Genomic DNA, 70,950 nt, shown 5'->3' on the forward strand with positions numbered 1-70,950 from the left:
TATTTTGTTTATATTTTAGGCTTTAAATGGTTGCATAACATATTTATAATTACATAATTAGCTCAATATTGTTCTTTAACATACTACTTAGAAAGAGTCATAAGCTTTACTTACCATTTTAAGAGCGAGTTAACAAAGAATGTAAATATTTTGTAAAGATAGAAGAAACAACGGCACTATTATTGACTTGGTGGAATAGAACCATAATTCTGAAAACATTATGCTCGAGGACACTAACCACAGAGCGAGGGGCCAATAACTGCCAAAGTACCCGTACACCGATTATGGATTACAAGTAATCATTTTAGCACTATCAAGGACAGGGCTTTTAAAGATTACGCGTAATAAATTTAGTACAGTCAAAGGTACAGCCGTGTATACTGATTACACTGAGGGACTTTCTCCACGTCACAGAGATCGGCGATTTGGGCGTCACCCAAATAATTTACTGGGCTTTCACGGCTCGCAACACAAGTATGAGAATAGAAACGGTAATTGTTAAACTAAACTTTAAATTATAAGGTTGCGTTCGTTTTCCAAACTAATAGGAAATTCATTTTTTTTTTTTTGGTTTTAAAAGTTTATTTCAGGAAGAAACTTGTATAATGGCTCTGAAAGCTAACTTGAATACTTCAAACCAAATCGTTGCTTCGTTGCTATGCGCACCGGGTTTGAATTTTCTTGGCAGTAAACTCGAAAAGTAAAGTATTTAGGAAGAAAGTAAGGACTTATGAATTTTTGAACATTAAACTAAAAGAGCTCAACGTGCATTTGAACCTTTCTAAAAGTTTTGATATTAAGCACAGTCGTTCTGTAAAGTCATAAATATTTAAAAACCTATAACGGAAAACGTGCTAAAGTACTCTTAAATATATAATGAGAAAGTAAATAGTAGATTACCTTAACGACAAAGGGGAAGTGGATATAATAGGCGTTGGTGACAGTTTGGTCGATTTTAATTTTAGACATAGAACTGTACCAGACGTTTATAGATCTAACACTTAGGTAAGCCTCAAGAGGGGTCCAGGTTCGGTTCGCAGCGGTCGGTTTTTACTTTTTCGCGCCATCTAGCGACGAGTGAAAAAGTTTTAAGATTTAAAACGGAAGATTTCCTGATTTACCCCTTTTTCCATCATTTTCACCCTCTTACCACACCCATTTTCGAGTGCTGAATGTGAATTGTTCAATAATACTCCGACCATTATTTGGATTTAATTAATTGCCTAAAATTGAATAAAGGCTTTTTGACTTTTTCAGTCGCGTTTAAAAGTTCTACCCCTCCGTTCTCCCGCTAAACACCCGGTTTAACCTTTCACTACAACATACGCTAACCTGACAAGTTTTTTCAAATTAGGTGTAATAGCTCTCAATGGTTATCTTCACACAGATGACCAACTCACCCAAAATAACACTATTTAAAGTATCGCAGATTTATAAGAAAGTTTCTTCAAAAATATGCGTATTACCAGGAAGTTATGGAGGGGCTGGAATGGCTAAGTGGGCTCTCGTTGTACCCTTGATGGTGGAAACATAAGGGGAGTCCTTTTTTGAGAAGTGTAGCTCCTCCCCCTACGTCTGTTTAGCTGTCTACCGAAGGCGAAAAATGTCATGACTCGTTAAAAAAGGCATGGCAGAAGTGACCTTTTAGAATTTTTAAAGTTAAATGCGCTGATTCGCCGCCGTTCGCGTTCATATTCAATTCTCTCAGCCTAGGCAGAGGACCTAGGGTAGATGGTGGAGAATTGAAGCAAACAAGTTTTTTTTGGCAACCAATGAATGAATGAAAATAATTTAAGTGACAAATACGATTTTTACGTCAGGCTATGACGTCACTAGCGTAAATTAAGCCACGCCAGTTGTTTCCAAGATCATTTCACGCCGATTAGGATTTGACCTTAGCCATTCCAACCCCTCCATACATTCCTGGTATTACTAATAACAAATATTACGAGAAAAAGTACATTAGAGCCATAGATAATATTATGTTCATTTAACTTTAGTGTTAAGAGAATAGTTTTTTTTAATAATAAATCTTTTTTCCGCTAAATTAATTTTTCTTTACGCAAAGTTATGTAGTTACTGATTAACACCCCTTGACCATGTAGTAAGGATTGTTTCATTACTGTGAAAAATTAATGGCAGAGCTCACAGATTACCACAGTGTTTAAACCGTAATTTTTCAAAAATAACAAAAACACAATAGATGCATAACATCATGTAGACCAAACCATCAGCGTATTGCAAATCGGACATGCCAATGTAGTGAATCTCGTTACGTCTTTCCGCTTTGGCCAAGGCTAAATCTTTCTCATTGAAGAACTTTTCTTTCGCCTCAAACTTTTGTACAAGGCCATACGATTTCAAATTTGCTAATCTAAATCCAACAAAATAGTTTAGGTCATTGTATTGCTAGTACTATTTGCACAAAACCTTACTAACCCTTTGTCAAATATCTTTTGAAATTTGAAAGAGTTTCCGTACGCCATGGCAATGTTCATTTTGAACACTGGTTCCTTTGGAATTTGCACTTTTCTTAACGAAAACATATGTTTATTCATCAAGGCGATGAAAAATTGAAGGTCAATGACTAAAGCGAAATTGGAATAGATGATATCATAGAACGCTTTGGGAAATGATTTTTTGTAAAGAAAACGGCGAGACAAGTCACGGAGCTGTTGTGATTTGGAGTTCTAGACTCCAAAAATTGTATACAATTTTGAATTAGTAAGATTGTAAATAGGAATGAACGGATTGGTGTTAGTGACTAAGATCGCTGTCTTTGTTAACAGTGGTGTTAACACAAGATGGGTAACGTCATTTTATAAATTACTATCTTCTCTCCGAATGGAGTTGTGAGAAATAGAAATGATGATGGGTCTCCTAAAATAAATTTGTACTCGATACAAGTGCTTTCGCGTAGCGGAATTTATGGGAACGGTTTTCCCATTTTATTCGAAGACTAATTCTCTTTCAAGGAGTTAAATATTCAACGTTAGAGCATAAGTTTATGTTCCGTAAGTTTGTCACTGGTTACTGAGGGCTTGTCATGAAGTGATGTAGGTGAGACGTCATAGATTCTCGTAAAACTACGCCCGGTGAGGCTCTGTCAAAAGTTTAGTTACTAGCAAATTGCAAAACCGATTGTAGTCAATTCTCGCTTGTCGTTCTCGAACTAGCTATCAGTAAGTCTCTAGTATTACGAACTGTATAGGAAGTGTCATACTTATGGAAAATATCTTATAAACTTATGGTTTTAGGTACAGGGATTTCCTCTCCGTCTCACTCTTTCTAGTCCAAGATCGTTTTTTTATGAACTGAAAGTGTGAACATGCCAACATCAAGTCACCGCTTAGTCACTTTAACCCCTCCACTCATAATTGGCCCAAGTCTTAACCATTGTCTTACTTCCAAGCACATATTTAAAACACCCAATGTTTCAAGGGTTCCAACACTAAGGCGATCCGAGGAGACAGCAGTAGCAAGGGCGTCGATGGTGTCAAACGAATTTCCGGATTTTTTATGAGTAACAGACGAAACAACCGAGGAGCTGTAAATTTTCAGCATGAATGCCAAAAATATCATCACGGAAAGAATAGTAATCCTTTGCAAATCCAGTCTGGGAGGATCTTTTCGAATTGCTAAATTATAAAAATGCATGTTTGTAGACTAGTACAAATTTTGCATACTTCTTAGGAAAAATATTAATAAATAATTTTACCAAATCCAAGAGTTTGAGATATAATGGTCCACAAAGAGACGCATTCAATTATGTGGTAAAACTTTGAAAATCCCCAACGGATCGAAACTTGCAAAAACAAAGATGACGCAACGATTATGTATAATAATAACCAAACCTAAAGAGTGTTGACACAATTACTATTGCACACCAAAATTTATTTTCTTAGTTAATAAACATAGAACTAGAACCTTATTTTCAAAGGGTTGTGCCAAAAATAGTCTCTCCTCGAAACCATACTCAGAATCATCGACCTTAGTTATGTGAACTATTTCATCGTGAGTTAAAGTCACAGAGTATTTAATGACTTTCTTTCTTTCAGGTAATACATATAAGCTAGTGCCAGTCAAATGGGATTCCTAAAATCATGTGAAATGTTTTTATAAAAACTAACAATTCCTCCATAAGGCACCCTTTTCAAATGGGAGGGTTAATACGGAACATCCCATATATTTGATCCAAAGATATATAGGAGATAAGGCTTCAAAGTTACCAATTCAATGAAGTTGATTTTGCTTCTAACGTTTTTGATAATGACGGATGTTCAGTCTTAAGGCAACAAGTTCATGAGAAATGTTCCATAAGTTTGTCACTCGTTACTGAGAGCTTGTCATGAAGTGACGTAATTGAAACGTCATATATTCTCGTAAACCGATACCTGGTGAGGCTCAGTCAAAGGCTTTGTACAGACTAAATAGGAAGATGAACTGCAAAACCGAGTGTAGTCAATTCTCGCTTGTCGTTCCCGAACCCGCTCTCGGTAAGTCTCTATCATTACGAATTATAGGGAATGTTATAGTTATGGAACATGTCTTATAAACTTATGATAACACTAAATAATGCTTCGTTTTTCGTTTCTCATACATACATTACGAATTAGCATTCCAACGATGCCATTCCATGTGCCATCTGAAGCCAATAGACCGAATTGCCCATCTTCTGGCAGTACAAGTCGATATCTTGCAAAAACAGATCACAGTAAAATATAATACAAGTTGGGAAAACCAAAATATTACCTCTCCGAGACAAGCGGTCTACTACTACAAAGTTATTTTCCTAGATATGGAATTTTTTCTCTTTTTTGAAGTAAAAATTTACGAAATATTGAAGCAGTATTCCAAGCATAGCGAATATACAGTAAAGCAGACGACATTTTACATCCAATAAGGATAAATCTTGGACACATGGAAATCAGTCAATGGCAAAAAGAACAGGAAATGAAGTGTACGCTTCAGCTGTTTACCCTATATTCTGATAGCTACATTCACAACTGGTTAGCAGTGTAAACACTACCGTTTCGTCTCACTTCAACAATATTCTTAGTTTGCCAACATGAGCGTTAACGTTAAATAATACCAAAGCTAAATTGTAGCTAGACGCACTGATGGTCAATGCGCACCCTAAAGAGAACAAAAAAACTCTGTAGCTTAGCCCTACTAATCTAATTGCCACCATAATCTTTTCTTCTATTATAAAATCTTAACCTGATTATTTGAGAGTGTATTTAACTTTCGGCTCACTCTGAACCGTTGATGTCTCTTCATTTCAGACACGAAAATCAAAATCCAAAGTTTACTTCACCTCAGGCCTCAATTATTTACTCTTTATTTCACTAAGCCTATTGCGGGTAATATTAGATATACCCGCCGGAGTCTAGACCTTAGCTTTCTTCAAGAAATCATGAAGACAAGGATTATTCTATATATAGATGTAGTATAGCTTAAGTAATATATAAACAGCCATTTCAAATAATAATATTAAAAAAGATCTTTGGAATATCAAAATGTAACAGAGCTTTAAAGCTACAAAAGTACTAAATGCATCATAATTACGAAAAATATTTCCACATATTCATTTTATATTAAGGATAAAAGAAATATTATGGTTCTGTAGGATTTCTTTACACATCAAAATAAAACGAACTTCTAACGCAGCGCACTAGTGTAACAACGGACGGACACACACAGACAAAAACATAGACTGCTTTTTAACTCTTTCCGTATTAATTTTGAATTGAGAAACAAGATTATCTTAAATATTAAAATAAATATAATTAATATTTAATATTTTCTTCGTTAGTTATTCGCCTTATTGAACGTTACATCGTTTTAAAAAAGAACAATTAAACATTCTTGAGAGACTCGACTAATATTGGCGTTTGAAATGAAGCATACGCCGGTTGCTTTGCCTTACTCAAATAGGTAGTATATAAAGATTTCGAATCGCAGCTATGGATAAGAACAGCGCAATTGCGTGAACCTTTGGTGGAAGCCCCACCTTAGGGAGGCCGGACGTTTCTCGTAACCCTGGCCGATCGCCGCGTATGTCTTAATCTTAAGGATGATGATGGAGTAGAAGCCAGGTGTGCAGACTGGTGTCCATGTGGGATGGACAAAAACAATGACCAGAAGATAGTGGTGTGTAGAAACCAGTGTGTACAGACTGGTGTCCATGTGGGATGGACAAAGACCAGAAGATGCCAGTGTGTAAAGACTGGTGTCCATATGAGATGGACAAATGGCCTGAGGATAGTGGTGTTAGATAGGCAATGGATAATAGCCATTGTAAGTGGAATACAATTTTCCAAATTTCCGGGAACTGTAAATGCGGTCCGGAATTTGGGAAAACGTTTGCTCCGATTTGAAAACTGCGAACGCGGTCCCCTGGGGTGTAAGTCAATAACAACAGACTGACACACACACAGACAGACAGACAGACAGACACACAGACAGACACGTCGAAATTAGAACCTCTCCGTGACATACGTCACTCGGAGAGGTAAAAATAACTAATATTGATCTAAGATTAATTCTGAAAGGAACTCATCTGAGGCCTGAGAACGTTCAACGATATAGAATGAGTTAAATTTGAGGCACCGTCGGGCTAAGGATTAACTAACGCTAAATTTACGCGTTAGTTAATCCATGTCTTGTATTTGCAAGCGTATTACGTCAAGATGAAATGGAAATTTAATAGATGGCAATACATTTTTCGTTCTTGATTATGTAATCACGACTCGTGCAAAATATTTCAGGTTCATTACTTAAAGCCAAGAAGAAGAGCTAAACTTTCCAGAATATAGAAGTATACTCCAGACTGTCCGTACAATGTTCCGTCCGCCGCTTTTCCCAAAGCGAAGTAACTATCCTATTCGGTTAAGTAAAGGAAAATCATGACGCAGTTAAACTGAATAGAAGTTTTCCATAGTTTATTCAATTTAGTTTATATATTTCAAGTCCCTCAATTATTAATCTTATATCACTATATTTTTCTCCATTTCCCATTGGACAGAATCAAAAAGGGTAGAAATCCCATTCGACTGAAATAAAAAACAAATAATTTCCATTGAATCTGCACGAGTCTCTGAATTGGTTGCTTTACGCTGTACCACGGTACTGCAGTGTTTGGAAAATCCCAATGCATTATTTAAACAACAAATCGGGTTTACGTCCTTTGGGGCATTTCGTCTTAAAGGGATTTCTGTTCATTGGGAAAGTTCGTCCTAATGGGATTTCTGTCCATTGGGATACTTTGTTCTAATGGGATTACTGTTCATTGGGATACTTCGTCCTAATGGGATTTCTGTTCATTGGGAAAGTTCGTCCTAATGCTATTTCTGTCCATTGTGAAAGTTCGTCCTAATGGGATTTCTGTCCATTGGGAAGGTTCGTCCTAATTAGATTTCTGTCCATTGGGAAGGTTCGTCCTAATTGGATTTCTGTTAATTGGGTAAGTTCGTCCTAATGGGATTTATGTCCATTGCGAATGTTCGTCCTAATGGGATTTCTGTTCAATGGGGAAGTTCGTCCTAATGGGATTTCCGTTCATTGGGAAAGTTCGTCCTAAAGGGATTTCTGTCCAATGGGAAATATCGTCCTAATGAGATTTCTGTCGAATGGGATTTTGTCCATTGGGAAACATCGCCCTAATGGCATTTTTGTCCATAGCGAAAGTTCGTCCTAATGGGATATCGGTCGATTGGGAATTCTAGCGAATGGATTTTTTATCCAGTGGTTTTGTGTTAAATGGGAGTATACCCTTATGCTCCATAAGGAAAGTTCGTCCTAATGGGATTTCTGTCGATTGGTAAAGTTCGTCCTAATGTGATTTCTGTCGATTGGGAAAGTTCGTCCTAATGGGATTTCTGTCGATTGGGAAAGTTCGTCCTAATGGGATTCCTGTCGATTGGGAAAGTTCGTCCTAATGGGATTCCTGTCGATTGGGAAAATTCGTCCTAATGGGATTTCTGTCGATTGGGAAAGTTCGTCCTAATGGGATTTCTGTCGATTGGGAAAATTCGTCCTAATGGGATTTCTGTCGATTGGGAAAGTTCGTTCTAATGGGATTTCTGTCGATTGGAAAAATTCGTTCTAATGGGATTTCTGTCGATTGGGAAAGTTCGTCTTAAAGAGATTTCTGTACATTGGGAATTCTATCGAATGGGATTTTTATCCAGTGGGTTTCTTTTCAATGGAAGTACACCCTTATGCTCAAGATTGAAAGAATAAAACGAGCCTGCTTTTAAAAAATTATAGGGCGTCTCATGGTGGCGAATTTGTCGGAAACAAAAACCATCCACTGCTCTATCTTAAACTGCGCTATTCCTTCATTCAGTTTTGGTTTGGAGGAGAAACTTAAAATGACGATGGCGTGCATGCACAGCAGTCTCTCTAATTTATATCTCAGAACGAATAAAATGCTATTAGTAAAAACAGAAGTGGTATGAGACTAGAAGTGAAGGGCTCTAGCATTGATAGTAGATCCTGGCACTAGTGAACAAATTTGAGGATTTTATGCCGCTTCCATCGCGGAGAGAAAAAAATTGGTCGAGTTCCAAAAACATTTCTTACCCCCTTCCCCTCAACCTAAAGCGGCGAACCACGGACCCGGCTCTTGAATCTAGTTCGGCCGTCTACCACCGCGAGCGTCTCACGTTTTGGAGGGGAAATTTCAGAAACCGCCACTAGAGGGCCAACCGTTTGTGTTTTATCAAGTCTTTTCACTAATGCCGAGTGAAGAATTTGGTTAGCTCAATACTTCTAGTATCATACCACTTCTGGTAAAAAGAAATTAACAAATAGGATAAACTATGGAAATTTAAAGAGCATAAATATTAATACCCACATTAACGACTGCAATATGTAGAGTTGTGTTACGAAGCTGCTCCATTGTTTATTGTGTAGTCTCTTCAATGAAAATGAATTTCTGTAAGTCTTCATATCTAATGAGAATCAATGAGAATCATTGTGCCCTCATATCGACAACGTTAATTTCTATGGGGGTAATTTCTAACCGGGCATTGGCAAATGTAAGAGTTTTTATTCGACACTAGGGATATGCAATTATTCTTATTAAGGTTCGTTAATCGAAGATATATTAGGCCTAATATTGGTTATTAAAGTTTCATTCTGGAGGCTTAATTTCATAGCAACGTGCCAAAATTGGTGATTCGAAGCCGAATAAATCGTCATTTATAAATATTTAAAAATTACATTCACGATTTATTGTATGCAATTAGGAATAATCATAATTATGTATTTTGTTTATATCCTTGTTTTTAAATTGTTGTATAACGTATAATTTTTCTATTGTCTTTATATTTTGTAAATACAGGCCCTATTAAATGTCCGGTACTTAACTTTCCTGTAGATATTCTTGTGAAACCTTGAGGTTTTCTATGTGCATAGTAACCCATTCATTCTTTCATTCGTAATCAAGAGATTTCGGGATGTGGTGTTATTTTTTTTATTTTAATTTTAAACTTAATTTATTGGGATGCAATAAGATTAATCATGGCTTAATAGTTTTAATCGGGGATAGATTTATTTTTAGAAGTAGTAATGGAGAATTGTTAGTATTTACTTCAGTCCGACTCATAGCCCAGTTTAAATTTTCTTATTGGCTTACTTAAACTACGTTTTGATGACGTTGCTGACGGGGACGGCGAAAAATACGTAATTCCTTTTTACCTCTGTCGCTATGACCCGCCTCTTCTTTCATACCCCTGTCCCGGGAAGAGGGTTCTGGACTTGGATGCACGCCCACATTACTCTGTTTTCCATTCCTACTTCTAAAATTAAATCTATCCCTGTTTTAATCATAAGTTATTGGGACGTGTTATGATTAATAATGGATAAAAGTGTCAATCTGGATTCAAAAGACGTTACAGTTCTAAAGTCAACAGTTTTAATCGTAAATAAATGGGTTGAACAGGAATGATTTACTCAGCCTTGAGAATTTAAAAATACGAAATGAATCTTGCAATTTTTGTTTTTTGAAAAAATGTAAAAAAAACACTAATAATTCTTACAGATCAAATTTGAAAATGCATTTTTCCCGTGCAAACACGTTACTACTAAAAAGGAAGAGTCATACAAACTTTTCTGACCATTTGAAGCGCGAATTAACCAAGTAATGACAAACGTATTTTCTCTGTAGATATCATTAGAACCAGACGAAACAATGGCCTTGTTATTGACTGTCTGCTTGCGGTCTGCTAGAACTATTATTTTGAAACCTTAATGTGCAAGGAAGCTAACCATAGATATTTATGATTTCGGCGTCACGCAAATAACTTTCTGGGCTTTTAACGACTTGTAGTTCAAACTACTTCAGAATTCCAAAGCCTCAAGTATAAAAATATAAATATGGGTACCTTAATTGCTAAACTAAACTTCTAATGATTCGGTTGCCTTCGCCGTGCAAAATATTAAGTTAGAACTTTCTATTCTAGTTAATGAAAATCATTAAACTTCGTTCCCAGTTGACCAAAAACACCATCGAAACATAAAGTAAGTAATGTCTTTCTTACTGTGATTTCATTGGTTGGTAGCAACATGAGGTCAGATGCACGCGCAAGGTTCTGATTGATTATGCGAGAGCATAAGCATGGTAGACTTATAAGAAACGCCCTACAAACACGTATTTTTTTAAGACGCTTCTTCAAAAATTTGCGTATTACGATGAATTTATTCATTTAACATGAATATATACCTGCATTGACTAGTTAAACTACATATTCAGGGAGGGGAGGGGCTTAGTTTGCGTGACGTCAGAGAATTTCCGGCGGTTTGTTTTTAAAGCTAAAGCTCTTGTCATGCGAAAGGCTAATTATGCTTCTCACGATTTTAAAATGTTAGTAGTTTATTTTCAACCGTTACGTTACATTCATTTTCTTAATGGCCAAGGCTTAGTACTTTACCAACAGTTTTCAGTTTCAGGAAAAACATTGCAGGCACTTATTAAAATTTACTTTATAAGATCAATATCATTTTCGGATATCGTGTTGAGATATTTATTCACGTATCGGCGATCATTTTTAATATTCAGTTGACGCAGTTTGTTAAACCTAACTGAAAATTGAATCCCTCATACAGTTTTGTTAAACTGGTCGTCTGCTGTTCGAACTTCCAGGTGTCTCGATTTTGATTGGCTACCGCGATGACGTTAAACGCGTATGAAATAGAAAGGTCCCTCCCATCCCTGAATAACATGATAGAAAGGCTAATGATACACATGTATATTCATGTTAATAAATAAATTCATGGTATTACTAATTCAGGGCTCCCACCAAAATCTCAAAAATAAATAGGGGAAAAAGGCACTTTTCACGATAAAAATAGGGTAAAATAGGGACCTAAATTCTAAAAGTAGGAACCAAAAAGGGACCACTGGTAAAACAAAATGATTTCTTTTCTGTGAAAATATCACAAACAGTTAGGAACCTATTACTCTTTTCTATTTTTTCGACAAAATAGGATATTATTTCTGACTTTCCGGAAGTAACTATTTTCGTATCATGTTTACTGTTTTATAAAAAATCCACTGAACTAGAATTTGGACCTTTACAAGTTTACAGGGTTCGTACAAAATTTTTGGAATGAAATTCCCTGACTTTTCCAGGTTTTCCCTGACTAACTTGAACAAATTTCTCTGACCATTTGCAATAACGTACATGGCAAACATATATGAAAACCAGTCTAAATTCAGTCGAATAATTTTTGCACGAGTTGTTATTATTATAAAAATTAGCCAATTAATTCGTTTAAATTTAACATCAAGTAAATCATAAATAACCGGAGCGAGCGAAGCGAGCTCCGCAAATTTGGGGCTCTGGTCAAATCTCAGACAAGACATTTTGAGGTCACCCTTATACTTTTTCTGAGATTTATAAAAATAGGGTGATTTAAGGACCGAATACCAATTTTAGGGTAGATTAAGGACCTTGTAGGAAAATAGGGACTTTAGGGACTTTTAGGGACCTGGTGGGAGCCCTGCTAATTACAACTATTACGAGAAAACATATATTAAAGTTATAAATTATTATTATTATTATTTTCATTTAACTCCAACTTGGACGTTAATAGCTTTGTGATTTTAAATAATTAATATTTTTTTTCGTTAGATTACTTTTCATTTTTGAAAAGTCATGTAGTTACCGATTAACACCCTTTGACCAGAATAGATTGTTTCATTACTGTGAAAACGTAAGGGCCTAGGTCACTGAACACCACAATTTTTAAACCGTAACTTTTCGAAAATAACGACGACACAATAGATGAATAACATCATGTAGACCAAACCAACAGCGTATTGCAAATCAGACATGCCAATGTAGTGAATCTCGTTACGTCTTTCCGCTTTAGCCAAGGCTAAATCTTTCTCTATGAAAAACTTTCCTTCTGTTTCGAACTTTTGTAAAAGGCCATACGATTTCAAATTTGCTAATCTAAAGCCAACAAAATATTTCTTGTCATGATTACTATATCATTGTAATGCGCGTGCTATTTGCGCACAACCTTACCCCTTGTCAAATATCTCTTGAAATTGGAAAGAGTTTCCGTACGCCATGGCAATGTTCATTTTGAAAACTGGTTCTTTTGGAATGTGCACTTTTCTTAGCGAAAACATATGTTTATTCATCAAGCCGATGAAAAATTGTAGGTCAATGACTAAAGCGAAATTTTTATAGATAATATCATGGAAAGCTTTTGGGAATGATTTTTTGTAAAGAAAATTTCGAGTCAAGTCACGGAGCTGTTGCGATTTGGAGTTCTAGGCATGAAAAATTGTATGCAATTGCGAATAAGTAGGTTACTTAAACAGGAACGAAACCGGGCTTGTAATGACTAATATTGTTCCCTGTGGTAACTTAGTGGGTAACATTCTTTTACAAAATTGTATTTTCTCTAGGATTGGTGGAGCAGGAAGTAGAAATGTTGATGTGCCACGTGCGCCAAAGAACGTCTCCCAAAATACCTTGGTATTGGGTTGGGGTGTGACAAGTCCATCCTCGTAGCAGAATTTTTGAAAACTGCCTTGACATTTTATTCGAGCGAAAACTAGATTATATTTTTAAAGACTCAGGGGGCTACTGAAGCGTACGACCCTACCCAAACACTGAGAATACTAGGAGGACTTCGTTCTCTTTGAAGGAGTTAAATATTCAACTTTATAAGTATAGAGATTTAATCTCCATCTCCCTCTGTCTACTCCAAGATCGTTTGTTTAAGACACGAAAGCGTGAACCCAACAGGAAATTCACCGAACATAAGAAATTTTAGCTAAAGGAAAAATATAATTTTTTGCCACTATGATGCTGTTGATTTCAATTACGCCATGCCAGAAGTTAATAATACTACGTCACCCCTTAATCACTCTAACCCATCCACTCATTACTTTACAAGTCTTAACCATTGCCTTACCTCCAAGCACATATTTAAAACACCCAATGTTTCCAACGTTCCTACACTAAGGCGATTCGAGGAGACAGCAGTAGCAAGGGCGTCAATGGTGTCAAACGAATTTCCGGATTTTTTATGAGTAACAGACGAAACGACTGAGGAGCTGTAAATTTTCAGCATGAATGCCATAAATATCATCACGGAAAGAATAGTTATCCTTTGCAAATCCAGTCTGGGAGGATCTTTTCGATTTGCTAAATTATAAAAATGCTTGTTTATTGTGCAAATTTTGCATATTTATTAGGAAAAAATATTTAATATAATTTTACCAAATCCAAGAGTTTGAGATATAATGGTCCACAAAGAGACGCATTCAATTATGCGGTAGTACTTTGAAAATCCCCAACGAATCGAAACTTGCAAAAACAAAGATGACGCAAGTATTATGAATATTAATAACCAAACCTAACGAGTGTGGAAACAATTATTATGCGCAAAATCTATTTTCGTAGTAAATACACATAAAAATCGAACCGTATTTTGAAATGGCTGTGCCAAAAATAGTCTCTCCTCGAAACCATACTCAGAATCATCGGCTTTAGTTATGTGAACTATATCATCGTGGGATAAAGTCAAAGAGTAGTTAATTACTTTCTTTCTTTCAGGCAAAACATATAAGCTAGTTGCAGTCAAATGGGATTCCTAAAATCATGAAAAATTGTTTATTAACGACTTACAGTTACTCCATAATAGACCCTTTTCAAATAGGAGCCACAGTATAGTCAGCTTGATGTAGGGTTAATATATAAAATCCGATATATAGGTCCAAAGACCTTAGATAGGGCTGCAAATTTACCAATCCAGTGAAGTCGAAGTCATTTCTAATGTTTTTGAATAAACATGACGGATTTTCCGTCTTAAGGCAAGAAGATGGTCAAACACCAGTTGTTGAAAAAGGTCTTTTAATAGCACCATAAATTCATAAGATATATTCCATAAGTTTGTCACTGGTTACTGAGAGCTTGTTATGAAGTGACGTAAGTGGAACTTCATAGATTCTCGTAAAGCGACGCCTGGTGAGGCTCAGTCAGAGGTTTAGTACAGACTAATTAGGAAGATGGACTGCAAAACCGAGTGTATAGGACTTCAATTCTCGCTTGTCGTTCTCGAACTACCTCTCAGTAAGCCTCTAGCATTACGCGGTATAGGAAGTGTTATACTTATAGAACATGTCTGCTTAACTTACCATAACACTAAATAATGCTTTATGTTTACTTTCTAATACATACATTACGAATAAGCATTCCAATGATGCCGTTCCATGAGTCATCTGAAGTCAATAGACCGTATTGCCCATCATCTGGTAGTACGAGGCGATATCTTGCAAATAACAGATCACATTAAAGTATAATAGAATAACTGATTTTGATCTAAGATTAACTCTGATAAGAACTCATATAAGGTCTAATTTTCTTATGACTTCCTGTTAGGGATAGTAGCTGCTTCTAGGGGGGGGGTTTGGTACATGCAAACTTTTAGGGTGAATGAACAATCATTTAGCGTTAGTTAATCCATGTCTCGTGTATCACCCATGTAAGGGTTTTACGACAGAATGAAATTTAGTGGATGGCTATACATTCTCGGGTCTTGAATATGTAACCACGACTCATGCAAAATAATATACATTTTTGGGGTAATTACTTAAATCCAAGTAGAAGAGCTAAACTTTCCAGAACATAGAAGTACACTCCAGACTGTCCGTACAATGTTCCGTCCGCTGCTTTTCCCAATGTGAAGTAACTATCCTTTAGGGTCAAGTAAAGGCAAATCATAACGCAGTCAAACTGAACATAAGTTTTCCATAGTTTATTCAATTTTGTTTGAAAATTTCTACTCCCTCAATTATTAAAAATTTCAGCTTTAATACTAGTGTCCCATTGGACAGAATCACATGGGGTAGAAATCCCACTCGACCGATATAGAAAACAAGTATGTCCCAATGAACAGAAATTAATTCCCATTGAACCCGAGTCTATGAATTGGTTGCCTATGCGCTTAACCACGGTACTGCGGTGTTTGGAAAATCCCGATGCATTAGTAATAAAACAAATCGGATTTTCGCCCTTTCGGACGTTTCGTCTTAAAATGATTTCTCTTCATTGCTAAAATTCGTCCTAATGGGATATTGGTTTTTTGGTAAAGCTCGTCCTAATGAAATTCCTGTCTATTGGGAGCTCTAGCGAATGAGATTTCTATTCAGTGGGTTTCTGTTCAATGGGAGTATACCCTTTTGCTCAAGATAGAGAAAAGTAAAGGGCGTCTCATGGTGGGGAATTTGTTGGAAACAAAAATATCAACTGTTTCATCCTTAAATTGGGTTATTCCTTCATTCAGTTTTGGTTTGGAGGAGAAACTTTAAATGAAGATGTCTTGCACAGCAGTCTCCTAATTTATAACTTAGAAGAAATAACATGCTATTAGCAGGAGTTCATAATAACCCCCCTTCGGGGGGCAAGTATGAAACTGGCCATAGAGCTAATGGTAAAAATCGCGAACAACAAGATTCTGTCGTTGCGCATAGAAAGGATTAGCCTGTTTATGGACATGCAACCTTACAGTATATCGTAGTGGTATCTATGCTCCTTGGTTTTCGTTCCAAAACTTCCGTTGGCTGGGATCTCCGTCGAAAAGAAAAATGGCTATATGGTGGACGTAGAAACACGTTGCAATTCTTATATTAAAGATACTGGGAATAAATTCGTCCAAACCGTTTTAATTTAACCACGGAATTCTCACTCACACATATCACAACAAAACATCATTAACGATCGTTTAAATGTTTTGTAGAAAACTAGAAACCCCGACTAAAACTTTTAGCCAAGGCTTAATTTTTTTTTTTTTATTGGTTTCAATGTAAATTGGGTCCCTGAAGGGTCCGCGACAAGGATGCGATTAGTCAGGTTTCAGTATGTGACTAATCAGGGAAGGAAATGAGGTTTACTTGGGAGGTGACGGAAGGGGTGTGGGGTCAAGTCACCTCCGGCGGACACGGGGCAGTCGGCACCTATAGGGGAGGATCGCCGACATGTGTCGTATTCCCTCAAACTTTGCCGCCCAGTAGCTTGGCTTACAGGAGTGCGCCACACTCCCGGCAAGGCTTAATTTACACCGTTCCGACAGAAGCAGGCGTGAGCCATTTTCGCTCCCAAAATCACAAGATAAAAATAGTGCTAAACCGGAAGTGTGTAAGTTAATGCGCGTGTGCGCTAAAAAATGGGGTAACTATTTCTTTGGGAGTTAAGCGGTGTATGAATCCGCTGAGCTTTACGGCGAAACTTTGCTGTTACGGGCTTTTTAACCAGTTTCGTACTTCGGGTTATCATGAACTCCTGCTATTAGTAAGAAACAGGTTACAAATAGGATAAACTATGGAATTATATAGAACTCATCAATACTAATACCCACATTAATGACTGCAATAAGTAGAGTTGTGTTATGAAGGTGCTCCATTGTTTATTGTGTAGTCTCTTCAATGAAAATGAACTTCTATAAGTCTTATCATGAATTTATTTATAAATTCATGGTCTTATAAGGACTCCATACAGCTAAAAAGAATCATTGTTCCCCCATATCCCCGACGTTAATTTCTACGCGGGTTTGTGGGTCGAACTTAAGAGCTTACTATACACCAAGCCTCATAATTCTGACGTCTTTCTTACTGTGATTTCACTGGTCGGTAGTAACGCGGGGTCAGGCGCGCACGCAAGGTTCAATGCGCAGCAAGGTTGATTAATCGCGAGTTAAAATTCGTCATACAACACGTTCCCACAGATTCGTTGAGAAAACGGCATACCGAGTGGTTCATATTAGCTGCATGTAATATTAAAATTTACATTCAGCTTGTGTCTTTTCAAGGTTAAGAGTTATTGTCACATGTATCAAAAGAGAACAATATTGAGTCAATCGTATTCCTTGAATAAACAGAAAGTCTTAGCTTTCAATTTTAACATTGCACCATCAAGGCACGGTCGAAGCAGAGTTGGGAGATAATAGCCCGAACGCAAGCGTATACAAGTGGGAACTGTGAAATTATATAACCTGAGACTAGAGATGGGCCGATACCGATACCATATCGGTATCGGTACCGATATTTGGCTTTAACCGATACATCGGTATCGGTTAAAAATGAACCGATATTTCTACCCGATATTTTTTGAAGAAAATAAATACTTATGTTGAGAGTAGATGGCGCCATAAGACCTAAACTCTGAGACAGCACAGTTTTTCATCTATTTTTGGATAACGTAACTAGTGTCTAAAATGGGTTTTTCGTATGAAAAGCCAGTTTTATAGTTTCAAGTACCGAAATTGGATCGAGAATCATCTATAGAGATGGGCCGATACCGATACCATATCGGTATCGGTTTGATATCGGTTTAATCGAAGGATCGGGTAAAATATCGGTATCGGTACGTATCGGTTTCCCAAGTATCGGATCATATCGGTATCGGTTTAAACTGGTATCGGCCCATCTCTACCTGAGACCACCTAAACATGGACAGGCAATCCGTGTACACTGGCATTAACAAATGTCAATGCTTAACATGCGCCACCTACTAACCACAATTTATTGCCGAATTTTACAATTTTACTTGGGTTTGGTGATAAAGTTGCAACACCCGCCTTTACTTATGTTTGGTGATAAAGTTGCAACACCCGCCTTTACTTAGGTTTGGTGATAAAGTTGCAATACCCGCCTTTACTTATGTTTGGTGATAAAGTTGCAACACCCGCCTTTACTAATGTTTGGTAATAAAGTTGCAACACCCGCCTTTACTTATGTTTGGTGATAAAGTTGCAATGGTCTTAGGCATTGCTCTAAGCAAGTTTCCTGTCAAAGTTTTAGGTGGTCTGACTAAACTAAGGGTTTTAAAACAAGCAAGACCAACCGTTTTCATTCACTTCTCTATGCAACTTTGCGGTTTCAACAACAGAAAATATAAAGTATGTAACGTAGCGTATAGTTTCGATCGTGATATTGAGGTCAAACTTATAGAAAAACAACGCATATAAGTAGTGAAACATGATAATATGGTCCCGTAAAATAATAATAAAAAAAAATTAATTGCATTATCTATACTATAGGCCTAGTATAAAACTTTAGTTAATGACTTCTGTCCTGGGAAATACAAGGCTGTAACATTTTTTATAGCAAGTAAAAATCGATATTGTACCAAATTGCCTATGGGGAATGTTATTCTGTCCATTCAATCAAAATGGACTGAAACCACATAAGTTCATTGCATGGCTATTCAAAGTTAATATTTAGTGTTAAATAGATACAAAATAGAACCGTATTGAATTTCATATTATGATTTGCATCGACTTTCTTAAATCAAAGAAACTGCCAAACTATAACCACTTACTGCAACTATGCCATGTAGGAAAATTAACGAATTTACAAATTAAAATCTTTCGAATATTATGTTTTTTCTAGCCCAAAAGCAAGCACCAAGCAAAACTACATCATGCATTGAAATTTGGTTATATTTACTGTGTCAGCAATGGTGTCGAAATGTCAAATGAAAATAATTTTTTGGTGAAAAACTTATTTAATGATGAAGATATGCTTTCGGGGCAACTATTGAAACACATTTCTGTGATTTAATAGAAATAACAACGCATGCGAAGGATTGCAAAATTGTATAAACATTCACATATTTACTAAGTTAGTCATAACCAAAAAACAAACGTCTTAGAGATACTGGAGCATTAGAAATAAATGCATTCTCTTTTCTGGTAACGAAAACGATAATCATTATATCGATTGCGAAAAGAACTTAAAATAGAGTTGAAAGGCGCATTAACTCGAGATTTTCTCGATAATGTAAACAAGAAACAAAACAAAAGTAAAAAAAATATACAAGGTGCTTCTGACATTTAAGGTGAATGTTCTATGGGCGGTTTTGAATCGAAAATGTTTCATGAAAATTTTGCGTCATGGCCACCGTTTTCAGGTTATGATTGGAGTGTCTTACGGATTATCCCTTAAATTTAATTAAAAAACTGAAAGACAATGATTTCTAATTTAAATAAGGGGTCATTCTTAAAATACTCCAATCAAATTTGAAAACGGTGGTCCTTGTTTCAAAATGTCCTAGAACATTTTCGACTTGAAATTGCGCAAACGACCTCAGCCCGACCTGAAGTTAATGACTTCTTATCCTGGGAAGTATTGGACACTATGGCTTTATATAGTATCCATCCCTGCTAGTCAAAATTGCCTATGGCATTCGTAAAAGAGGGTCAAAATTTTCCTCCCCACTAGGAAAACGATCCAGTCTACTGAAAAAATCCCACGCCACGAGACTGTGGCTCTCAAACTTTGGGGTCGTGTTCAAAACTTCTTCAGCGCCAATCGTTGAAAAGCCGTCTCTCTAGAACTCTCTGAAAATCCATTACAATCCGTGGGCCTAGGACCCTACACTAGTTTGAACGGAATTTCTAGCAGTCTATTAAAACAGCTGTTCTTGTCACCGTTTCTGATTCGTTACTTCAAACCACAGGACACACCTTAAAGTTTCGTTACTTGCTCGCTGCTGGCGCGCAAATCAGCCTGCCAGCACAAAATGAGAGAAGCGCCGTAGGTGGCGCGGTGATCGGACCTAATAAGAAGTTGGCTAACAGAGATGGTTCCGGATATGGTTAGAGTCCAATACTTCCCAGGATAAGAAGTCATAAACTTCTGGCCCGACTAACCAAAGTCGTGTTAAAACCGCAATTTATCGCCAAATTGTACTATTTTACTAGGGTTTGGTGATAAACATCCGCCGCAAACCTTGGACCCTATTCAGTTGCCTGTGCACGGTTTGCGGTCTGACGAACAACACACCCCAGTATTCCCAACAGATCTTTGAAAAACACTCTGTATTCAATATATTCAAAAGGAAATATTGGCAATGAAACACGCAATCGACCCAAATGCCTTTAGAAAATCGAATTTCTATAAAACTTATAGTTATTTTTTGTTTAAAACGAAAAAAATGTTTTGTAAATATAAGGTTAAAGACGCTTCCTTTAAGAATTAGAAATATATTTACAAAATCTTAAAACACTTTCAATTTTTAAGTAGGTTAGCCAAAATTTGAATGAAAATTATTACACTAGATGTGCATAATACAACAAAGTGAATAAATAAAATATGATTTAGTTCTTCAAGACTAATATATTGAACATTATTTCTATCCGCTTCGGCTGAAGCTAAATCCCTTTGTAAGAAGAACACCTCTTCCGTTTCAAACTTTTCAAAGAGACCAATTGAACGCAGTCTTCCCAACCTAAAATTTAGACCTTGAATGAAAGGCATTGAATTTCGCGGTATTTATCAGCAAGATAAAATGGAAGAGAGTATAATACTTGGGCAGGGAATCAGGGATAGATTTATTTTTTAAGAAGAAATGGGTAACATGGTTATTCGGGTGCGCGTCCAAGTCCACGACCCCCTTAATCGTGACGGAGGGGTATGAAAGAAGAGGCGGGTCTTATTTTCATTATGGAGTTGTATGTATATCCGGGTCAAATAAACGTCGTCTGCCAAGTTGGAATGGGATCGGATTGTAATTTTTGAAAGAACATTGTTTTAAAAACACATTTTAAATACGATTTATTTCTCTTTGTAGTGATGGTGTAAAAGTCTTCATAGATATTACAACACGAACAGGTTTGAACAAAACACTAAGCTCACAAAACTCCTGGCCATTCACTAAGCCTTGGTTAACTTCATCAAATTACCTTTCAAAATCATGAGGATAGTAGACATAATTGGCTTTAGAAGAATTAGCGAACACTTTGCACCCTTACAGATGTACTCCAAATCCAAAACACAGGCACCAAATTCACTAACTACCTTCTTAATTGCTATTAAAAACAATTCCCGAATAATTTCCGGGCCCTCGATTTTAGACGGCTCCATTTTGAACCCCTGTGAAGACGCTTATCTGTACAACGCAAGAGGGGTCGTAGTCATAGCGACAGAGGTAAACAGGAATTACGTATTTTTGGCCCTCCTTGTCAGCAACGTCACCAATACGTAGTTTTAGTGAGCCAATAAGATAATTTAATTTTTTGGTTATGTGTTGAAGGGGCTCTAAACTCGGCTATGAGTCGGACTGAAGTAAAGGCCAAACGTTGTTCATTCCTTCCTAAAAAAATAAATCTATCCCTGACTTGGGTCAAAAGTTTTTTTTCCCTGCTTTCTACTCGTGGTTTAAGGGTCGTCCTGCTTTTCACCCCCTAAAACTTCAAGTAGCCAATCAGGAAACGAGAGGTTAGATATTGTGATTTTGGAGGGGATTCTGGGAGAGGGAGCCGCTTTTTGTCCGCCGCCTCTAGGCCCGTAGTCTGTTTTACGGGAACTATTTTTCTCAGTCTAAAAGCTGTGAAGAGGCTATCATGGGCGGGGTGGGTCGTGTCGTTAAAGTGGTAGAAATCTAACCCCTCAAACGAGAGAAGTGTTACACTCTCTTTTATTATCTCTTGTTATCAGTAATATAATCTCACGCTTGATCAAAGTGATTTCCATATTTGAACGAACGTCCATAAGCCATCGCTATGTTCATTTTCAACAAGGCCTTTTTAGGAATATGAACATCTCTTAAGGAAAACTTGTAATCATTCATCAAAGAAAGGAATGTTTGAATGTCAATTATTAGTGCGTATTTTAAATTTAATATGGAAGTCAAAGCATCGGGGAAGGACTTTTCACGTTCATCTCCTATTTCGTCCAAATGCCTACCCAATTCATGTAGCTCGGAAACTTTAGAGTTCTACGTTTAAAGCAAAAATATACAAATGAAAAACTTATTAGACGCGCAAACAAGTATTTTAATTAAAGCGTTTTAACGATAAACTATAAGAAACCATTACCGAAAAAAAAATAAACTATAAGAAACCATTATAGAAAAAACAATAAACTATAACAAACCACTATAGAAAAAATATAATAAACTATAAGAAACCATTATAGAAAAAAAAATAAACTATAAGAAACCATTATAGAAAAAACAATAAACTATAACAAACCACTATAGAAAAAATATAATAAACTATAAGAAACCATTATAGAAAAAATAAAATATAAGAAACCTGTACAGAAATAAACAGTAAACCGTAAGAAACCTGTACAGAAATAAATAGTAAACCGTAAGAAACCTGTATATAAATAAACAAACTATAAGAAACCTATAAAGAAATGAAAAATAAACTATAAAAATCCCATATAGAAATAAACAATAAAACATAAAAAACCCATATATAAATAAACAGTTAACCATAAGAAACCCATATAGAAATAAACAGTAAACCATAAGAAACCCATATAGAAATAAACAGTAAACCATAAGAAACCCATATAGAAATAAACAGTAAACCATAAGAAACCCATATAGAAATAAACAGTAAACCATAAGAAACCCATATAGAAATAAACAGTAAACCATAAGAAACCCATATAGAAATAAACAGTAAACCATAAGAAACCCATATAGAAATAAACAGTAAACCATAAGAAACCCATATAGAAATAAACAGTAAACCATAAGAAACCCATATAGAAATAAACAGTAAACCATAAGAAACCCATATAGAAATAAACAGTAAACCATAAGAAACCCATATAGAAATAAACAGTAAACCATAAGAAACCCATGTAGAAATAAACGATAAGAAAGACTAACAGAAAGAAACTAAAAAACCCATATATAAATAACCTAAGCAACCCATATAAAAATATACTAAAAAACCCATATGAAATAGACTAAAAAACCCATATCGAAATAAGTCATGAAACCCATATACAACTACCCAAAAAACCATAGAGAAATAACTCATGAAACCCATATAAAAAGTACCCAAAAAACCATAGAGAAATAACTCATGAAACCCATATAAAAAGTACCCAAGAAACCCATAAAAAATTAAGAAACCTATATAGAAATAAACTAAGAAATACAGATAGAAATAAACTAAGAAATGCAGATAGAAATAAACTAAGAAATATAGATAGAAATAATCTAAGAAATATAGATAGAAATAATCTAAGAAATATAGATAGAAATAATCTAAGAAATATAGATAGAAATAATCTAAGAAATATAGATAGAAATAATCTAAGAAACTCATAAAGAAATAAACTAAAGAAACCCATAAAGAAATAAACTAAAGAAACCCATAAAGAAATAAACTACAGAAACCCATAAAGAAATAAACTACAGAAACCCATAAAGAAATAAACTACAGAAACCCATAAAGAAACAAACTAAAGAAACCCATAAAAAAACTAAAGAAACCCATAAAGAAATAAACTAAAGAAACAAACTAAAGAAACTCATAAAGAAATAAACTAAAGAAACCCATAAAGAAATAAACTAAAGAAACCCATAAATAAATAAACTAAAGAAACCCATAAAGAAATAAACTGAAACCCATGTAGACCCTTTAACTATCAGCACCATATCACCGCTTCTTTTTAAAACCCGAAGATTTTTAAAACTGATCTACTAAAGTAAATCTATAATGCGTGATGCACCACTTAGTAACACTTGCTTATGGGTTTAAGTATGTCATATTCAGAAATATGATAGGTATGAACATACTTTCAAAAAGTCATAATATATTCCATGCGTTTTAATTATTCCTAACGTTAGTCTTTTCGATTTCACCGCTTTTGCCAGTTCATTAAGCGAGTCAGTTGGTATGTCACACTTTTTTACGTTTACTGATGAAGAAAGTTTAGAACCATATATTTTTAACGTGCAGCCAATGAAAATTACCAGTGCCATAACCAGAATATTCGAAACTTGAAATTTAAACTTTTTGATATTCCCTTAAAATTTAGGCACTGTTATAATATAATTTTAATCAGAAAACTTCAATAAATACTTACTTAATCCAATGGCAAGTGAAATTATATTCCACAGTGAAAATAGTTTCACAAAACTGTTGCAGAATTTTGAGTTTAACCATCGAATGGACATTAGAAGCAGAAAAAATGATAGTGCTGATAAAAAGTTCCAAACCTAAACGCGTATTAATATTAATTAATCAATACTCCATACAGCATAACCCAAGTTAGTCTAGGTCGAAGGAATTAATTGTATCTATTTTCTTATGGAGAGTATCATGGGAATATGGTAATAAAATATCAATAAAATACTTGTGTTTGAAAAGGTTGAGCCATGAAAGAGGTTTCTTTCGCACAAACAGACAAATCGTCCTTAGTTATGTGCGCTACTTTATCATGAGCGCAGATCACAGAGAAATTAACGGCTCGTTCTCGTTCGGGAGTTACCACCATTGTATTTGCTGTGAAATCAGCGTCCTAATTTTCGAATAAATCCTGTTTTTATTTTTCAGTTATTTTAGAGATAAAATAAACCGTATTGGAATACCTTGGAGCAGAGATGGATGGAGTTCAAATCTATTTACTTATAACTCAACCCCTTTACCTCATCAACTGTAACGAACTTCTCTCAGATTCCTCGGAGCTTCGGTAGGGTCGTACGATTTAACCGCCCCCTGTGTCTTAAAAATAGAAGCCTGTTTTCACACAAAGGGGGAATAGTTTTCAAATACGTCGCTACTCAGCAGCATTTGTAACGCTCAACCGAATCGCGAGGAACTCTGGGAGACATTCATTAGGCACATGGCCTACCAAAATTTCTACTCCATCATACTCTCAATTCCAAGGTAATACATACATCTTGTTGAAGCATTTGGATCAAACCATTCCACGTTCCATTGGCACTCATAATACCATATTGCTTATCTTTGGGACTAACAATTCGATACCTTTAAAAATAGTATAGTCTTTTTTCTGTTGTAAATGTACTAAACATCGTCATGATGTTTTACCTAAAACCAAGTATTAATACCAAAGCTTCCAGAACATGATAACCAATTCCCGATACTCCAATTAGGGTACCATCATCAAGTCTTGATATCTCAAATACGCTATCCTGCATGATTAAAATCACATCCAGAAGATTAATGTTTTTACAAAGAATACTTGAATTATTTTAAGATACATACATTCAGAAGAGCGACTGTTAATGTTTTGTTTTCAAGGAGTTTCATTCAAACTACTACTAGTAAATAATAAATCTCCTTTTGAAACAGATTTTTAGTTACAAATTAATTTGAGATTCAAAATACTTTGTGATTTGACACAATTATTTCCGATAAAGGTGGCAAATAATGCAGTAAGATATTGTAAAAAGACAGATTATTATATAAGAATATTACCTTTCAAGATAATAACCACGCTTGAAGTTAAATGAAGGGACTCACTGTAACGCCTTTCAGGTAGAGAAATGGATTCATGAAACCAAGCCCTCAGACTATTAATGTCGAGGGGTCGGACGATTTGGAAGAAGTGTACGGGAATTCGAAATCCAATTTGATTACATCGGATTTCGTTTGATTTCGTTGGGTTTTTTTTTGATTTCAGAATTAGATAAAATCCAATGGATTTCATCGTATTTTTAGATTTTTCCCGTGACTCCGTCGGATTTTGCTATTTTCCCCGTGATTTCGATGGATTTTGCGATATTTCCCTTGATTTCGTTTGATTTTGAGGTTTTTCGCATGATTTCCTCGGATTTTGCTATTTTCCCCGTGATTTCGTCGGATTTTGTGATTTCTTTTGATTTTGGATTTTGTAAATTTTGTAATGGATTTCACGATTTCTTTGTTGATTTTGTGATTTCGCTTCTGATTTCGTGATTTCTATGTTGATTTCGTGATTTCTTTGTTGATTTCGTGATTTCTTTGTTGATTTCGTGATTTCTTTGTTGATTTCGTGATTTCTTTGTTGATTTCGTGATTTCTTTGTTGATTTCGTGATTTCTTTGTTGATTTCGTGATTTCTTTGTTGATTTCGTGATTTCTTTGTTGATTTCGTGATTTCTTTGTTGATTTTGTGATTTCTTTGTTGATTTCGTGATTTTTTCTGATTTTATGATTTCTTTACTGATTTCGTGATTTTTTTCTGATTTTATGATTTCTTTACTGATTTTGTGATTTCGTTGCTGATTTCGGATTTTTTATTTGATTTCGAAATCAGCATTGATTTCGGATTTCTTAAGTTGGATTTCACGGGTGGCGTACGGGATTTCATGAATGACCGACCCCTCGATTAATGTACTCAAACGTTTCGAAATTTTGTGTACACCTTCATCGATTTTATTAAAAGGAGTGAAAACACGAACGGCTTACTCTAACAAAACTTGATTATGATACATTGAAATAACCCAGACTAACTGCTTGCATACTAAGTTAAACGAAAATTGAGTTTACTTGCACTCTAACTTCCCGAATATTTTTTTTCTTGAAATCTTATGTCAATATTTATTTACAGCTACGCACAAAGCTCTACTTTTGCAAAGCGGACACGTAAATATCATTTAGAGGATATGTCACGTTGAAAGTATTTCGAATTCTTTTTATTCCATTTCGTTTTGTTTATGATTGCAAAATCATTACGATAAAGCCATACTTTCAACATCTGTTTGTTGGTTTTGTTTTTTACATGTATATTTCAACCTTTCATTTGACCGATGTCTAAAACCATCACTATTATTCATTAAAATTGAACATTATATCACCGAACTTTAACGAATTCCCTACATCATTATTCGTTTTACTCTTAATTGACCTTATTCATAAACAGCGCCATGGCTTAGGGTCTGGTAACTTACAAAGGTTCGGAGTCACCGTCAGATGGCGCGGGACTCGAGTCACATGGTGATGATTCTGTGAACCTTCGTCGATATGCGAGTAGTTTCCAGACCCTAGGCAAGTGGTGCCCAATAGAAATAAGACCAATTACTTTTGCGTTTAATATTTACACCTTACTTGGGTTTTTTCTTATTATAATTAGCACCAGTTTACCGAAATAAATGAGCATTGGAACATTAAGAGTCATTTATTACACGATCATAATTTCATTGTACTATCGATGTTCCTAAATACGAAAATGGCAATTGTTCTCAATTGTGAAATAATAATTTTCCAGTATTATCAAAAAACTAGAAGTGCAAAGTGTAAGGCAGAATAAAACTGCAATATATTCCAAATCCGCCATGCCAATGAAAACCACGTTGTTTCTTTGGTTTTCTTTGGATATAGCCATATCTTTTTCTAAATTGTACAATTGAACGGCTTCAAATTTTTGAAATAATCCATAAGACCTAAGTCTTCCCATTCTGTAAACGCAATACATTCAATTGTTATATTTCTCTAAAATAATTTCAAACTGCCCATAATCATCTTACGCTTGGTTAAAAAGCTTCTGATATTTGAATGACTGTCCGTAAGCCATCGCCGTATTAATTTTGAATAAAGGTTGCTTCGATATATGAACTTCACGCAAGGAGAACTCATGTTCAGCCATTAGCATAATGAAAGCTTCGACATCCATAATTAGAGCGTAATTTGAATTTTTAATCGAATGGAAAGCATCTGGAAATGTCTTTTCCCGTTCACTGCCTCTACCGTCCAAATGAAGACCCAGTTCTTGTAACTCGGGAACCTTTGAATTCTACACTTAGTACAACCAAATAGTACGTTATTAAACATTTTTACCGAAATATAAATTAAAGGGACCGTTCTTTGTGTTCTTAGGGTCAGACTGAGTGAAAAGCGTCCAAGAACATGTGGTCTAAAACATTTAGTTTCGGAGGTACGGGTCTTTTAACATCGATGAAAATGGTGTTAGCTCTCGTTGAGTACAGTCGCTTGATTTTTAGCTCCGTGCTCTACTTTAGTTTACTACCGTCGTTAAGCCTTAGGCTCTTTTACCGCTCTTCGTAGTTTTTTTCCCTCCGGCCATGTATGTCGTTAATGGCGATGTACGCCAAGGAAAAGATCCACCTGACAAACCAAGATATCAACGTCCAAGACCGCCGGTAATGACCAGAGACCATGCGGTCATTTTTAATACCACACCAGAAATCAGTGCTATCGAATACGCGATCGCGATCAACCAAATCATCGGTAAAGCGAATACAATTCATTGCGGTAGAATATCAAAAGGTAGGGCCTTGGCCTATCTAAAAACCCCAGAAATGGCCGAAGAACTAGCAATGACAGGGTTTGAAATAAATAACATGCAAATTAATGTCGAACGTTTAACCAAATCTTCCGAAAAATTGATAATTTCAAATATAATGCCCGAAATACCAAATGACTTTATTAAACCAATGATAAACAATTTTGCCAAAATCACCTCCGAAATCACCGAAATCTACGTCAACCCTACAACAGAGCAACAAGAACTTTTAGGCGGACCGGTTTTTAGCTTCAAAAGACAGGTTTATGCGCTAATAGAAAAGGAAATCCCAGAAAGAATCAACTTCAAATATGAAAATCAAAACTATGTGATCTTCTTCGAAAAAGCGGGCTCAAAAATTTGTGATTTTTGCGAAAAGCGAGGACATTTGGCTGATCACTGCTACAAAAAAAAAACACACGACAAGGAGAATAACCCAACCAGTGATGACCAAGATCCACACTTATCACAACCGGATAACGAGAGTGAAACAGAAGAGCAACAACAAACGTATGCACAAATTACAAATCCCGACACCTCCACACCCCAAGGACATAATAATTGTAGTCAATCTGATGACTCCAATTCAACAACCCCAAAAAACAACCTAATTGGAAACCCCATAAACTGGGCCGACACCCCTTTTCTGGACAGCAGCCAAAGAACCTCACCGACACCCAGAAACAAACGCCTCTTTCCACCTGCAACTCCGCCACAGGATACTATTAACCTTGAAAAACAAACTGTTAAAAAACCTAAAATACAGGTTCTTGAAACCCCCCCCCCCCCGCCAACACTGTCTCAAGAAATGCTTACAACCTTTTTGGAAGAAGTCCGTTGGAAAAAACAACCAAAACTTTGTGCTGCAAAATACACTACTAATTATATAAGCCTAGCAAACCAAATAAATTTTGAACGCCTAGCTAAAGAAAGAGACACTACCGAGAGAATCAGACTAGCAAAACTTGTAGATAACTTAAAGAAATCCTAATGAGTTTTAAAATTATAACACATAATACTAAAGGACTAAATAATAACATTAAATTTCTTAATGAATGCAACTTAATGGAAAACACAAACTCCCCCTTAGCCTTCTGGCAAGAAACATTTTTAACCAAAAACATTTTTCCAAACTATTTTTTAAACAAATACTCGCATAGTTTTAACGGTTTAACAAACCATCAAGCAGGTGTTTCAGCAACACATAACAATCGTTTCTTTAATGCAAACTCGATTAAAATCGAAAGTGAAATAATTGTACAAGGTTATCTACAGTATACTTTCTTAAACTTTACCAATGTTAATTTAGTTGTCTCCATTTATAATGTTTATATGCCACAATCCAATTTTAAAGCTCTGGAACTGATTGATAAGATTATTACCCATGTTGAGAACAAGGATATAACAAATATAATAGTACTTGGTGATTTTAACTGTACATTGGATTCCACACTAGATAGGTGCAATACAGCGGAAAGACGTAGTAAACTAGTCAACAAAATGAAGTGTCTAGTAGGAACCTATGACTTAATTGATGTATACCGTAAACTTTTCCCCAAAAGTCAAGAAATGACATGGCAAAGTTTCTCTGATCAAAATCAAAAAGCTCGATTAGATCGTGCCTACGTTTCACCCACCCTATGGCCAATGGTGAAAAACATAAAGATAGTCCAAGGCATGACAATTTCAGACCATTCACCAATAATCCTAGAACTAGAAATCAAGCAGTTAAATAGAAACAACTTAAGTGACACATGGTGCTTTAATAACTCTTTACTAATTGACTCTAAATTCGAAAATGTGTTTAAACATTTTTGGACCAATCGGTTAGAATTACTACCCCAATTTGAAGAAAACATGTTATCTTGGTGGGAAAAAACCAAATTTTTATTAAAAAAAATGACAAAAGAATATTCGCAAAATAGTAGTTTAAAACGAAAGGAAGAATCGAGATGCATTTCTGAAAAATTACTAAGCGGGAGCGTCAAGTCCGAACAAGAAAAGATCTCACTCCTTAAACGACTAGAGGAACTAGAAGCAAACAAAATTGAAGGCATAATCACCCGTACCAAAATAAAGACTGCAGTCGCAGCTAAATATCCTTCCAAGAAACTAATAAGAATTGAAGAAAATCAAATTGAAAAAGTCACAAGCGTCAAAAATGAAAAAGGGGAGGAAACATCAACGCAGAAAGAACTATATACTGAAATCGTCAGACATTTTGAGTCCTGCTTCCAAGACGAAGAAACGGAGAATTGTCAGGATTACATATCAATATTACCCCGTCTAAGCGAAGAGGATACCAAGGTCTGCAATAGCGCCCTTTCGAAACAGGAAGTCGACGAAGTTGTAAAGAATCTAGCCAGAAATAAATCCCCCGGCAGAGATGGCATAACCAACGAATTCTACACGCACTTCTGGCCTATTATTGGAAATACCCTCTGGCTAATTTTTACACAGTTACTAGGCCAACAACAAATCCCTAGCTCCTTTACCATCGCCGTTATAAAACTTATATACAAAAAAGGGGACCCAAAACTTCTAAACAACTGGAGGCCGATTTCGTTACTAAATTCAGATTTCAAAATTCTTTCAAAATGTCTGGCAAATAGAATCGGTACCAAGATTAATAAAATTATCGACTATGACCAAACGTCGAGTATACCGAAAAGGAGTATTACATCCAATCTAAATATAATGAGGGATGTAATCCACCACTACAGCTTCAACTCTAGCGAAAATTTAGCGATAGTAGCGCTCGACCAAGCGAAAGCCTTTGACCGGGTAAAACACAAGTACCTATATGAAATCCTGAAACACGTTGGTCTTGGAGACAAAATAGCAAATTACATTCAAGCCGTATACTCATCAGCCGAAGCATGCGTGAAAGTGAATAATATTCTTTCGGCAAAATTTAAAGTCTCCAAAGGCATCCGCCAAGGTGACCCAATGTCAAGCTTCCTATTCAATTTGTCAATAGAACCTCTGTTATGCCATCTCCGAAGTAAACTACGAGAAGACTCTATAAATCTACCTTTCATCCCGAGACCATTAACAACTCTATCCTTCGCTGATGACCTCAACACTTTTATCACCACAGACGAAGGCTTTACGATTCTTTCAGAAGAATGTGCAAATTACTCGAGAATGAGTAACGCCAAGTTTAACCTAGAAAAAAGCAACGGATTATGGCTCGGAGGGTGGAAAAATAGAACGGATCTCCCGATAAACGTACAATGGAACAATGATCAAATAAAGTCCTTAGGCGTCACCTTCTTCACGAAAGAAAATATTCTAAACAAGCACGCAAATATGGTAGCAGACGAAATAACAACCTCAATGGAAAACATTTCTACCTCAGTCTTTGGCCTGTCATACAAAAACAGAGCGCAGTTATGCAACATCCTCCTCAGCAAACTATTCTACACCTTACCAGTACTGTTCACACCGAAAGAACTATCCAAGAGACTATTACACGAATGCGCCAAACTAATCTGGACTAACGACAGACACTGGTTAAATATGGACGATATCCAACAGAAGATAGGCCAGGGAGGTTTCGGGTTAATAACCCTAACAAAAAGATGGGAAAATTTCGCCTTTAATAAGTTACAACGTCACATTGAGGGACTTTACCACCCCATAGAAGGAGCCTTTCTAGATCATTATTTAAAACAAACGAACATATATAAATTTGGTTTAAACGTTCTTAGCTTCCCAGACATAGAATTCAACTATGATTTTTGCCCAAAATATTACAAGGATTTATTCATGTTTTGGAAAACGATCCCAATACGTTTAAAAAAACCCACAAACATACAGAGTTTTTTAAACTTACCTATTTTAAATAACCCGTTGATTAAATTGGACTTTTATCATCCAAAATGGAAAACACCAGGCTTTCAACTTATCAGGGATATCTACGATCACCAAAAAAATTGTTTTAGAAATCCCTTTATTGATATAGGACTAAGACCCCAAACAGAGCGCTCCCTTACCAATCAGTTCCTTAAGATTTCAAAATTATGTAAAGAAAAGATAGAGTTTTTTTGTCTGCCGAGCAAAACTAACCCACCCCAAGAAAAGACAATTTGTGAGATGGAACTTTACTTGGATGATAAGTATGTCAGCCTTGAAAAAGTAACAAAAACCCAATTTAAAGAACTTACCAACCCACATTCAGAACAATTAAAGAACAGATTTCTCGCGATTTTTGAGAATCCAAACAATATAAAACTTAAATTAAATCCTATATGGCATCCGTGCTTTTTCCCGAAGGAAAACAGTACCCTTTGGAGAATAACCATAGGCAATATTACGTTACCAGTTTTAGCATCTAGATTATATAATCTTAGTCCCAAATGTCCATTCTGTGATAAAGAGCAAGGAAATATTAAACATATATTTTTTAACTGTGGGATAACCCAGAGTTTTTTAACCAAAATTACAATTTTTATACAAATATTCAACCCAAAATTTAAATTAGTTAACAAAATGTACTGGCTGTATTGTGGAGAAGAAACTGCCTATTTTAAAATCATAATCATTATTTTAAATATAGCAAAACTTTCAATCTATTTTACATACCATGCTAGAATGAATATAAAAGAAGTTGATCCTGAAATTATGTTAGCAAACTATTTTAACAAAAAACTACTACTATGTATTTTAACTGAATACGAATTTTACCAAAGAAATGACAAAATAGCCTTTAAACTTTTTATAGAAGCGGGAATATGTAAATTGGAGGGTAAGAAAGTGGAAATGAAAATTTCCTTGTAAACTTAGGTTTTAGTAATAAACAATTTTAAATTTAAAAAAAAAAAAAAAAAAAAAAAAAAGAAATAAACTGAAACCCATGTAGACCCTTTAACTATCAGCACCATATCACCGCTTCTTTTTAAAACCCGAAGATTTTTAAAACTGATCTACTAAAGTAAATCTATAATGCATGATGCACCACTTAGTAACACTTGCTTATGGGTTTAAGTATGTCATATTCAGAAATATGATAGGTATGAACATACTTTCAAAAAGTCATAATATATTCCATGCGTTTTAATTATTCCTAACGTTAGTCTTTTCGATTTCACCGCTTTTGCCAGTTCATTAAGCGAGTCAGTTGGTATGTCACACTTTTTTACGTTTACTGATGAAGAAAGTTTAGAACCATATATTTTTAACGTGCAGCCAATGAAAATTACCAGTGCCATAACCAGAATATTCGAAACTTGAAATTTAAACTTTTTGATATTCCCTTAAAATTTAGGCACTGTTATAATATAATTTTAATCAGAAAACTTCAATAAATACTTACTTAATCCAATGGCAAGTGAAATTATATTCCACAGTGAAAATAGTTTCACAAAACTGTTGCAGAATTTTGAGTTTAACCATCGAATGGACATTAGAAGCAGAAAAAATGATAGTGCTGATAAAAAGTTCCAAACCTAAACGCGTATTAATATTAATTAATCAATACTCCATACAGCATAACCCAAGTTAGTCTAGGTCGAAGGAATTAATTGTATCTATTTTCTTATGGAGAGTATCATGGGAATATGGTAATAAAATATCAATAAAATACTTGTGTTTGAAAAGGTTGAGCCATGAAAGAGGTTTCTTTCGCACAAACAGACAAATCGTCCTTAGTTATGTGCGCTACTTTATCATGAGCGCAGATCACAGAGAAATTAACGGCTCGTTCTCGTTCGGGAGTTACCACCATTGTATTTGCTGTGAAATCAGCGTCCTAATTTTCGAATAAATCCTGTTTTTATTTTTCAGTTATTTTAGAGATAAAATAAACCGTATTGGAATACCTTGGAGCAGAGATGGATGGAGTTCAAATCTATTTACTTATAACTCAACCCCTTTACCTCATCAACTGTAACGAACTTCTCTCAGATTCCTCGGAGCTTCGGTAGGGTCGTACGATTTAACCGCCCCCTGTGTCTTAAAAATAGAAGCCTGTTTTCACACAAAGGGGGAATAGTTTTCAAATACGTCGCTACTCAGCAGCATTTGTAACGCTCAACCGAATCGCGAGGAACTCTGGGAGACATTCATTAGGCACATGGCCTACCAAAATTTCTACTCCATCATACTCTCAATTCCAAGGTAATACATACATCTTGTTGAAGCATTTGGATCAAACCATTCCACGTTCCATTGGCACTCATAATACCATATTGCTTATCTTTGGGACTAACAATTCGATACCTTTAAAAATAGTATAGTCTTTTTTCTGTTGTAAATGTACTAAACATCGTCATGATGTTTTACCTAAAACCAAGTATTAATACCAAAGCTTCCAGAACATGATAACCAATTCCCGATACTCCAATTAGGGTACCATCATCAAGTCTTGATATCTCAAATACGCTATCCTGCATGATTAAAATCACATCCAGAAGATTAATGTTTTTACAAAGAATACTTGAATTATTTTAAGATACATACATTCAGAAGAGCGACTGTTAATGTTTTGTTTTCAAGGAGTTTCATTCAAACTACTACTAGTAAATAATAAATCTCCTTTTGAAACAGATTTTTAGTTACAAATTAATTTGAGATTCAAAATACTTTGTGATTTGACACAATTATTTCCGATAAAGGTGGCAAATAATGCAGTAAGATATTGTAAAAAGACAGATTATTATATAAGAATATTACCTTTCAAGATAATAACCACGCTTGAAGTTAAATGAAGGGACTCACTGTAACGCCTTTCAGGTAGAGAAATGGATTCATGAAACCAAGCCCTCAGACTATTAATGTCGAGGGGTCGGACGATTTGGAAGAAGTGTACGGGAATTCGAAATCCAATTTGATTACATCGGATTTCGTTTGATTTCGTTGGGTTTTTTTTTTGATTTCAGAATTAGATAAAATCCAATGGATTTCATCGTATTTTTAGATTTTTCCCGTGACTCCGTCGGATTTTGCTATTTTCCCCGTGATTTCGATGGATTTTGCGATATTTCCCTTGATTTCGTTTGATTTTGAGGTTTTTCGCATGATTTCCTCGGATTTTGCTATTTTCCCCGTGATTTCGTCGGATTTTGTGATTTCTTTTGATTTTGGATTTTGTAAATTTTGTAATGGATTTCACGATTTCTTTGTTGATTTTGTGATTTCGCTTCTGATTTCGTGATTTCTATGTTGATTTCGTGATTTCTTTGTTGATTTCGTGATTTCTTTGTTGATTTCGTGATTTCTTTGTTGATTTCGTGATTTCTTTGTTGATTTCGTGATTTCTTTGTTGATTTCGTGATTTCTTTGTTGATTTCGTGATTTCTTTGTTGATTTCGTGATTTCTTTGTTGATTTTGTGATTTCTTTGTTGATTTCGTGATTTTTTCTGATTTTATGATTTCTTTACTGATTTCGTGATTTTTTTCTGATTTTATGATTTCTTTACTGATTTTGTGATTTCGTTGCTGATTTCGGATTTTTTATTTGATTTCGAAATCAGCATTGATTTCGGATTTCTTAAGTTGGATTTCACGGGTGGCGTACGGGATTTCATGAATGACCGACCCCTCGATTAATGTACTCAAACGTTTCGAAATTTTGTGTACACCTTCATCGATTTTATTAAAAGGAGTGAAAACACGAACGGCTTACTCTAACAAAACTTGATTATGATACATTGAAATAACCCAGACTAACTGCTTGCATACTAAGTTAAACGAAAATTGAGTTTACTTGCACTCTAACTTCCCGAATATTTTTTTTCTTGAAATCTTATGTCAATATTTATTTACAGCTACGCACAAAGCTCTACTTTTGCAAAGCGGACACGTAAATATCATTTAGAGGATATGTCACGTTGAAAGTATTTCGAATTCTTTTTATTCCATTTCGTTTTGTTTATGATTGCAAAATCATTACGATAAAGCCATACTTTCAACATCTGTTTGTTGGTTTTGTTTTTTACATGTATATTTCAACCTTTCATTTGACCGATGTCTAAAACCATCACTATTATTCATTAAAATTGAACATTATATCACCGAACTTTAACGAATTCCCTACATCATTATTCGTTTTACTCTTAATTGACCTTATTCATAAACAGCGCCATGGCTTAGGGTCTGGTAACTTACAAAGGTTCGGAGTCACCGTCAGATGGCGCGGGACTCGAGTCACATGGTGATGATTCTGTGAACCTTCGTCGATATGCGAGTAGTTTCCAGACCCTAGGCAAGTGGTGCCCAATAGAAATAAGACCAATTACTTTTGCGTTTAATATTTACACCTTACTTGGGTTTTTTCTTATTATAATTAGCACCAGTTTACCGAAATAAATGAGCATTGGAACATTAAGAGTCATTTATTACACGATCATAATTTCATTGTACTATCGATGTTCCTAAATACGAAAATGGCAATTGTTCTCAATTGTGAAATAATAATTTTCCAGTATTATCAAAAAACTAGAAGTGCAAAGTGTAAGGCAGAATAAAACTGCAATATATTCCAAATCCGCCATGCCAATGAAAACCACGTTGTTTCTTTGGTTTTCTTTGGATATAGCCATATCTTTTTCTAAATTGTACAATTGAACGGCTTCAAATTTTTGAAATAATCCATAAGACCTAAGTCTTCCCATTCTGTAAACGCAATACATTCAATTGTTATATTTCTCTAAAATAATTTCAAACTGCCCATAATCATCTTACGCTTGGTTAAAAAGCTTCTGATATTTGAATGACTGTCCGTAAGCCATCGCCGTATTAATTTTGAATAAAGGTTGCTTCGATATATGAACTTCACGCAAGGAGAACTCATGTTCAGCCATTAGCATAATGAAAGCTTCGACATCCATAATTAGAGCGTAATTTGAATTTTTAATCGAATGGAAAGCATCTGGAAATGTCTTTTCCCGTTCACTGCCTCTACCGTCCAAATGAAGACCCAGTTCTTGTAACTCGGGAACCTTTGAATTCTACACTTAGTACAACCAAATAGTACGTTATTAAACATTTTTACCGAAATATAAATTAAAGGGACCGTTCTTTGTGTTCTTAGGGTCAGACTGAGTGAAAAGCGTCCAAGAACATGTGGTCTAAAACATTTAGTTTCGGAGGTACGGGTCTTTTAACATCGGCCCCTAAAACAAGGAAAATGGCACACATGAGGAGTAAGAGTATCAGCCTGTTCATCTTGTTTAGACAATTTCAATAGCCTCCATTCTAAGAATATTAACGAGCCTTTATCTGTAGTAGAAGTTTACTTTTAATGGTAAAAGTGTGCGTATAAGCTTAGACGCACTTCTACCTTTAAAAGTACTTCTGCTATATAGACAAAGGCTCATTAACGTTCTTAGATGGGAGACTATTGAAATTGTCTTAACAAGATGGGCAGGCTGAATGTCCTACTCTACACGTGTGCTATTTCCTTGTTTTAGAGGACATAGTTTCATGAATCTATATAACTATGAATATACAGCTGCGTTTAGCTGTCTAACCTCTCGATAAGGTTTGGGCGGGGCTTAGCGAAAGGAGACATCAGTCACGTGTCTGCTAGTGTTACGAGCGGGAGAAGGGAGGGGGAGTCCGGGGTGTGTAAATTCGAAACGTCACTTCCTCTTGTCTCGTGATTGGCTATTAGAGCTACGCAAAACGCGTCAAAGCTAGGAGGGTAACACCCAAACCAAATCGACATGATAGAAGGGGCATATGATAGAGCTGTATATTCATAGTTATATAGATTCGTGATAGTTTGGGGTCCGTACCTCCGAAACTAAGTGTTTTAGACCCAATTTTTTAATTTATTGTAGTCTTATCAGAAACAGTAAAAATATTTGTTTCATTTAAACTATCAGTAAAAACCTTACTTTTAAACAGGCATGAAATATTCCATGAGTTTTAATTATTCCCAGAGAAATAGTATTGGATCTCACGGCTTTCACGAGCTCATTCAGTTCATCAATAGACTTGTCACATTTTTTAACGTTTACAGTTGAAGCGAGTGTGGAACCATAAATTTTCATAATGCACGCAATAAAGATAATCATGGCAAGTACAATAATCCCTGGAGCGTTTAACACTGGTAATCGTTTTGAAACGACTACGTGTTTAGTTAAAAACGTTTTAGACTAAACAGACTATTTTTCACGAAGAAAAAAATTAAACATTTACCTAACCCAAATGTAAGAGACACTATATTCCATATTGAAAATGTAGCTATTAATTTATAGTACTTCGGAAAACACTTGTTAATAATCAGTTGAACCAATAGGAACGTGGTTACCCCCGCGTACATAAGAATCCACACCTGAAATACTTGGATTAAACCACATCTCATTTTAATTATCATACAGTCTTCAATTATACTTGATTTTGCAAAGGTTGAGCCAAGAATCGTCTTCTATTTCCACAAGTTGAAGAATCAGCTTTAGTGATGTGGGCTATGTTTTCGTGTTTGCACGTTAATGAGAAATTTATCGCCTTTTCTCTTTCCGGAGTCACAATCAAACTAAGTGCAGTAAAATCCACTTCCTAATCACCAATTTAATCAAATTATTTGTTAAATTGTAAACTGATAATTTTCTCAGGGATTCGAAACAGTAATTTATATTAATAATTTAAGCGTATTGTCATAGATTTAATACCCACGCATTTTGGGTGGGTATTAAACTTGGGCAAACACATAATTTTTCTCTAAAATCTCCTGATCGAAATAAATGATAGAAAACATTTGGTTTATCAGAGTTAATTGTAAATGCACGTACGTCTTGCATAAGCATCCTCACCGCGCCATTCCACGTTCCATTGGGACTCAGCAATCCATATTGTCCATCCTTTGGCAGAACTAATTTGTAACTGAAACATTACGTATAAGGTGAAGTCCTCGGGTTTAGGGTTGTCTACCAGAGATTTAGTCGAATTAGAGGTCATTCCAGGGTTAGGGGCATTAGATCCTTACCATTAGCGAAATTTGTATAAAAATATAGATTTGTACAATAAGAAGCGAAGAAAACCAACAAATCACTTCCCTTAGAAACTATGACCTCAATATCCTGACGACTCCACGTTTTAATAACGTTTAAATATGCGTTCAGCGAGAAAAACCGATCACATAACCAGTCTTTTCGATACGTACAGCTGACAGCACGTTATCAAAAACGTTAAATCCTTCATAAAACAAAGCTATATCGTGCCCAAATAATCTGAGGAACCACCTTTTCTAGTGGTGTCACGATGACACTTAGAGATGTGGGAGGCTCTTTTACCATATCCTGTCACTCACACATCTAGACCCAAGCCTCCTGAGTTTACTTGAGGAAACGCCAACATCACCAAGCTTCATTCACCCAAAAGATTCCTTGTGTCGCACTTATTTTTTGATTTTTAGATGACGTAATTTTAAAAATATATCACCTAAATCCAAGTAAAAGCGCTAGACACTCCAGAATTTGATAATGGAGTCCAGATCGACCAACTAACGTTCCATCTTGAAATTGGTCCAAAATGAAAAGACTATCCTGAACAGCAAGAACTATTATCAGTTTAAAATTTCATTAAACTATCCAGTCACTAAAATTCTTACATTTAGTATTGCAATAGTGAACGTAGAATTTTCAAGCGTACGCATTGCAACCCGGTTTGATGATCAAGCTTCAGTATTGACGGGTGGAAACGTGGCACTGTAATATTAATGATGTGAAACTAAAGCCTGATTGTAATGGCATTTGCGCAATTCGTTCGAAACACGCTTCAGCTGTTGTTTTTTCTGAGCTATTGTTGGGTAAGGGCCTAAAATCCATTTATTTATATATGTTCGCGAAAGGTTAACAGTGAAAAGGTGTATCCCACAACACAGGATGAAGCCAAAAGCGAGAAAAAGGGAGAGTTTCGATTGAAATGACTAAAATAACTGTTTACAAATTAATATTTGCAGAAGTGAGATGAGACCAGAAGTACTGAGCTAACCAAATTCTTCACTCGGCGAAAGTGAATATTCTTGATAACACACGAACGGTTGGCCCTCTGGTGGCGGTTTCAGAATTTCCCCTCCAAAACGTGAGACGCTCGCGGCGGTAGACGGCCGAACTAGATTCAAGCACCGTCGTCCGTGTTCCGCCGCTTTAGGTTGAGGGGAAGGGGGTAGGAAATATTTTTAAAACTCGACCAATTTTTTTCTCTCTAGTGTAGGCGCGATGGAAGCGGCGCAAAATTTGTTCATTAGTGCCAGGATATATTACCAATGCTAGAGCCCTTCACTTCTAGTCTCATCTCACTTCTGATATTTGTCATTAAAAGAGTATGAAGGACTAAATTTACGGTGTATAACCATGGTATTACCTAATTACCATATCCTGCAACGTCGTTTGATAATGGTGCTAGTTACGTTAACACATCAATAGGGGAAAGTGCCTTCATATGCGTTTTCTCCCCCACAAAAGATTTATGGCCTTTAACTTCATTTGAAACTTTAAACAATACTAAGATTCAAAACAATTTTCAAATATTTACTGATCTTAACTAAAGACAAATGAGAAAACAATTAAGTTTAATCTTACCTTTTCACGCCTGATTCTAACTCTACGTCTGAACTTTATTGACGTGGGAAATGTTTTTTTTTAAAGCTGACAGACAATACCGGCTGTTTTTTAAAGAATAAAAAACGGTTCACTTTCAGGTACCTGTTAAATCGATCGTTTAATAACTTTACGATGCTTTTCACTCTATTGTGACATCAACTGCATCTTTTATAATAACATTTAAAATGAAAAACCAATTTCATTGCAAACATAACGTGAGGAAAAAACTTTGAAAGGACAGGACAGTCAAGTGCCAGTGAAGTAATAACAATATTTTATAGTGTCATATGACATTGTCAACCGAATGATATTACATATGCACACTACTTACCATCTTCTTTAATGGGTTATCAACACTTCTTCCGCCACTCGCTGTAAGATTAAAACGATATTTAGTAGCATGCAGAATGGCTACTTTGTCATAGATTCTAACTTGAAATGATAAAAAACAATGTATTTGGGTAATACGTGATATTGTAAATGCTTCTGATTCGCTGAAACATTTAAGAGAATGAATGGAGACCAATTCCAAGGAGACTAGGCTGAAGGAGACCTATTGTGCGTTTTCTCGTATGAAACGTTTGAGCGACGAAGCATTTCTGATTGAAAATATAAACATTGAAGCAAACACGATTTCGAAATATATTTGTCCAGATAAAATTAAAATGGTTAAAACACCTTTCGTTAAAATCGAATTTTCTTCCTATATATATAATACGTTTAACATTGATGTATGTTAGTTCTGAGTACATAAAAAGATCAAGCACATTTACTGAAAGATCATAAGATTGTAGAAAATTTTAAAACTTATCCTACTTAATCCTAAGACATTTATAACATAGCATGTGTTTACAAAAACTGATCTTTTGCTATGGAAGTAAGTGGTAATGGTTCTCTTATGCCGATATATGGTTGAAAGTACAAATACATTATAACTTTATGAGTTAAGTACTTAATTCCATTTCCACATAGAATCCTATAATGGCAATATATTCTTTTAGTTCAGGAAGGATTAAAAATTGCACGCGATTTTTAAACTTCCAACAGTAACTCGAAACTTCCTGACAAAATAAACATTTTAAAATATATTGAAGTTACTTTCCTGAATTTTATATTTAAGTACTTGATTCCATTTCCACATAGAAGCCAATAATGGCACTATATTCTTTTAGTTCAGGAACAATTAAAAAATGCACGCGATTTTTAAACTTGCAACAGTAATTCGAAACTTCCTGACAAAATAAACATTTTAAAATATATTAAAGTTACTTTCCTGAATTTTATATTTAAATTTGCTTACTTTTAAATAATGCGGCATACCTACTTTCTTCAATACTAAAAAGAAATACAAACATTTTGACCAAAACAAATACAAAACCGGAAGAATAAACAAACTTACTTCCTCGTCCCCACTTTCATGAAATGGAAAGTGAAAATCAAAACTATACTGAAAACATTTTGCTCACACTTGAGTGATATCATTAAATAAAAGCTCGGTTTGTTATTACTAGATCTTCTTTTGATTTTAATGAAATAATGAAGCTACATTATTCATTGTATTGTAAAATTTATAACAGTCGGAAGGGAAAAATTAAGTCTAAATGAAATATTAAAGACGTGATAATTTTACACTATAACCGAATCAAAACTGTTTATCAGACTTACCGCTTTTTGATTATGAACAAAGAAAATGGACAACCAAAACAGAGTAGCGTGAAAACCGTCTTCCATTAAGCTGTATTATATTGAAATGTGTTTCACCTATATAAGCGCAGACAAATTTTTGAAAGAATCATAATTTCTCTACAGCTTAACCTGGAGGTCTAATATACCAAGTAAGTTACCTTATTTTAGTTTTATAATTTAGTATTTTCATCCAAGAGTTATCAGGCCGTTTGTGAGCCAAAGGTCTGCTGAGAAAAAGGCTAGCATGCAGTTCAGTTTGAATCTGTATTTGACTTACTTGGCTCAACAGATGGCCTGACAACACTGCACTAAAATTAAAACTGAGATAGAGGGAAGGGATTCTGTCTAGCCTCCTTAGTGAAATAACCATGCTAGATGCAGAACTGTAATTTTCCTTGATCACAAGTTTCAGTCTGGTCCCAAACCAGTTTATTAATTGCTTGGACCAATTTTTAAATTCAAAAAATGGGGTTACTGGTCCTCAGGACTAGTTGACTAGTTTATTATTATTGTAATACTATAGGAAAACTAAGGCAGGACCAGTCCTGAGACTACTAAATTACTTGGGCACAATGAAGGTCACTGGTCCCTAGGGCTAAATAAAAAACGTTTCTCATTTCCCAGACTGAATTCACAACGCTTTGCATATTCGTATTTTTTAAAACTAGTAAGATTCGTTTACGCTTTACAGAATACTTGGATTACATTAAAATATGATCATGTCTTCAATGAAATCAACGCTAACTCTGGTCGTACTTGCAATGCTAGCAATCATTTCGTTTTATCCAACCCAAGCCGATCATTTAGGAAAAATTGCTGCCTTAGCGATAATTTTCGGTCATGGTCATGGTGGATATGGAGGTGGACATGGTCATGGTGGAGGACATGCTTACCCAGTCTTCATTGGAGGGTATGTGCATTGAATCATTTTTCAATTAAATCAAAATCTTAATTTAACGTTCATTATTTTTTTTACAGACACGGTGGTGGACATGGGGGATGGTGGTAGAAATATATTAATAGTTTTTTTTGGTTCTGTAAATATTTTTGATGTACTAAAATACTTGAGCATTAAAGATGCACTGTTTTTAATTGTAATTATGTTTTACCCTTATTGGTCTAAAACAGGATTACATAGATTTCTTGTACCTGGAATCTTTAAGGCCTTTCAGCTTGAATTAAAGGGGAGGATGTGTAGAAATTATGAACATTAATGTCATGAATAATCTACTTGAACTTAGAAATCACTAATTATATAAATCGAAATTAAAAAAGTCGATTAATTATGGCTAGGGAAATTAAAAAAGTCGATTAATTATGGCTAGGGAAATTAAAAAGTCGACTAATTATGGCAAGGGAAATTGAAAAAGTCGACCAATTATGGTAAGATAAATTAAAAAAGTCGACTAATTATGGTAAGATAAATTAAAAAAGTCGACTAATTATGGTAAGATAAATTAAAAAAGTCGACTAATTATGGCTAGGGAAATCAAAAAAGTCGACTAATTATGGTAAGATAAATGATATTAGCAACTAATTATGGCAAGGGAAATTAAAAAACCAACTAATTATAGCAAGGGACACATTACATAAAATATGATAAGTATAAAAGCTTTCAGTTCATAAATAAATTAACTCTTAAAATATAATTCAAAAATATTTACCGAAAGAGATCAAATAACCGTAAAAATTCCTAAACTGAATTATTCATAAACAAAAAGGCTGGGTTCCATTTTCTTACCTTATCCCTAAACTAGTCGAACTCCAACTTGCATTAACAGTTGAAAAACAAAGTCATTAGTCAAGCGCCTTAATCACACAATTACTCAGAAGTGCCTGTATAATGTTTGTTTCCAAAATATTTTTGATTTTCAAGTCGGAAAATTAACTAATGGTAATTTTCAAATATTTAAAAACTTCAAAATATTATTGTACTCATTAGATATTAAACTATATCCCTTTATTTATGCAGAATTACTTGTCACTTTTAATCCTTCGACTGCAGCGGTAATCAATTCTGTCATGCTCAATTAGATGTAATTCATTATTTCATATTCAATATATTGCGCAATTAAAGTCTTTATTTTAAATTTAAAAAAAAGTAATAAAAAACAATAGCATATCATCTCGAAAATTTGGGCATTTTATCTATGTATCCTGGTCCAAAATATTCAATATAATCGTACTCAGGAACTGTGATTGATGGAGATTCGTAAACATGTTTGATATCAGTTTTATCCGATTTTTGGTTCAATTTTGGTACGTGATTGCACATCAGGGTATTCTTCGACTTTTTCTTACTGAATGATTTTTTGGTAATAAAATTTCTGGGAGAAAATAATCCTTTTGGAACTGTTGCATTGTAATATTCGTGAGACGGTGCCTTGGTCTCATTAACAATGAACACGGTTTCCTTAGGGCGTTCACTTGGTCTTTCTTCATTCTAAATTAATTGAATTTGCTTAAGTATATGTTTATTTTAAAGTTTTTTAATTAAATATTCACTAGGAGCGTAATTAACACAGTAACAATATATATGACACTTCTCAAAACACTTAAGGTCCATTCAGACCAGACTAAAACCTTACGTTCGAGGTCGGTGAAGTACTTTTTTTACAGCTTAATTAGACACGTGTCAATGACTACGTAAAAGATTCGCGGGTTTAGTTTGAAATTTTTCAGTTTCGTCGCACAGCATTGAGATGACACCACTTCGTTAGCGCCTTTCTTAGTCATAGCTAACTCGATCATGCCTTACTGACGCTTGATCGAGTAAACTATGCTTTCATTCATTTAGGATTCATGGGGCGCTGTTGACGGTATTTTTCATTTGAATTTGCTTATTTTAGTATTCAAAAGTCTTGGCTCAAAAATAGACATATGATGATTTAAGTCATCTTCTCTTTTGTCTGAACCGGGAAATGAACGTATTGATAATACGGAAATGGAATTAACGAGACGGTAACGTAAGATTTACTCTCGTCTGAATGGACCTTCACGCTATGAAAGATTTGTTCCTAGTATAATTTTGCTTAACGGAAATGAAATTTAACTTGGAAACCCAACTTCTAACTAAATTTCATTTAGTGTCGTACTTATTGTTAACATGCTACTTATGCTCTTAGTATATTTCTTACTTTAACTGTATTGTCATCATCTTTTCCAAATGCAACACTTAAGGAATTAGAAATTTGATTAAAAAAATTCAATCATTATTTGTATTATAAATTAAGGTCAGAGTTTTTCGATTCTTTAATCTTCCAATGAGGCACTTAAGATTATTAAAATATAGGGAATGACACAATTGGTCCAAGTCTTTTAACTATCAGTACACATCTCAACGTTTAAAGGAATCGAATTAAACCTTTCTTAATTTCATTTTGATTTGTACAACATAACTTACCGGTTATGGAAGAGAAATCTACAACAGCAAATGGCTACTAAAAGCCAAGTAAAAATAAATCCTCCACAAAGAATTCCGAGAAAAACCTCCATAGCTTACCGCACCATGATTTAAAAAAGTTTGTTTTTTCCTTTGTCAAACTTAAATCCCAAATGAACTATTTAATCTTTACAAATAACCCAAATGAGAGTGAAAGGCTTTGGAAAACATCCTAAAATTTCACTGTCATTTCCTTAGTCGTCTGATATTTAAATTTGTATCATTATCGACGTGAATTTTTATACAAACCCAAGGTAGATTACGGAAATGGTCTTTGTTCGTTGGTTTGTTAGTTAGTGGATATGGAATACACGAAAAATAAGTTTGAGGCGGAACTGGTAATGGCGAATTAGTTTGTACAATGGACTCTTTTCAGAAGGGGGAGCCACAATATCGTCTGCTTGATTTAAGGTTAAAATGCAACATCGGGTATGTGGACACAAAGATGTTCGACAGGGCTTCAAAGTTAATAGTTCACAAAATTTGGTCCGTATTGTTTGAAGTCATGTCTGACGTCTTCGTCTTTAGAAAACAAGGTGGTCAAACATCATACTAATTTACATCGCACTTTCGAAAATGGTCTCACTTTTGTGGTTTCAAACCACTATTGGCTAGTCTGGTACTCAAATAGAGAAAGATATGGCCACTCTTTTACTGTTCAAGAAGTAAATAGTGACAAGCATTCTGACACTAATTGTAGGCTTTTAAGCTATTGTTAGGCTTAGCTGCATTGGAAGCACTTTCTTCTTAGCTCCACAAATCTACCAAGCCTAAATGAAATCCCCATTTACCGATAAAGGGGGCAATTTTTATATTTTTATGCAAAACCAAAATTTTATTAAAATCTATATAATAAAGTGGTATTCGTTGTCAGTGTCTGGACAACACACGTAGATAATAATATTACGCACTCGTACTTGTTTCTTGTTTCTACAATGGGTTCAGAGCACAGGAAGCAAAACACGGTTGTTTTTCACATATTTTGGTTCTGATTATAATGTACACACACAGAAGCATATTCACACGAAGTTATTACGGCATATTGTTGTAACACTGAGCCGTGATATATTGCGAAATTACAACTCATGGTAACCCAAAACCTTTTGAGCAATCCATGCTTATATCTGTAATAGTAAATAACCAAACTCACACACGAAAATTGTACAGTATTTGAAGACTTCGGTCGGTCGGTCGATGTATTTATTATATAAATATATTTGGAATTATGCAAAACTTAATTTAAAGCAATAAATGCAATGTCAAGTGTGTCAAATTACGTCCCAGCTTGGAACTAGATAAAAACAAACGGGTACGAATATTTCAGAACGGATGTTTAATGTTTTATACCCATTTAATGAAATCGTTCTCAATTGTGATGAAAATATCATATTTATAAATATAATTATTTTCAAAATTATGTTCGCTGAAAGTTCGGCACAATGTGCAACTTCCAAGATTTGATATTTTATGTGCCAACAACTGCAAATGAAACTACCGTTCTTAACACTAGCGTGCGTACACGCAGCATGAAATGACAAACAGTTATTCTTTCTACAATATAATCTACAAACACAATCTAAATCATTGAAAACTTGAGGAAAATAATTTCATTAACGTTGAAGGTAAAATATTGAATGGGGTAACGTACTAATCGGTACTACAAACACGTTCTGTACAAAGCTAGCTGTGAAGCTTATATCTCTCTATGCGATACCGGAAATTTCTTGAATTAATGAATTAACTTTTGTGTAGAAAATGAATACTTTCCTTTCAATACTTTGTAATATTCTAATTCATTGTTTTGGTGTTTCCGGAGACGTTCCGCAGTGAATATCACGAACTCAACGTGTTAAAGGTTTACTAAACACCCGCAATGTCACGCCTAATGGATATGATTTTATCAAATACATATTTAATAAGAGTATTTAATAAGATTAGATAAGAAATGCGTGCTAAATGGATCCGTACGTGGTAGTCCAATTGCTCTTCTTCAAATTGATAGGGTTCAATCATTTTGCATGGATTTGGTTTAATATAAAATCAAATATGTCGCTAACACATATGTCATTTGGTATTGGATTAGTAACGAGTTAAGAAGACCTACATGTAAGTACTTAGTTTCTATGATATTGTATATTCGTTGCAGTGCATCTAAGCAATGTCTTAATTTAATCATTCCATGGTGTAAAATTTTAAATTCCATTTTGAGTGACACTTGAATCCATAAATAAAATGGCATCGCTTAAAAAATTATCCCGGTGTTTCTTGTATGCCGTTTACAATGTCCAGGCTCAGTTTTTAACCGTAGTCATCATTGATTTTGCACAATTTAAATTCATAGCTTAACCACTGGATTTCATAGCCACTTGTCTTGGCTAGAGCAAAGCCTCAATTTTAAATTATTTAAAAAAACTTCTTGCGACAAAACATTTTCTAATATCTAGACCTTCAGCCAAGTGATTAACCCCTAATGCACGGACACACATCAGTCACAAAGTGAACTTAACTAATATACTTTAATTCTAAAACCTGCATAATACAAGTGTTAAATAATGATATTGGGTAATTTAGCAACATCTTAGTCATGGTTATGGATTCAATTGGTTCTGGACCAAAATTTTTTTAGTTTTTAGTCGGGAAACAAAGTTTAATAATATGAACTACTATAATTTATCGTTTTAAGAACATTAAAGTCTCAAAAAGCAAATTTCATTTGTAAAAATCGGTATTATCATCGTATAATTTAGAACAATATATAGTTTCTTGGTTGAGAGAGGCGATCGAGTTGAAGTAGCAGTGTTCATGGGCCATGTGCGGCAATGGAAGTCTCCCAGAGTAAATTGCGCACGCCTCTACCCTTTAGTAGGGGATTGTTAAGTGCTTCTGTCTAGCGGCATTTAAAAATAGAAGCTAGTTCTCATGAATTAGCTTCTATTTTTATGACACTGGGGGAATGTTGAACGTTTTCTAACCGTACGACCCGACCAAAAAGCCTTTGAAGATCCTGGTAGGAATTGGTGGCCGTAGATGGGGGTGCAGACGCTGGGTTATAGGCAAGGACATTTCTACTCCATTTCACCTCTCTCCTTCAAGGTTTCTTGGCCATGTAGTTACGACACCGCATTTTACTTTAAACCAGTTAAAAGTACTGCCGATCAAATCTATTTTCAATAGGAAACCATTAATGGTGCATGTCTATGTATATGGAAGTCACACAATTATTAAACTCTTAATGTTTCAATTTATATTCAATTAATATTTAATTTTATTTTATTTGTTGTGTATCGTTACCTAAGTGTTTCCGGGTAATCATAGTGCGCCTAAGCGTTAAAATGCCTTTATATTTTCGATAAATGCTCTATTACCCACGCTAGGAGTATATATTTAAAACTCTTCGTTATTTTGAATTCTTATGGTAATATGGGGTTTGAAGCGAAACTTTTATTTATGGAACTAGTAACTCCATCTTTAAGCTATAAAATCAACTAAAATTAAAATTTAAATTATTTTCAGACTTGTTCGCAATATGAAACTATTACCGATAATCTGTATAGTCCTAATTTTCGGACTAATGTTTCACGTGGATCAACAAGTTGACGGCACAATTATAAGTCGTAGACTCGCGAGATTGACTACAATGGCTCTAATACTAAGATACGGTGGCGTTCGAAACAATTTGCCCACTAGAATGTTCATACGACGAAGATTGTAATTATAAAACTCGAAACGAGACTTAACACTTATTTACATCTTAAGTTTAGAAGATATGTTCCATAAGTTTGTCGCTGGTTACTGAGAGCTTGCCATGAAGTGACGTAGGTGAAACGTCATAGATTCTCCTAAAACTACCCCTGGTGAGGCGCTGTCAAAGGCTTAGGTGCTGCAAAACAGAGTGTAGTACGCTTGTCGTTCTCGAACTAGCTCTCAGTGTCTAGCGCTTACGAAGTATGGGTAGTGTCATCCTTATGGACCATATCTAATGAACTTATTTTTACATTTAAAAATATAATTTCGATGATATACAAGTGGAGGAAAAAGGAACTCGTATATTTTCTAAAATCTAGTTCTCACAAAAGCCGCGTTTACACGAAACACTTTGAAATCGTTTTAGAAAGGCCTAATCCATTTTGAAATATAATAAATACAGTTTTCCATAATAGATCTCTATGATTAACAGCAAAAGTTTACATTTCCAAATTAGTTTCAAAGTGTCTTTCAAGTGTAAACGCGGTTTAAAGTTATCTTTTGTTCAGATATTTCTTTCTTTTGCAGACGTGGTTAAAAATTGTACTTACAGTGCACTATAAATTCTCCCCTACATGATCGACATGATGATGCCATGATATTATGCAACTGTTCATATTTTGCACCAATATTTAAGTTCAAATTATAATTAACTATCCTATATTGATTGTATCGTACAACATAATAAAATTATTTCATTTGTTTCATTAATATTATTTATAATTACCAACGGTTTTCTTATTTATTCAAAAATGTGAGGATTCTCATTTTTGATACCATTAAACAGTTAATCTTATCATCATGATATCCAGTAACTCATCCCTTTTCAGTTTTTATATAAAAATAAATGGAAATTTAAAAAGATAAGCACCTGTTATTGAATTCAATCACCGGGTATGAAAATGGGTCTTTGGTTGCGCTACTTGCGTCTGTACTGTTTTAAATTTTATTGGGTTATGGGATTCTAGAATAAATTTCAACAATGATACAGTTTTCGGTGGTTCCAAGAGCAATATCATTTTGCGTAATTATACAGTACGTCTCATCTTCAAATCTAACCGAGTTAACCCAGCGAACGGTTATAAATAGCTTAAGAATCTTTGGTAGATCCTTATTCACTCACGTTAACTCTCCATGATATGATACTCAATTTTTACTGGACTTAGAAAATATTTTGAACTAAAATAAATAATATTGTATTTTAGCTTTACGGCATAGTAATGTTCAATATGCCTCGAGTTATAGTGATTTTACTATGTTTCACGATCTTTGTGGAAGAAATGTACAGCTATCGACTTGAAAATCTAGCAGCATTGGCACTAATATTAAAAGCGACAGGTGGATTAGGAGGAGGATTCGGAGGCTTTGGCGGAGCTGGACAGAAATTCTATCCAGTGCCATTCCCTGCCCCATCGTGAGTAATATTAATTAGTGTTAAATCGAAGGGTCCATCGATAAGTATTTCTCATAGAGATGCATGGAAGGGTTTATTTTAAAATTTTGGGGTTTTAAAGGAAAAAGGCCAGATAACAAAAAATTATACGGTTTTTTTTTCTATATATGAAAAAATATATTTATTACCATTTTTTTCTCTCTTAAAAACGCTAATGCCTCGCCATGTTTAGAGGTATCTGCAAGCCAAAATCCGCACGGGACTGGTTCGAACAATACCATAGTGCTAAGGGGTTCTGACTAGCAGATGCCTCTAAACTTGGCGTACAAAGCAGTAGGCCTGGTTTTTAAGACTAATTAAACGCTAATTAGCTTGTAATAAGATATCTTTTTTTAATATTTAGAAAAATGCCTTTCTTTTAAGGTGTATCGTGTATACCGGGATGTTTTCCTTCAAAAAAAGCATAAGTTTATAAGATATATTCCATAAGTATGACACTTCCTATACTTCGTAATGCTGGAGACTTACTGAGAGCTTGTTCGAGAACGACGCGAGAATTGACTACACTCGGTTTTGCGGTCCATCTTCCTATTTAGTCAGTCCTTAGCCTTTGACAGCGCCTCACTAGGCGTCGCTTTACGAGAATCTATGACGTTTCGCCTACGTCACTTCATGACAAGCTCTCATTAACCAGTGACACACTTATGGAACGTATCTTATAAACTTATGAAAAAGATATTAGAACAATTTTTTTCATTTGCGGCTACTTATAGTCAGTACTATTGAGCAAGCGTTGCGATTATAATATATGTATTTTTACATAAGTAACATAATAAACATAAGTATGACTCTTCCTGTTGTAATAATGCAAATTTCAAAATGAAACCTATAATCAACACTGACACTCTCACTTACATCAGGCCAGGACTTGCAACCCCTTCGAGTACTTCATGCTGGTCTTTGGCGAATGACGTAGTTCTACAATATTAGCCAATCACAATAAACCTTCTCCTTGAACGTATTTGTGTCGGAAATAGCTCGTCTGCTATTTATTGTACAAGCTCGCAGGGTCGCGGTGTTTGTATGTTTCACTTTGAAAGTCGGATATTTCAGCACCAAAAATTATAAGCCTTTTGAAGTCTAAATATTCGGTAACTAAACCTACCCAGTGCAATTTTCAACTTCGTAATGTGGTCGCGCTAAAATCGGTAAAAAGTCAATACAAATCAACTATATAACCAAGGCTTAGGACCGTCGACTCAAATTTCAATGGCGTCTCTTTAAAACTCTGAACCGGATTTTCAATATGAGGCGGAAGTCGCTTCATTTTCCACCGCTAGGGGTCTCTGTGCTGGGCGCGAACTTATGATGACGTAAAAGGTCCGAAAATAGGTTTATAGTTAGTTTTGGCTAATTGTCATACTTATGGTTATTATGTTACTTATGATTTTTATAATATTATTACTATGGATAATTTAGTAAAAGGATATCTCATTTATTACACACAGAGAAACATACGCATTAATACACATTGGCCAATAGAGGTATAATATAAATGCCAAAAGTCAAGTCTAGATGGAGCCCATTTTGTAGTTTGGCATTTCTCACCACTAATGGCCCACACGCAAAATATGAATTGAAGGTTTCGCGGAAATATTTGACTTAGTTCACTACAATTTTTCATCTTAATAGGTTGAGGAAATTTGAAGGGAAATACTTCCTTCTTAAATGCTTAAATACTACTATTATTCCAAGAAAACCTACGCCACAGTTTTATAGGGTTTTACCCGCCAAAAACCTCCACTTTTTAAAATATATCAGAATGATAAAATTATTTCTTTTAAAGATAGTTTAAGATTTTTAAGGTTTTAACTTTAAAAGTATTACAAGTAGTATTTATTATATATTGAACCCAATAAAACCCGGAAAAACCCAATAAAACCCGTAAAAATCGAATAAAACGCTTAGAACCCCATAAAACCCGGTGCGCTAGGTTTAATAAATAAAACCTAGAATTTTTCAAACCCAGACTATATGTAATAACATGAGCGTGCTTAAAGATAGAACTGGGCTTTAGCACCGTGTGATCTCATTTGTCTTCCTTACTATACCCACATCTTTCTTGCCATCGTCATGTAGGCAAACTTATAACGAACGACGCAGTGCAAAACGTATTCGTTCATTAAGAATTTAGATGGCTATTCATACGTTTTAAGGTATTTTATATTAATTCTTTTAACCTCACAGTGGCTGTCAACATCAAGGACGTAACGACGAACATGAAGACGCTCCAAGTCACCCTATAATTCTCCCACCAAGCTACATGCCACCATTGGCTCCACCGGTTCAGAAAGTGCCGATAGTGCCAGGACAACATAAATACCCTTGGCAATAAATAATTGTACTTAAATGTGATTGTCAGAATTAATTTTATCTAGCTGGATTAGATATTGCATTGTACCGAAATAAAGTAAAGTTTTATCCATAATGGCTTAAATTATTTATTCTGAATTTTGTGTTCTAAAATAATAATAAATAGCAACACTGAATACAGATGTGAGTCGGTAATTTGCCATCCCGTAACTTATCGGCAAAATAAAACAAATACCGCCCTTAAATTTCCGGCAATTTACCAAATACCGCCCTTAAATTTCCGGCAATTTACCAAATACCGCCCTTAAATTTCCGGCAATTTACCAAATACCACCCTTAAATTTCCGGCAATTTACCAAATACCGCCCTTAAATTTCCGGCAATTTACCAAATACCGCCCTTAAATTTCCGGCAATTTACCAAATACCGTCGTAAATTTCCGGCAATTTACCAAATACCGTCGTAAATTTCCGGCAATTTACCAAATACCGTCGTAAATTACCGGAAATTTACCAAATACCGTCGTAAATTACCGGAAAGTTACCAAATAGCGCCGTAAATTACCGGAAATTTACCAAATAGCGCCGTAAATTACCGGAAATTTACCAAATAGCGCCGTAAATTACCGGAAATTTACCAAATACCGTCGTAAATTACCGGAAATTTACCAAATACCGTCGTAAATTACCGGAAATTTACCAAATACCGTCGTAAATTACCGGCAATTTACCAAATACCGTCGTAAATTACCGGTAATTTACCAAATACCGTCGTAAATTACCGGTAATTTACCAAATACCGTCGTAAATTACCGGTAATTTACCAAACACCGCCGTAAATTACCTCGGTTTTTAAAACATTTCAGTAATTTCACATCTATAAGTAAATGAATCACCACAACTTTATGCGTACGAAATAATTATTTGCAATTAAAATTAACTACTTGTATCCAAACTACCAGAAGTATATCAAATACGGCCGCCATGAATTATAGTTTTTAAAAGTAACGGTCAATGAATCACCACAACTTTGTGCGAACAAAATTGTAAACTTGAATTAAAACTACATCCCAGACTTTTGAACTTTAAATATAGACAAACGTTAATAAATACGTCAATGGGATTTTCCCAAACTGACAACAAACAAAACAGAAAACGTTCAAACTAGACTAACAATTTTCAAAATAAAAATAAATGATTGCCCCGAGGGGTTTTTTCGTTATGCCATAACTTTGAATTACAATGAGAATTTTTTCTCGCCTGTCATTTTCACGCAACGTTTACGAAAAGAATTACCTTCCGAGGAAGCTTTGAACCTTGAGCGGATGCGCCGCTCTTACACCCCCACCCCTCTCTTATACTAAATTTGAATAGATTTATTAAGTATAGTCTTTTCGTAGAAGCCAGGATACAGAAAATACTATGGAAAATATAATCAACAGAAGGGTTCTTCCATTTAAATGTCAAACTCTAGATTAGGCGATGTTGTGCAATAATACTTTGGTCTTCCTCTCAAGGTACTATATATAGCCGATCTATCCCATTGATATTCACAGTTCAGTTCCGAATATTGGAAGATCGTACAAACTTTTTAACTTTCTAGTTCGCTCAAGAATTAACATGAAGGTAAGATTTTCGTTCCTTTTTTAGTAGTTGTATAAGTATAATTGGGAGTTGGAAGTGCACAAGTTAAAACGGTCAGTTGGCTTGAAGGGTCATTTGAGATCTCCGGGTTTATTAAAATTGATTAATTTAGGTCCAGGTTAACGTTGTAATTTTATTGATTACTATTTAACAACGCAAATATAACTATATTGATAAAACTTAATAAGGCTATGAAAGTCTCTAGCGTGCAAAAAATTATTAGTATCACTAATGTTAAAATAGTCAATTGAGGCAGTGAATAGCTTACAGGTTACACCGTTTCAATATCATATGTATTTCATTAAGCCCAGAGTGGAAATTTAGAGATTTAAAATTAAAAGCGACTAATAATTAGCCATAGTGTAGGAATTAGACTTGAGAAATGAAAGGATAAAATTGTATTATCGTAGATCGTTTATATATAAGATTTACATTGCCAATAAAATAGAATTTAATTTGATAGTGGGTAAAATTACGTTGTCAGATCATTTTTCAACTTAATCTATTCTATTTCTAAATCACGGAAATTAAAAATACATGAAAATGTAGACTCGTGATATTTCTTTATAATAGAGTGAATTAGTTAGACATTTCGTCAATTAAATAGAGAATAAGAAAATCCAATTTTGGGGGCATAACAAGCGTGGCTGCATTATAAGAGCTCAGTAGATGTCCCCCAACACCTCTTTCAAACACTTTGACCAAAACTTTTACCTCCCTTCTCTCATTAATTTTAAAATTCACAAGTTTTCTGACATAATTAAGTGTGAAGGGTACAAAATCAAGTTACTGAAACTAAATTCATTGGGATACCAAAAGCGAAGCTATACTTTAATTTATGACATACCTAGAACTTACATTTAAAATGTTTTTGCAGAGCTCCGTTCTCTGCGTATTGGCTGTTCTAGTTGTCTGTGGCACGATGGTGGAACAAGTTCATTCCCAAATTAACTGGGGATGCACCATAAGTTGTGGCATATGGCACGCTTGCAGAATCAGAGGAATTAGAAACAGCAACAATAGGGACTGTGGAGGACAACCCTCTGGATGCAAGTGCAATTGCTTCGCCGGCGAAAGATGCTGAAAAGATTGTTGAATTGCGATTGTCTTAATTGTTTCCTCAATTGTTAAAAATTGAAGTTCTAACACAAGCCAAAAAATTTAAAAAACTGAACGAAACTTTTAAATAAATTATAAATCTTTTCAAATGCGTAAATTTTATTTTCAAATGATTTATGAAAATTTAGCCGATATGAGAGTTTTACAATTAATGTAAAAAGTCTGATTTGATGGGACATTTTACACCATTAATGTAAAAAGTCTGATTTGATGGGACATTTTACACCATTAATGTAAAAAGTCTGCTTTTAAGGGACATTTTACACCATTAATGTAAAAAGTCTGCTTAGATGGTACATTTTACACCATTAATGTAAAAAGTCTGCTTAGATGGAACATTTTACACCATTAATGTAAAAAGTTTGCTTTCATGGTTAGATACGAAATATGGGTTTTATTGTATACTAATTGATTCCGTTTTCAATTATTATTATTTAATTTTGATTTTTATAACACCAACGCCAATAAAAAAAGAATATTGTAAAATATTTAAAATTCACTTTATTCCTACCTAAAACAATATAAATACAATATTTACAACATTTACACATCACACAAAGAGGAACACATAATGGTTATGATAGTTATAATTACCAGAACATAACTAATTAAATGATAAATTATTTATAATAAAAAACTATTAATATAAATATAATTAAACTTGATAAATATAAAAATTAAATTCAATCATGGCTGCAACCGCCTCCACCCATTTCAGGACTCCAAGGCCTAGTACGTAATAATAATAATAATAATAATAATTAATAAATGTTTTACTTACAATTATCTGATTATTCCAATAAATGTAGAATATATTCTGCAAGATCTCACCCATGCATTGGAATGGGCATCATCATCATTTTAGGATGACCACCACCACCTTGCATTCCCTTAGCCATATGCATCATCATGGCTAAAGCTGCTAATTTTTCCATTTGGTGAAGAGCTGACACATATTCCAGTGTCAAGAGTGTCATCAGAATTACAGCTGATAAGAAAAATCCGACTGACTTGGAAGATGACATTTTCTATTACAACGAAAAACAAGAATCAAAATTTAGGTATTTACAAAATAAACTTTCATAGCTAATTTCTAATCAATTGCAGGCATTGAAATTTTAGGAGCTACGAATCCGTTTATCCATAATGCTTGTTAACTGTGGTTGAAGGCACATAAAATGTATCATATCGTTTATTGTACTTACAAAAAAGAACGGTTCAAGTTAACACAACCAATCCCAAAGAGATGTAACAATGATTTGAATACTGTTAAAGATTTATCTTTCCCTTTTATACCTTCATTCAATAACCAACACGTTTTTGAATTTGAAATACTTATTTTAACAAGGAAAAAACATAACTTTCAATTTAAAATAAAACAATGGAAATTTTCAAAAAAATAAAAGTAGAACATTGCATTTTAAACTATGTAGATTAATGTTTACACGATTAAATCATTTTTAACGCGTAAATAATAAAGATAAACATAAGGTTCTTTGACCCAGAAAAACGTTAGCATCAATAAAGAGCTTATCACGCACGTCTGTTGATGGATGAAATAATTTATTCGATTCATCTTTCGGTTTCTGTATTTCCAAGTTCAAATTCAAACCGCCCACAAAATCAAGGCCAAATAAAACTTAACCTGCACAACGGTGAAAAATAGTTCAACGCTTGGGTAGTCAACTACACTCAAAATAGATTTATACAACCCTTTCGACGCGTAGTTGCTACACAAAACACTACCTGATTGTTAAAACAAATGTAATTGAAATTAAACTCGGTGTTCGATAGCATAGCTGCTACGGATAACAAAGGTAATACATCATACGATTTATTGGATAATTGTAGTTTGTACTAATAACCAAGTGGGAAAGTCACGTGATTATGTTTAAAATAAACCAATCCAGGAATTCCTAAGAGAAGCAAACATGCAGAGAGTAGGACAGTATCTTTGGTTTTTTCCCTCGTACCAAGAAGCACCGCTAGAGGCAGTTAGAGCTCGACGTTATCTATCTTATCTTTATCCATACTCGAAAATTATCCACAGAACTTACTGTTAAATCGTATTATAATCCACAACTTTGATTATAAATAATCGGTTATCCACCAATTTGTGGATAATGGATAGAAAATACCGAGCTATAGGGGCAGTTTGAGTTGACCAGTCTCCAACGTGCTAGTTAACTCGGGTTCCATCTGGTGTTGCCTATTAGCGCGAGGGAAATAACCTACGATGGCTTCATACCCCCTGTGTGTTGCTTTCTCTTAAACGGAGTGGTCTGTATGCAGACAATGTCACATTTTTTCTAAAAAAAAAAAAAAAAATACTTACCAGTACAAGTACGTTCCGATCATTTAACAAGGAAAGTTATAAATTAAGGATTGATATCATACTGAAATTTCACCACAGTAATTTGCCTGATACATTACCTTTTGCTAAAATCATTGAAAAAGTATGATTGGTAAAGTATTAATTAACTATACATTTCTGACCGAACTTTTTATTTTGACAAATTTAAAATAAATCCCCCTTTTTGTTGATGTTCTTTAAAAATTTTATGTTTATATTTTGAATTTTCCTTGATAAATATTTTATATTTCAGAATATTGGGTGGAACTCTTCAATCAATTACTTCAATATCGAATATTTTACACAAGAGATATCGGGGAAAAAATTCGTACTCTTAAGAATGTATATTTGTAGTACTTAATGGTGATATAAAAGATTTCATGACCTGTAGGAGGTTTTCATGAACATTTTTAAAGAGAACTCGTATACTAAAATCTAGAACCCACATAAGACTTGAGAACTGTGTAGTTATTAACTTGCCAATAACGAGTGAAGAGTTCCGAAAAGATTGGTAGAAAAATCTGAAGTCGAAGAGCATTACTTTAGAACGTACGAGATTTGATACTGTACATGCGGTTAAAAAATGCGCGTTAACATATTAATCTGAAAACTGCGATTTTTGAAATTTCGCATACTTTGGAATTAATAGTGTAAAATGTCACGTGATTAGTGATGAAGAACACGCGGTTTCATGTTATAGATTATCTCTTTAAACGTTCTCAGATCATGTAGGCGTTCTTGATAAAGTGAATAAAATACACCATTAAGCATCCAAGCAAAGAATCATTTGTATTAATCAGTCAGGGGTAAAATATGTTTATTTAAACACTTTGTTCCTTAGGGCGTAAAGGGTGCTATAATGTGTTTCTTCCTTCTATCAAGAAATCAAGGCTAATATTTGGGATTGGCGCAAAACAGGATAAAGTATAACATCACTATAAAACAAATTTTTTCTTAAAATCACTTCATTTAATCTCTGCTTGTCATTCAATTCACACACATAAAACAGGTAAGAGGTTTTCAGATACTTTCGTCTATAGAAATTGTTCATCTTCTTCTAATATTGTAACTAAACATAACTTCAAAACTGTATAAGCCTAGAATGTAAATTTTTACTGACAGTCTTTTTCTCGCGAAACAGGATTAGAATTAGCAACAACATCAGCAATAAGATTTAACTTTAACATTACTAACTGGTAACTAGTAGCTTGTAGTCAAGCAATTCATAAATATTGACAGTGGATAGCTTACCAGATATCGTTTAAGTGCGACTCTAGCGCACAAATGATAAGCACTGTTGGGTATAAAGCATCGACATGATTTGCTCGCCTCTAGAAATTGTTAATATAAAATCAAAGATTCGTCATATGACACTAAAATTAAGTTCCGTACATCTGTTGCTCAGGTTCTCCAAGAAAATACTTATTATTACCATGCATTTAGGGCTCATAAAGCTCAAATTGATAGCTTTTACCTTGGCTCATGAGGATATCAAGTTTACATATACCTTCATTTAATTTCAGATATGTACCCAAGAACTTTCATTACCCTACTATTACTCACTCTTCTTGCATTGATACTAAGTTCCAGTACAGTAGTATGCATTACTTTGGACAGAATTGCAGCAATTGCGCTTATACTTGGAGCAGCGGGACATACTGCGAAAAAAATTCCAATCCCGATTTTGTAAGTCATTAGTCATTCAGTTCGCAAAATGCACGAAGAAATAGAAGCGACACCGGGATCCTTTTCATACCCGTCTCCACTGTGAAAAGATGCATCTTCGACGGGTACTCTTAAGATGATTAAGATTTTAACATGGTGACATCAATAAATATAAAAGCTCCCTTCACATCGCACCACAAGAATTGCCTGTGTCGCTTCTAGGTTTTCCTGGCGTTGTTAGTAACCTGTAATTACGTATTATGACCAAAATTCCTCTTTTGAAGATTAAAAAAACCTCATAAACCATCCTGTTGGATGAAACATGGACATGCAAGCTGGCAAAATACAATTCCAGACATAGGACATGGCTGGGATTCACAAATACCACTTCATGGAGGTGGCGAAATAGTAATTTCTGGTCACCATTAATCAAATTTAATACTCAGTTTGTATTGATTATATCTGGGTAACGTAAAACGCTATTTATTTATATGCGCTGCTCTGTAGCAACTATTTGTTTTTAATATAATAAACAGCTGGTTCTGGTCTCATATATGTATTATCTTAATAATTTAAATAAGCCTATGTGTTTTCAATTTTGAGATTTCATAACGACAAAGTGTTGAAGAAAACATATACGACTATATATTATTATAGGTAACTTTCATGATTTATTTTAATATTAAGTGTCTACACACAAGTACTATTGAACCCCAATTTAGACTAAAAGGTCAGTTATTTTCTTCACTTATAGATAATATAATTTAGCTATTACATTTTCCCACGTCTTCTAACATTGGCTGTATTGATGCCATAAGATGCTTGGTGAACTCAGCGGTAAAATTTCCAAAGGCTTGTGCCATATCTTCAGCTTCAAAATTTCCAAAGTTTTCCATGTTGAAATTTGTTTCATCATTTGTGAAAGCATTACGGATTTCAGCCTCAAGTACCCTGATTTCGCTATTAATGTCAGCCGATGATATTGCAACTTGATTAGGTAACCGGTCTGGTGGATTGTTGCCCGAATGTATGTTCTCCAAAACTGAGGTGGAATCATTAAATGATTTCGTGATAGCTTGATTGTCCGAAAATGTTTCAACATTATTGTTCATCGAATTGTCGTCGACTTCTTTACGATGAATATTTGAATCACTAATTGATTTAGTGATGATTTCATTCCCGCAACTTTCTTCAACATCGATGTTCATCTCATAGGTGGAAATTTCGTTACAATCAACTTTAGATTCTTCTATAGCCAAATTTTCAGCATTGCTACTACAGAGTTCAGGAGGAATGTCTTGAACATCTGCGGCCGGACTTTCCTGTGACTCATTACTTGATTGAACTGCTCGCTGCTCGCCTTTCACTGCTTCGACTTCAATGTTCATTTGATCATCGATTTTCTTAACTTGAGAGGTCTCCAAAGCACAGCTGGGTTCTGGAACAAAAGCTACGATATCTTCTGAGGCTGGACTTTCCTGTGACTTACTTGGCTGAACCGCGAGCTGGTCACCTTTGACTACTTCAACTTCAACGTTCATTTGGTCATCGATTTCCTTAGCTTGAGAGGTCTCCATAGCATGGTTGAGTTTTGGAACTAAAGCTACGATATCATCTGTAGCAAGAATTTCCTGTGACTCATTACTTGGCTGAACCGCGAGGTGGTCGCCTTTGACTATTTCAACTTCAGCGTTCATTTGTTCACCGATTTCCTTAACTTCAGAGGCCTCTAAAGCATGGCTAAGTTCCGGAACCATAACTGCGATATCTTCTGACAAAAGGTTATTTTCATTACAACTACAAATTCTTGGTTCGGAGACTTCATCTGTAGAAATATTTAACAATTCAGCAGAATGCTTCTCACATCCGGATGACTGGACAATTGCAACAGTGCTGCCTTGACCGTGATTAACATCATTTGACGAGGTCACTAAAGCCTCGAATTCATCTTTTTTAGAACTGCTCTTGCTTGCATTGTTTTCCACCTATTTAGAACAAATTTTCATTAACACATATTTAAGTACCAACGAATTATGGATTCCTAACTAGGCCAAAAAACCTGCCACCAAATATGCTTTGCACTTGCGGAGGTGAGACGACTGTAAATCGAGTCGGAACTAGTTAGGTCACGTGGGCAAACGAAAGAATATCAGAATATCTCTCCGGATAATCTGAGTGATGGGTTTAAAATTTTTCACATGCACAGAGAGAGAAAAGTACGAATTTCCATCTTATTAAAAACAGGGGGCGGTTCAAGTGATGTTTTTTTCTCTACCGAACGGGCGGAATGCCATGTGCAATGTAAGGGACGGAAATCCATAATATTTTTAAATATCCATGGTTTTACTGAGCACTCAAATATTTCAGCAGGGACAGATTTAATTTTAGAAGTAGGAATGGAAAACAGAGTAAGAGTAATCTGTGCACGTGTCGAAGTCCTGGACCCCCTTCTACGGGACGAGGAGGTATGAAAGAAGATGCGGTTCGTAGCGACAGAGGTAAAAAGGAATTACGTATTTTTCACCGTGCCCGTCAGCAACATCATCAAAACGTAGTTCAAGTGAGCCAATAAGATAATTTAAACTTTTCGTTACGTGTTGGTGGGAGGGGCTCTTTAACTGGGCTATGAGTCGGACTGAAGTAAATAATAACCGTTCTCCTTTCCTACTTCTAAAATTAAATCTATCCCTGATTTCAGTAAAAAATATTTATTTTGAATTGAATTGCAAAAAATACTAGTTATATTTTACAAGCTGCGGTTATTTCTTTATCAAGTTAACGAATAAATAATATTTTCCCTCAAAAAAAGAAGAACTTGCCTTTTGCGTCTGTCTTAATTTATTCTCGAGCTCCGCCACTCTATTGTTGAGTTCTTTAATAACTTCAAACTGTTGTTTAACGCATTCTTGGGTTTTCAAATTAGACGTAAACATTGTGCTAACAAATTTCTCTGTTAGTTTGTTTACAAGGATTGCTTCGCTTTCCTGCGACATCTTTCAACGCTACGAAGTTGAACGCGAACAAATTTTTTTCATAACCTGGTTTGAATTTATCCGTTGGAGTTGTTTCTTATCAAAGCGTTGGATAAGTTTTCTGTTGTTATCTAATCATTCTATGAAGCATACATAAATTTTCAGTTACTTTTGTAATGGAAGTCGAGTTGTTCTTGGAGACAACAAACAATATTCATTAAGCTAACAATAAATACCTATAACAATTAAACATTAAACGAAATTTAGTTAAAAGCGTTCTGTTTCCCCATATACTGTATTACCACATGTATATTTAAATATGTATTTATATTTCGGCGAAATTAATTCAATCAGAATTCTCTTATCTAGAAAATTTCAATTTAGTTTTAAAGTATACTGTATATCACGATGACATTATCTCCAAATTGAAATTAAATGAAATAAAATAAATGAAATCAATGACTTGTTCAATCATGTTACAGCGTTTGTGAATAATTTTTTTAGTTTTACTTTTGGTTTATAATGATGTGAAATCGATAATTGTAGACTTTTATATTTCTAGACAGGATATATAAACTATGGCTTGGATCCGCCAATCTTCTGATCTCAATAGTAAAGCTGAAATAATCAACTCAACACTTCCTCTTTAACAGTTGCTCTAAAATAGTAAAACTTCACACCAAACAGCAAAATGAGCTCAGAATTAAGGTATAAAAATAAATGAAATAATATTTTTAAGGGCAATTTGGTCTTATATTTTTGTTATTTCAGTCAGAACCTTAACAGTCAATCAAATTCAACTTACGCAGCTGAAGACTGTCATAAAATCAGCACAATTGGACCTTCGTACGAAATTAAATTAGGAGATGTGAACGGAATATCTAATGTAGGAAAGAAGCACATGGCCAATGCAGAGGGGGAAAGTGTAAGCATCTTAAATTATAAATTATAATACACCACAATAATAATATAAACCCTTCATTTATATTTTACAGCACACAGTAAGCGGAGTGTCATTTGAAAGTAGTAAAAACGAAGCCGAGAACTGAATTTTCAATGCGATGACCATCAGTTACTACACTCGTATTAATATAATCATTCCGATATTTAAAATGTATTTCAATATTTCCATATTCATTCATAATTCCATTAAAAAATAAATCCAACTTGTGAATTTCTTTTATTATTTTGAAATGTACTAATAAATATTTTCAGAAAATTATGATATGGTTATTAACTTAAGTTCATAAGATATGTTCTATAAGTGTGTTACTGGTTACTAAGAGCTTGTCATGAAGTGACGTAGGTCATAGATTCTCGTAAAGGAACGCCTGGTGAGGCGCTACCAAAGGTTTAGTACAGACCAAATAGAAAGATGGACTGCTAAAATGACTAGTCAATTGTCGCTTGTCGTTCTCGAACTATCTCTCAGTAAGACTCTAGCATTACGAAGTATAGGACGTGTCATACTTATGGAACCCATCTTATTTAGTTATGTCATCATTATAGGTGAATAGCGATTTATTATTTATTGTTCGCTTAATTTGTTCAGAGTAGAAATGTTTCTATTAGTCAATAAAAATCAATTCTTATTCACGTATCGATTTTTTGAAAATCTTTTTTTTTTTTTCAGATAAACCTTATTTTTGTCCGCCATTGGACAACAAATATTAAGTTTTAACTTTAAAATAAACGTTCTACAATTCAGTTTATAGGTAGACAAAAGATTTAATTTAAACCCACAGCACATCATAAAAAATATAGACAAGGGTTGAACAAATTAAAATAGATATTGCAAAATATTGCAAAATATTTCTAGTAGATTACGATAATTTTTGCAAAGTAGTTCTAGATGTTGTATAAATCATCTAAAATACTATAAACTCGACTTTTAGTTTCATAACACTATCTACAGCAACTCGAAAGTAATGAATATTTTGGAACATCATTTATCTAGGCTCTTAAAATTCGAAAGTATTGTTTGTTTTGGATTATTATCTAACTTTATTCAATGTGTTATCTATTAGGCGTTAAATTTTATGCTCTCAACAACAAGGCCACAACTTGGTTTTAATTTTGGATTCAAATTCAAGTGGTTTCTGGTTTTAAGAAAGAGGGTCACCGCGTGGCTCTGACCAGGCATTGACCTTAACGTTGACAGTCATAAAAAACATTCATATATTTTTGATGCCTTTGCAACTTAAAATATCCGTCCTGAACTACACTTGGATACGCGTGAATCACATTTAAAAACGCTTTCTTATATTGCTTAAGTTCACGCATAAATAGCTGAAGGTGAAAGCTTACATTTACTTAGGGTTGTAAGTCGGAAAATTTTCCGGAAAATGACCGAGCTATATTTTTCCGGAAAATTTTCCGTATTTTTCCGCTACCGGTTTTTCAATTAAAAAGTTAAAACTTTAAAATTTTTCAATTGCCTTTCTTTTCAAAACATTCATTATTTGGTTTTAGGTGAATTCGGAGGGGTAAAAAATTGTCCAAGGGCACAGGGTCTAGTGACCCCTATTCTCTATAGGAAAAGCTCACTCATTTGCTATCGCTTGCATAGGGTTACTGTTTGCTCTTATGACGGTATAAGGCGTTAGAGAGTCGAGACCTAACCGTTAAGAGACCCAAGTGAAACTAAAATTATCAGGCATAAAGGATAGTGATCGTCTGCGTCATTGTAAGGGAAACGAGGTGTTATGTTGTTAATGTTATTAAGTTTGTTAACCCTGTTTAAAGTCACAAATTATGGGAAAATCAACCACTATTATTTGGTGGTTCTTTAATAAATCTACTAAAGATGGCAAAATAACTGGAGAATGTTTTAAATCTTTAAAAGTTAGATAAATTGACTCAAAGCTCACATAATTGCTAGTTTTATATTTTTCCGGAAAAATTTCCGAAAACTTTTCCGCGTTTTATTTTTCCGGAAAATTTACAACCCTACATTTACTGTTAGCGGTGCATGTTTCGCGACTGTCCTTGTTCTATGCACGGATTAAAAATTCTTAACTTTCTAAAAGCTACTGGGCGACAAAGTTTGAGGGCATGACTTGAACCGAGGGGTCCCGTAGGCTAACCGCGAAATTCAACTTAAGAAATCCGAAATCAATAACAAATCGAAAATCCGGAAAGAAATAAAGCGTATTTTTGCTGATTTCAAAATCTAATAAAAAATCTGAAATCAGTAACAAAACCACATAATTAGTAAAAAAAATCAAAATCAGTAACGATATCACTAAATCAATGAAGAAATCACAAAATCAGTAAACAAATCGTGAAATCCAATACAAAATTCACGAAATCCTAAAAAAAACCATCAAAATCCGACGAAATAACGAGAAAAATTACAAAATCCGAGGAAATCACAAAAAAATACCTCAAAATCCAAGAAAATCAAAGGCATATCGCAAAATCCGTCGAAATCACGGGAAAAATCTCAAAATCCGACGAAATCCGTTGGATTTTAATCGAATTTTGAAATCAAACAAAATCCTACGAAATCTAACGAAATACGAAGAAATCAAATTGGATTTCAAAATCCCGTACACTTTCCACAACGTCCTACCCCTCGACTTGAACCCACCACCCCTTCCCTCACCACCCAAGTAAACCTCATTCCATATTAGTTACGTCACGAAACCTGACTTATTGCATACTTGCCAAAGACCCTTATATATAGGGACCCAATTTGCATCAATTGAAACACTAAATAAAAAAACTAGTTCCAATATTTATTTTTGTAAATATTAACATATGTTCATAAAATTATACAAATAGCTAAGTTATTAAATTTTTATTTTCTCTTTCAAATGTATGGTCTCATGAGCTGTTTGAAATGACATAGGCTCTTTATTACGACGAAGTTCATCATTTTTTAATAATTTGAGTAACCCTTCTATACAGTGTAAATTACTCATAAGAAAAGAATGGTGATGATTTAACAATAATAAGGCGTTTTATTACGCCGTTAATTGATTTTTTGAGAAATTACATTCTTGATTTCATTTTTTTAAATTGTTTAAACATATGGGTCAAGGATCATTACAATTGATTTAAATTACTAAGTAGTAGGCTGGTGTTTGTCCACCTTGTTTGACTAATATGTATTGCTTTAATACAATGAATGACATGAATTTGGTTTTAGAGTTTGTGGAATAAAAATGATGTTTTGCCAATTGTTGACAACAAGTCCAGATTGTTCATCTCTTATGAATTTTTAGAGTAATGGTTTCCATAAACGGTATTCTGAATGAAGTTAATTTGTTATTTTGAATATTAACTCTATATACGACTTGTTTACACGCTCAGAGCTAATGAAAGAACAAGCTTAGAGAAAACAACTTTACTTGTCTCCCCTCCATTAGCTCTGAACCAGTGTATAGACTTTAACTTACGTTGTTGCCTGTGGCACTAGTGTTATGCGTAGTGCCTACATTGCTAATTCCATTTACAGTTCCGATTTTAGTGTTGTAGCGCGAATTTTGGGACGACATTTTCGCTAAGTTTCCTTAAAACGGTATGAAAACTAATTCCAAATTTCAAAATATTGTGTCTCCTTCCTTGAATATGATTTGATAATAATGGATTTCTTAGCTTTCGTATTTATAAGTTTAATCTGTAGGAGATAAGAACCACCACGGACAAACTGAATGCTACCGATAAAGGCTTTTTGAGTTTTCTTAATAAAGTTTTATATGAAATTTTTGATTTCATTTTGAACAAAAAAAGAAACTAAAACCTATCAGGTGTGTCGTTCATTTCTATATTCGTTGTTTTTGTTTTGAAAGTCAAAAATAAGAAAAAAGAATAATTTGATAACAATGTTTGTCTAGAAAACGCCCAATTTCTTTGTTGTTACTATCTTAATCCTGTGACAGCTTTCGTAAATAATATTTGAGTTTCACTTTTGTTTTGTATTGAGGTGGAGCCGATAAATCTACGCTTGTATATTTCTAGACAGGATCCATACGTTTTGGATTTTATTTATGAGCTAATCTTATCTCAATAGTAACGCTGAAATAATCAACTCAGTTGCTCTAACCAGTTGCTCTAAAATAGTAAAACTTCACACCAAACAGGAAAATGAGCTCAGAATTAAGGTATGAAAATAAATGAAATAATTTTGAATAGGAATTTTGTCTTATATTTTTGCTATTTCAGTCAGAACCATAACAGTCAATCCAATTCAACTTACGTTGCTGAAGACTGTCATAAAATCAGCACAATTGGACCATCGTACGTGATTAAATTAGGAGATGTGAACGGAATATCGAATGTGGGAACAACGCACATAGCCAATGCAGAGGGGGAAAGTGTATGCATCTTAAACTATAAATTATAAATTATAAATTATAATACACCATAATCAATGTATAACACTATATTAATATAAACCCTTCATTTATATTTTACAGCACACAGTAAGCGGAGTGTCATTTGAAAATAGTAAAAACGAAGACGAGAACTGACTTTTCGATGCGATAGCCATCAGTTACTACACTCGTATTAATATAATCATTCCAATATTTAAAATGTATTTCAATATTTCCATATTCATTCATAATGCCAATAAAATCTAAATCCAACTTGTGAATTTCTTCTATTATTTTATAATGTAAATGTAATGTTTTTCTAAAATTATAGTTTGGTTGGCAAAGTTCCGCTATTTGCTACTAATTATTCTATACGAAAGCCTACGTTAGAATTATTAAATCTGTAAGATATTTGAGGTGAACGGCGAATATATAGAAAGCCCTTATTTATTACAATATAGTTTCATAGTTCAACAACGTTTAACAACTTAGTTAGTGTTGGTAACGAAGTGGGATGCCACTATGGACCTTCATCTATCACGGACAACGATAAAGCTACTATGGTACTAACAGCAGCCTAGGCGCTCGGCGTTGCACATCAGACCATTTTAGATGCTTTTCTGGCCATAATTTTTAACGATGGTGTCATATTTAAACCAAAAACGCATAAAGGCCCAAAACCATTATTAAAAGCATTAGTGTAATAGGTTTAAACGAAGGGGCGTTACTTTTAAAGAAATAATTGATAATAAACCTATCTTTGTGGGTACCAATGCACTGCTCAAAACTAATTTTAAGAAATAACTCAAACTTTTTCATCAGAACCAGGGGTCCATGTAATTTTAGGAGCGAGAATAGAAAACGGTTAGTCTTAACTTCAGCCTGACTCCTAGCCCAGTATAGAGCTCCTCCCCTCGGGCCCTCAACAAATTAGGAAAAATTTAAGTTATCATATAGAGCTATATCAGTTGAAGGGGGAAACGTCACAGTTGGGCCTGCCAATAAACGGAGCCGGTTTTCACCCTCCCTCCGTGCGGGCCGCTGAAGAACTCTATGCTAAATTTCCCGCACGATATGGCGCCTAGGCGGGGACTACCGAAACCCCGCCTCAAAATCTCTCCTTTCCCCCCCCCCGAATTGAAATAGCTCTATTGGCTCACTTAAACCACGTTGCTAACGGCAAAAGCGCATAGATCAGAAAGTGAAGAACATTAAACCTTTCCAGCCTTTAGCAACGGTATTCGTGTAAAATGAGAAGCAAGGGGGGGGGACACAAATGGGTGGCTGGTGAGCCTCGTTTTCAAGTACCAATCGAATCAGAGATATATTAGGTCATCGTTAATGTCACGTGACAAGCGGAAAGTAGTTCGCGATGGTAGCGACTCCTGGCGATAGTGAAGTTGAATTTTGATATTGTTTCCGAGACTTTGTTTTTGCTTTTATTATTGAAATGCCTCGAAAGAAAAGACCAGAATAGTTAGCGCTTTTAGCACAAAAGCCGGCAAAAGCTGAGCTTTAGCAGATTATCAACTTTTAGGCTCATTTCAATATCAGTTTCTCTAGAAACCCTAGCTTTGGCATCTAGAACTTTCCAGGCAAACCAATGGATTACCTTGGAAAGTTCCGATTTAAATTCTTCGTGGCACACAATAACTGGGTGAGGTTTATCATTTTGGAACAATATATTATGTACCCAGTTGTTCCAAGCGAACAAAAACTAGGAATACCCATATTGTTCTTTTTTATATTTTGATTTCAACAAATCATACTGGCTACACATATCTTCGAATATTTCTTTTAAACTGTCATTGTTTTTCATGCATTCTATTGCCCCTTTAAGTTTCCCGTCTTTATCAATCAGGAAAAAGTCATCCTTTTCGTAGCTTTCTAAAATGTTTGCTAAATTCAAATCTGACATTTTGACAACTGTGCCGATTCCTGACTACCTAAATGACCTGATTATATTAAGCCTTGGAATTAAACTATAGCAGACGACATGAAGATAAGGAAATAAGTGAAGTATTTTTTCGAGCCAACTTACGCATGTACCTTGTGTAAAACTACGCGAAAGTAACTCTCCGCCGCGGCATTAGACCAACTCTTCCCGTTGCTCTGTAAGGGGGGACGGAAATCTTGAATCGACTATGGGGGAACTCATTTTT

The 70,950-nt window shown here is 34.7% G+C and overlaps 6 protein-coding genes and 2 long non-coding RNA genes across 13 annotated transcripts; 1 reads left to right on the top strand and 7 right to left on the bottom strand.

The window, feature by feature from the left end:
• Nucleotides 1-2,135: 2,135 nt before the first annotated feature.
• LOC149616182 (uncharacterized) lies at nucleotides 2,136-3,657 on the bottom strand. The gene is made up of 3 exons (XM_089856166.1): nucleotides 3,406-3,657; nucleotides 2,440-2,690; nucleotides 2,136-2,374 (listed from the first exon to the last, which is right to left on the bottom strand). The coding sequence occupies exons 1-3, from the start codon at nucleotides 3,655-3,657 to the stop codon at nucleotides 2,146-2,148; spliced, it is 732 nt and encodes a 243-aa protein (XP_089712292.1). The 3' UTR covers nucleotides 2,136-2,145.
• Nucleotides 3,658-12,018: 8,361 nt separating this feature from the next.
• Nucleotides 12,019-15,251, bottom strand: LOC149616183 (putative glutamate receptor). The gene is made up of 7 exons (XM_089857090.1): nucleotides 15,121-15,251; nucleotides 14,709-14,799; nucleotides 13,954-14,121; nucleotides 13,749-13,884; nucleotides 13,441-13,673; nucleotides 12,540-12,790; nucleotides 12,019-12,464 (listed from the first exon to the last, which is right to left on the bottom strand). The coding sequence occupies exons 1-7, from the start codon at nucleotides 15,249-15,251 to the stop codon at nucleotides 12,236-12,238; spliced, it is 1,239 nt and encodes a 412-aa protein (XP_089713216.1). The 3' UTR covers nucleotides 12,019-12,235.
• Nucleotides 15,252-20,256: 5,005 nt separating this feature from the next.
• On the bottom strand, nucleotides 20,257-25,981 carry LOC149616184 (uncharacterized). Of its 3 annotated transcripts, none has more exons than XM_089856667.1 (9): nucleotides 25,765-25,981; nucleotides 25,507-25,628; nucleotides 25,330-25,433; nucleotides 25,176-25,266; nucleotides 24,632-24,796; nucleotides 24,362-24,494; nucleotides 24,249-24,301; nucleotides 21,979-22,244; nucleotides 20,257-20,756 (listed from the first exon to the last, which is right to left on the bottom strand). In XM_089856667.1, exons 2-9 carry the CDS (start codon nucleotides 25,549-25,551, stop codon nucleotides 20,537-20,539), a joined length of 1,077 nt encoding a protein of 358 aa, XP_089712793.1. In that variant the 5' UTR covers nucleotides 25,552-25,628; nucleotides 25,765-25,981; the 3' UTR covers nucleotides 20,257-20,536. The 3 variants fall into 3 exon arrangements, with proteins under 3 accessions (XP_089712793.1, XP_089712795.1, XP_089712794.1); XM_089856669.1 differs by having other exon boundaries at nucleotides 25,507-25,581; nucleotides 25,720-25,981; XM_089856668.1 differs by having other exon boundaries at nucleotides 25,720-25,981.
• A 1,178-nt stretch (nucleotides 25,982-27,159) lies between these two features.
• LOC149616185 (uncharacterized) lies at nucleotides 27,160-28,130 on the bottom strand. Its single transcript, XM_089857091.1, has 3 exons — nucleotides 28,107-28,130; nucleotides 27,750-28,015; nucleotides 27,160-27,680 (listed from the first exon to the last, which is right to left on the bottom strand). Exons 1-3 carry the CDS (start codon nucleotides 28,128-28,130, stop codon nucleotides 27,440-27,442), a joined length of 531 nt encoding a protein of 176 aa, XP_089713217.1. The 3' UTR covers nucleotides 27,160-27,439.
• A 5,264-nt stretch (nucleotides 28,131-33,394) lies between these two features.
• Nucleotides 33,395-35,449, bottom strand: LOC149616186 (glutamate receptor ionotropic, kainate 3-like). 3 transcript variants are annotated; one of them, XM_089856544.1, is made up of 7 exons: nucleotides 35,201-35,449; nucleotides 34,988-35,062; nucleotides 34,811-34,914; nucleotides 34,657-34,747; nucleotides 34,113-34,277; nucleotides 33,843-33,975; nucleotides 33,395-33,782 (listed from the first exon to the last, which is right to left on the bottom strand). In XM_089856544.1, exons 2-7 carry the CDS (start codon nucleotides 35,030-35,032, stop codon nucleotides 33,526-33,528), a joined length of 795 nt encoding a protein of 264 aa, XP_089712670.1. In that variant the 5' UTR covers nucleotides 35,033-35,062; nucleotides 35,201-35,449; the 3' UTR covers nucleotides 33,395-33,525. The 3 variants fall into 3 exon arrangements, with proteins under 3 accessions (XP_089712670.1, XP_089712669.1, XP_089712668.1); XM_089856543.1 differs by having other exon boundaries at nucleotides 34,988-35,109; XM_089856542.1 differs by having other exon boundaries at nucleotides 34,988-35,109; nucleotides 35,246-35,448.
• Nucleotides 35,450-36,621: 1,172 nt separating this feature from the next.
• LOC149616187 (glutamate receptor ionotropic, kainate 3-like) lies at nucleotides 36,622-40,903 on the bottom strand. 2 transcript variants are annotated; one of them, XM_089856778.1, is made up of 9 exons: nucleotides 40,839-40,903; nucleotides 40,084-40,180; nucleotides 39,915-40,018; nucleotides 39,266-39,356; nucleotides 38,868-39,032; nucleotides 38,673-38,808; nucleotides 38,369-38,601; nucleotides 37,212-37,477; nucleotides 36,622-37,142 (listed from the first exon to the last, which is right to left on the bottom strand). In XM_089856778.1, the coding sequence occupies exons 2-9, from the start codon at nucleotides 40,126-40,128 to the stop codon at nucleotides 36,902-36,904; spliced, it is 1,281 nt and encodes a 426-aa protein (XP_089712904.1). In that variant the 5' UTR covers nucleotides 40,129-40,180; nucleotides 40,839-40,903; the 3' UTR covers nucleotides 36,622-36,901. The 2 variants fall into 2 exon arrangements, with proteins under 2 accessions (XP_089712904.1, XP_089712905.1); XM_089856779.1 differs by lacking the exons at nucleotides 39,915-40,018; nucleotides 40,084-40,180; nucleotides 40,839-40,903 and adding an exon at nucleotides 39,460-39,766.
• Nucleotides 40,904-41,563: 660 nt separating this feature from the next.
• On the bottom strand, nucleotides 41,564-42,132 carry LOC149616188 (uncharacterized). Its single transcript, XR_016375853.1, has 3 exons — nucleotides 41,894-42,132; nucleotides 41,756-41,819; nucleotides 41,564-41,676 (listed from the first exon to the last, which is right to left on the bottom strand). It is a non-coding gene; the product is annotated as an uncharacterized LOC149616188 (long non-coding RNA).
• A 13,149-nt stretch (nucleotides 42,133-55,281) lies between these two features.
• Nucleotides 55,282-56,566, top strand: LOC149616189 (uncharacterized). Its single transcript, XR_016376020.1, has 2 exons — nucleotides 55,282-55,340; nucleotides 56,236-56,566. It is a non-coding gene; the product is annotated as an uncharacterized LOC149616189 (long non-coding RNA).
• The last annotated feature ends 14,384 nt before the right edge of the window (nucleotides 56,567-70,950 follow it).

Source organism: Phalangium opilio, unplaced genomic scaffold (genome assembly GCF_054372755.1).
Source record: "Phalangium opilio isolate 3A_F unplaced genomic scaffold, DU_Popi_V2 ptg000217l_1, whole genome shotgun sequence".
Lineage (NCBI taxonomy): Eukaryota > Metazoa > Arthropoda > Arachnida > Opiliones > Phalangiidae > Phalangium > Phalangium opilio.

Bases quoted from the DNA above. Each gene is read 5' to 3' on its own strand.
- LOC149616182 (XM_089856166.1), bottom strand. From the start codon at position 3,657: ATGCATTTTTATAATTTAGCAATTCGAAAAGATCCTCCCAGACTGGAT. The intron at 2,691-3,405 runs GTAAGACAATGG...TTTGGAGTCTAG, and splicing joins TTTTAAATATGTGCTTGGAA to AACTCCAAATCACAACAGCT. The intron at 2,375-2,439 runs GTTAGTAAGGTT...TGTTGGATTTAG, and splicing joins CAAAAGATATTTGACAAAGG to ATTAGCAAATTTGAAATCGT.
- LOC149616183 (XM_089857090.1), bottom strand. From the start codon at position 15,251: ATGATTTGCCTTTACTTGACCCTAAAGGATAGTTACTTCACATTGGGA. The intron at 13,885-13,953 runs GTTCGATTTTTA...CACACTCGTTAG, and splicing joins CACAGCCATTTCAAAATACG to GTTTGGTTATTAATATTCAT. The intron at 13,674-13,748 runs GTAAAATTATAT...TTTATAATTTAG, and splicing joins ATCTCAAACTCTTGGATTTG to CAAATCGAAAAGATCCTCCC.
- LOC149616184 (XM_089856667.1), bottom strand. From the start codon at position 25,551: ATGAAACTCCTTGAAAACAAAACATTAACAGTCGCTCTTCTGAAT. The intron at 25,267-25,329 runs GTAAAACATCAT...CTATTTTTAAAG, and splicing joins GTATTAATACTTGGTTTTAG to GTATCGAATTGTTAGTCCCA. The intron at 22,245-24,248 runs GTAATTTTCATT...CTTTAAACGTAG, and splicing joins ATATTCTGGTTATGGCACTG to AACTCTAAAGTTTCCGAGCT.
- LOC149616185 (XM_089857091.1), bottom strand. From the start codon at position 28,130: ATGTTCTTGGACGCTTTTCACTCA. The intron at 28,016-28,106 runs GTCTGACCCTAA...TACTAAGTGTAG, and splicing joins TCTTGGACGCTTTTCACTCA to AATTCAAAGGTTCCCGAGTT. The intron at 27,681-27,749 runs GTAAGATGATTA...TTGCGTTTACAG, and splicing joins CAGAAGCTTTTTAACCAAGC to AATGGGAAGACTTAGGTCTT.
- LOC149616186 (XM_089856544.1), bottom strand. From the start codon at position 35,032: ATGAAACTCCTTGAAAACAAAACATTAACAGTCGCTCTTCTGAAT. The intron at 34,915-34,987 runs GTATGTATCTTA...TTAATCATGCAG, and splicing joins TAACAGTCGCTCTTCTGAAT to GATAGCGTATTTGAGATATC. The intron at 34,748-34,810 runs GTAAAACATCAT...CTATTTTTAAAG, and splicing joins GTATTAATACTTGGTTTTAG to GTATCGAATTGTTAGTCCCA.
- LOC149616187 (XM_089856778.1), bottom strand. From the start codon at position 40,128: ATGCGTACGCTTGAAAATTCTACGTTCACTATTGCAATACTAAAT. The intron at 39,357-39,914 runs GTGATATATTTT...GTAATGTTTCAG, and splicing joins GCGCTTTTACTTGGATTTAG to TTACAAATTAGTTCTGCCAA. The intron at 37,478-38,368 runs GTAAGGTTTTTA...TACTAAGTGTAG, and splicing joins TATTTCATGCCTGTTTAAAA to AATTCAAAGGTTCCCGAGTT.